Genomic DNA, 72089 nt, shown 5'->3' on the forward strand with positions numbered 1-72089 from the left:
CCCTCCCTACCCCCGTCTCCTTTTGACCATATCCCTGACTCTGCTTTCTCTACTGTCCTGGATATAAACTGCAGCTTCAGTGGATCATCAATGAGCGAGCCGCTCGCGATTTGGAATGGGTCCATGATGAGGGATACTGTTTGGCTGTGGTCACTTCAGAACCTGAAGCAAACTGAGTGTGGTAATGAGTCCCCGAAACCGGGGAATCACCTTCACGGTAATCACAGAGATGTTATCATTGGGTTGGCCTTCTCACTACCGACATAATACGAGCAAACAATTAGTAATGGGTTCTGTGTTGAATAGAAAAGTTCTTACTTTTTACTACTGTTAAGTATGTTTTATGTTGCAATTTTGGGCATCATGTGCCACATTTTACCAAACCAGTGAACAAACCAGGAATTCTATGATTCTCTGAATGAGTGGTACAACGTATTTTATGTGAAGAATTTGTGACTGCTTTTATTTTTGCAGATGTGCTTTGATTAGCTCCCCACAGGCATTTAAATAATCCACTTACCCTTCAAACCCGAGCAGCTAGATGCCAACTCTTTTGTTTTGACTGTCCAATTCCAATTAGCTGAGCTTCCGTACAGTAGAATGTATTCACAGATACATTATCGCAGATTTAACTGATGGCATTCAGATGAAATTGTATGAAACTTATCTGTATGTTAGAGTAAAGTATTTAAAAATTAAAATGAAAACATATCTTCATTGTGATGGTTCATTTTTTCCTGTAGAGGCGAGGTGTTTTAAACATATTGGTGCACGTTTAACACAGGTAAAAGCAGCAGAACAACCAGACACAGCAACAAGTGTTCTCAATAAAACAACGACGTAATACTGGGTCGAACAATTCAATTAGTACATTACCTGGAGTCATAAACAGTTCAAGTTTGGCTACTCAGTTCAAATTTTAATCAGAATAAAATATACATTTCAATTCAAATTTTAATTGCGTCCCTTGAAAGTCTTAAAAAAAAATGACCCAATCAGATGCTCTGGGGTATGAGACGGGGGATATTGAGCAGTTGAAAGGAGGAATGCCAAGTTCTTGCAGGTAACAATCTTCTTGTAAAAATATATCTCAGGAAAATACCTTTTCGATCTGTGACCTGTGACACAGAAGGTCCAAACAAGGAAAAAAAAAGACACGGGAAGATCCGAAGACAAGAACCGACAACTGTCTGGTTTTGAGAAAAGAAGTGTTATTTTATAAACCTTAATTGGGAGTTTTATCTGAATAGTATTATCGAAAGGAACGTTAAAATGGGTAATAGAAATACATTGTCAATCGTTGCTGGTTTTAGAGGAAGCAGGAAGGTTCACGCTGTGTCGTAACGAGTCTAAACAAATTTGGCAGTGCATCTGTGCACTTCGTTGAGTGCACTGGAGATTTGCACCATTCATGACCTGGATGAAGTGATTCTCCCCGCCGCGATCTGAATCTCCAAAAGCCAAGCATATCGCGAAGTTCACCCTCATTCGTAGTTGACAGGATTCGAACCTGCGTGGGAATGCCCCAAAGGATTTCAAGTCCATCGCCTTAACCACTCGGCCGCAACTACAGATAGACTGTTCACGTTTTTATTTCCAGGTCTCTCCCTCTAGGGAGCTTAGCAGTGGTGAATCATTGTTTGGTTTATTTGAATTCAAAAACCACAGCTTTCAAATCGATGAAATGTCGGGACGAAGTGGGTCTGGGTGTTCCACCCCGATAGCTGGAATCGATATTCAGCTTAAACGAAGGCGGAAATTGCAGGAAAATACTCAGCAGGTCGAGCAGGATCTAGGCTGGGAAAAGGCAATTCAACGTTTCAGAAATTCTTCAGAACGTTAGCAGAACTCCGCTTTCTCCCAGTAGTCCTGGCAAACCTGTTGACATTCCCCAGAATTTTCTATTTTTCTTTCAGATTCCCAACATCCACAGTCCTTTGCATTAACCATTAAAACAATACAGAAATTCCGTTGCGGTTCTGGATAGGATTCCTGTTGGGGAACATTTTCCTGATCACATTAAAAACCCGGAGCTATGTAGGAAAGAAAACAATGAAGTAGGAGCAATGAGAGATCCAACCCTGGGACGTCCCAAATCACCAACCGTTCGGTTAATGGATGAACGTGTTGACCAATTACGCAACACACACGGGTGAACTGACTCGTTGCACGATCCATGAAACAGTCTTTTCACGAATTCAAACTTCAGCCTGCCCCTCCCAAATTGATTGTTGTTCTCTATCAGTTTTACTATCCCAAAATAAATCCTGGAACATTCACTGTAGTGAAATGGCAACAGTCCTGTACCCTCTGCAAACACATCCATGTCACAGAAACCAACATTTCTACAACCGGAGTCCTGCTTTCTTCGAGACTTTTTGGTAACTTGTTTGTACACTAGTTTTCTCGTGGTCCTGTAGCCGTGGCGAGGTTTGAACTCCTGACGCGCAGGAACTAAAATCCTTTCAATGTCTCAGATTGGTCCATGTCCAGAGAACAACAGAGTCAACGTTCCAGCCTCTTTAAGACCAGCTCTGTTAAGTTGGACAATCTACCCTTCGTTCTCCTCAGATTCCGCTTCCCAAAGATATTCTAAAGTTTCCCAAAGCTGGAGACATGAGTTTACTGTTATTATTCCTTTTTTTTTTAACCTGCCAACTGGCGATATTTTCCCAAACCCTCTTGGCAATCCTCCGCCTTCCATTATGTCCAGCGATGAGCAAACCCCTTTTGTCGAGAAATTACTGAGGTTGGGATTCTTCTCTTTGGAAAAAAGAAGGGTAACTGGAGATTTTCATGGTCTGTTTATACTGATGGGTGAGGGCGCAGTGCGGAGGGGTGGGATGATGTTCTGGAAGAAATGTTGCCAACGATCAGGGTCAGTTTCCAGAGGACTGGGACTTAAGATATGGAATGAAAAATGACGTTTGCGTAGAGTATAAAGAGCCTAATCTCAGGGGAACCGTTAATCATTTAAGACACAGACGAGGAGGATATTATGTCTTTCAAAGAGTAGAAAACCTGCAGAATTCTTTACAATGGAAGGCTGTCTCGGCTGAGTATAATCAAGGCTGAGATGGCGAGACAATTAGTCACTTTGGGAATCAAGAAGAATGGGGATAAGGCGGAAAAGTGCAGTTAAGAATTAACCAAATCAGACATGACCTCATTAAAAGGTGGAGCTGAACTGATGGGACGAATGGCTTCCATCTGTTCCAATATCTTATCTGTCCTTTGGAAACTGCGAGAGACCATTATGAAGAAAGAGATTGCAGAACGTTGAGAAAAGATGATTGGAGTCAAACTGAGTCAAAATCATTTGTTGAAAGTAAAAACACACTTGACAACTTTGCCATAGTTCTTTGATCATATTACAAGTAGAGTTGATCAAATTTTGGTAGGCATTCAATAAGTGACCATATCAAAAGCCATTGCACAAGGTAGGAGTTCACGAAGTTGAGAAAAAAAAAGGTCAGGATAGTCCGTTATTTATTTAGTGGAAGACACAGAATCTGGATTATTGCGTATTTCTCAAATTGTAAATATGTAATTAGCAAAGTGCTGGAATGGTCAGTCATAGGACTTAAATGATTTATACCTGCATGAATGACTTGGTGTAATTGGCAGAGTGGAATGTGTCCAGATTTACTGACGATACACAACAGGTGGGAGGGCATTTTGTGATGAGAACAGCGGAATCTGGAAAGGGATAGTGACAGGTTGAATGGGTGGTCAAAATCTTTTCAGGTTCAATTGCATCTCAGGCTTTTGAGTCGGGCACATGGTAGGAAGAGTCAAAAGACTGACTGCCATTAAAATCACGAGGAACTCCAAAAAGTGCTGTAAAGAAGAGTCTGGGTGCCCTTGTGGATGAAACAAAGGTGAGTGACAGACTGATGTTTTTTTACTGCTAAAAGGAATGTTCTTTCCTAATGCTCATACTGAAAGAGATGATGTCCCAGGAAATGACTGAACTGAAAGAGCCCTGCAAATTAATCGAAAACCAAGATATGTCTCTTGCTGTTCTTGGGACATAGCTGATGTATTGTTTACACATCTCTAAACTTTATTGAAAATGGAGTCAGGAAAGGGAAAGAGAAAATTAAGGACACCCATGATTATTAGGTGAAAGTGAGTCTTGCAGATGCTGGAGATTAGATTCAAGAATGTGGTGCTGGAAATGCACAGCATGTCAGGCAGCATCTGAGGAGCAGGAAAATCACGTTTCATGCAAAAGCCTTCGATCAGGAATTTGGTTGGAAGCCTCGAGTGTGGAAAGATAAATTTGAGAGGATGGGGCCGGGCTAAAGGTAGCTCGGAAAGCAATAGGTGCACGGAGGAGGTTGTAAAGTTGATAGTTTGGAGGGGAGGATGATGCACATGGATGGGAAGGAAATGGGACAGATGGGACAGGTCATAAGGACGGTGCTGAGCTGGAAGTTGTGAAGTGGGGTAAGGTGGGGGAGGGGAAATGTGGAAACTGGTGAAATCCCAATTGATGCCATGGGGTTGGAGGTTCCCGATGTGGAGATTTGGCTTTAGAACATAGAACAATCGAACAATACAGCGCAGCACAGACTCTTTGGCTTTCGATGCTGTGCCGACCTGTGAACTAATCTAAGCTCATCCCCCTATATTATCCCACCATCATCCATGTGTTTATCCAAGGATTATTTAAATCTCCATAATTTAACTGAGTTAACGACATTGACAGTCAGGGCATTCCACGTCCTTACGACTCTCTGAGCAATGAACCTGCTTCTGACATCCGGCTTAAATCTATAACCCCTCAATTTGTAGTAATGACCACTCGGACAAGCTGACATCATCTTCCTAAGAAAAAGACTTCCACAATCTACCCTATCTAATCCTCTTACCATCTGTAACTCTCTGGAGTAGGTTTGATGGCTGCACTGTAGGTTTGATTCAGCGAGCAGACCTACACCCAAAACCTCAACCTGAGCTACAAACCTTCACAAACCTTGCAAAAACTTTGTAACTCTGTATCAAATCCGCTCTCTGACTTCTTCTTTCCAATCAGAACAGACCCAAGTCTCTCAGGTTTTCCTGAGAAGACGTTTCCTCCAGAATAGGCAATATCTTGTTAAATCTCGTCTGCAACTTTTCCAATGCTTCCACATCCTTCCTAGAATGGGGCGAATGGCAGTTCAAAATATTCCAAGTGGAGCCACACAAGTGTTTTTTATAGTTGCAGCATGACATTATGACTCAGGAACTCAACCCTCTGCCAATGAAACCGAAAACAAGGTATTCCTTCTTAGAAGCACGGTGGCACAGTGGTTAGCACTGCTGCGTCACAGCGCCAGAGACCCGGCTTCAATTCCTGCCTCAGGCGACTCTTTGTGTGGAGTTTGCACATTCTCCCGGTGTTTGCGTGGGTTTCGTCCCACAATCCAAAAAATGTGCAGGTCAGTTGAATTGGCCATGCTAAATTGCCTGCAGTGTTACGGGAATGGGTCTGGGTGGGTCGCGATTCGGCGTGTCGGTGTGGACTTGTTGGGCAGAAGGGACTGTTTACACACTGTGATTAATCTAAAAAATAATAACCTGGCTGGAAACTTTCAGGAAACTATGTACATGGACTCCAAGGTCATTCTGCACATCCACATTACCAAGAATCCTTTCATTAACTCAGTATTCTGCCTTCCTGTTATTGTTCCCAATTTGAATTACCTCACATTTAACTGCATTGAACTTCATTTGCCACCTCTAAGACCAATTCTGCAGTTTATCCAAGCACCCCTGCAATCTGGAACAAATTTCCACGCTGTCCACTACTCCATCAATTTTAGTGTTATCTGCAAGCTTACTAACCCATCCACCTATGCCTGCGTCTTAGTCATTTACGAAAATAACAAACAACAGTGGCCCCAAAACAGATCTTTGTGCCACATCAATCGTGACCGGATTCCAGGCTGAATATTTTTCATTAGCCACCACTTGCTGCCTTCTAACAGAAAGCCAGTTTCTAATCCAAACTGCGAAACCATCGTCAATCCCATGCCTCTGCATTTTCTCCAACAGCCTAACATGTGGAAGCTTATCAAAGGCTTCACAGGCGTCATGTACACCACGTCAAGTGCACTACCCTCATCAACATGCTTGGTCACCTTCTCGAAAAACTCACGAAACCATGTTGACCCTCTGAAATCAAATTGTTGCTGGCTGAATGATTATACACCCTATCTTATATACTCCGTTCCATATTTTTTTTTCCTAAAAGAAAGGCTCACTGGTCTATGATTACTTGGGTCATCTGTATTACCCTTCTTCAACAAGAGAATAACTTTTGTGATCCTCCAAACTTCGAGTGCTATTCCTGTAGACAATATCGAAATAAAGATCAAAGGCAAAGGCTCTGCAATCTCCTCCCTGGCTTCCCAGAAAATCCTTGGATAGATTCCATCCGACAGAGGGCACTTACCTATTTTCACACCTTCCAAGTCCTCCTTGTAAATCTCAGTCCCATCCAGTCTAGTGGCCTGTATCTCAGATTCTCATCGACAACGTTGTCTAAAACCAATATGAATACTAACAAAAAGAATTCATTTGGCGACTTCCTTCCTCCTCTGACTTCACACGCAATTCATCTCTACTATCTTTGACTTGTCCTATTCTTACTCTCGACATTCTTTGATTCCTCATACACACGAAGAAAGCCATAGGGTTTTCTAAGATTTTATCCACAAGCGATTTCTCATGTCCTCTCCTGGCTCTCTGGACTCTCTGTACAGGACGCTCGTAACTAACTTGTAACTCTCAATCGCCCTAACTGAGCCTTCACGTCAAATCCTAACATATGCCTTCTACTTTCTCTTGACATGAGCTTCAAGTTATTTCGTAAACCACGGCTGCTTCGCTCCACAACTTCCTTTAGAAGTGCCAGGTATACATTCATCAAGTACATGCAATATCATTTCCTTGAATAAGCTCCACATTCCAATTGTGCTCATTCCATCCGTTTCCTTCCACATCAAGTGCAAACTAAATCTTGACAAATTTCATCCTAATTGCCTTTCCCTCAGATATAACTCTTTCCCTGCAGTATATAATTATCCATTTCTAATGCTTAAGTAAACAAAGCGATCTGTGTTCACGATCACCAAATTGCTCACCTACCTCCAGATCTTACACCGGGCTAGTCCGTTACCCAGTAACAAATACAATGTGGCCTGTGACTGTTAATAAGAGGCAGTCTGGCCGCAGGTTATGGATATGTGTTGAGGATGAGGCAGGAATTCATCTAAGCTGACAGTGACAAATAGTTTTTCTGCTCACCTCCCTCTGTTTCCCTCACTCGCAGGAGACTGCTATGATCATTTGGTGCAGCAATTCACAGATGATATCTTTGGTTGCTTCAAAACTTCTGAACACTGTGCAAGTGAGTGGAATAGTGCACCAGGACCAGGCTCAAATGACAGAGCCAAGAAAGCATGCATTGTCAGAGGGCCAGAACTGACGGAACGGCGCTTTCTCTTTCCAATGCAAAAGGTTAGTGCTGAAAGGGCTGTCACTTTTGGAGGTTCAGTGCTGTGGGAGCTGACGATGACAGAGCATCAGTATTGAGGATGCAGAAACTCTCAGATGGTTAGTGCTGAAGGAGCGGTTACTGTAATTCGGTCAATGCTGAGGGAGTGGGCACAGTCAGATGGTTAGTGATGAGGGAGCAGGCACTGTTGGAGGGTCAGTACTGAGCGAGAGGATACTATCACAGCGTCAGTGCTGAGTAATGCCATCGTCGCCCGTTCAGTGTTGGACGAGTGTGTGCTGTCGGAGGGTCAGTGCTGAGGGATTATATTTAATTTATTTCATGCTAATATTTCCAGAAACAAATCAAATGGCAGCTGGATATGCAAACTGCCCATCAAAAGATTCAATGGCAAGTTGTTGTGGTTCTGTTTGCCGAGCTGGGAGTTTGTGTTGCAGACTTTTCTCCCCCTGTCTCGGTGACATCCTCAGTGCTTAGGAGCCTCCTGTGAAGCGCTTCTGTGATCTTTCCTCTGCCATTTGTAGTGGTTTGAATCTGCCGCTTGGTCTCACACAGCCTCCCCATGTTTTTTCACATACATCCTCCCACTCTCCATCTCACACACCCTCCATGTCTTTGTTACACACACTTTCACTGCATGGGACAAACTCGAAGTCTGCCAGTACTGGAGTAGACTTCAGTTTACCCACTCCCAGGGATATGATTGTGTAAAAATAGTTAGAAGTTGGAGCAATCCAATTTCCACTGACCCAGCCCCAATACCACCTCCCTGTCTGAACTGGGGTAAGATCGCAGCGAGACATGACCGAGAGAGGGAGAGGGACATAGAGAGTCATAGAAATTGAATGCACAAAATCAGATCTTTTAGTCCAATTTGTCCACGCTGACAATATATCATTAATAAATCTCATCTCATCAGTCAGCGTTTGGCCCATATCTCTCTCACCCCCTCCTACTTATTTACCAATCCTGATGCATTATAAACGTTGTACTTGTACCAGCCTCTACCCCTCCCTCTGGCAGCTCATTCCATAATTGCACCACTCTGTCGGAAAAAATACTGTGTGTGGGAAAGGATACTCTCAGGCGTCCACGCTGCTGAGGCACCTGTCGGTTCACACCGGTGAGAAGCCTTTCATTCATTCCTCGTGTTGGACATGACTCAAACAATTTTCCGACATGCTGAGGCATCTTGGCAGCCGTGCAGATGATAAATGTTTTAGTTACACTGACTATAGCTGTTATTTTTATCCAATGATATGTAAACATATTGGTGAGTGGAGAATATATAAAGAGACAGGAGGGATAGATATGAAATGCTTCAATCCTTCATTAAATCTATACCATGTGCAAATTGATTTCCGTTTCTTCCTTCACCATGATAACCTTGTTTTAATGTAGGAGGATAAAGAAGAGACAGAAATATTTCCTTAACTTTCCAAAGCGGCAAAGTAATGCAGGACATACTCAGTTAATTTTCATCTGTCAACGTGTACTTTGGCAGGCTTAATAAGTTAGATAAAAACATTTCCTCACGAACAGTGACCATCAAGTGTCCACTGAAGATTATTGGACAGGGCATCGTGGAGGTCGGTGTCCAGTGAACTTCCGTAGGGATTGGTTAGGGGACCTCTGCTCTTGCGAGTTTTATAAATGCGTTAAATGAGGAAGAATAAAGGTGACGGAGTAATTTTGCCGATGACATGGAGGTTGGTGGAGTTGTCGATAGTGTATTCTGCTGTTGTGGATTGCAAAGAAATATTGCGAGTTTGCAACACTGGTCCGATATATGGCAGATAGAGTGAAACGCGAAAATGTGTAGAGTCGTTTACTTTGGAAGTGCGAATGTCAATGCAGAACACAGAGTTAAAGGATTGCTGGCAGTGTGGAGAAGCAGAGGGATCTTGGGTCATATTGGCTCTCTTTAGAGCAAGTGTCAGGCGTTAGTCTATCCCAATAACCATGCAAGTTAAAATCTACCAAGGAGCTTCCAGTTTTACAAATAAAATTATGAAATAGTTATTCAAAGTGACAATCAAAATGAAATAATTCGTTTCTGATGTACTTTAGGAGAACCTTCGAATTAAAGTCGAGAAAGGTAAGATGATTTGAACAAGTTGATATGCTTCCTTGGAGATATTTCGATTGTTTGCCAATAAATTATGTTTTCGGAAGCCACATAAAACAATCTCGTCACGACCAATTAGAGCAGGACCACGGAGATAGCTGTTGTGACTGACATTCATTTTAATAAATGCACCTGGAATTTCGGACATACCACGATATTTAGCCTTCAGTAAATGTGTTGATATGATGTGTTATGTGTGAAATAAAGAACGTGTGAATTCACAGTGAACTTGTACTGGAATGGGTCCTAAATACAGTGACACATTCTCCCGTAGGGAACTATCTTTAACCAATCAGAAGAGAGTTAATTCTCACGGAAATGGGCAGGAATGCAGCGAGGAGAATTAGATTGGTATGATTAAGAACTGTTCACATTTCGAACACAAATGAATAAAAAGGATGGCAAATTTTACACCAATGTTTAATCTGTTGCTTGAAACTCATATATCTGTGTATGAGTATTTTATAAACTCACGGCACTCCTCAGCAGAAGGACGAGTCGAGTCGATCTGACGGCAGCAGTTGAAGATGGGGATTCTTTAAATCAACTGATCTTAACTTACTAAAGGTGTTCTTTTCTCTTTCTTGCACAGTGAAGTCTTGTAGGAATCGAAAGTAAAGTGGAGATGTTTTTTTTTATGTGTGGGAAAGTGCAGCTAACTCCTACTAATGCACAGTTGATCGGTTATAACCCTGTGAATGAAGGTAGAGAATCGAGATAACAGTGACATATTAAAAATGTCAGAATTAAAACAGTATATGAAACCAGCATCTACAATCAAGACTAAGGTCAGATCTCATGCCTGAGATTTGTGGGCGGACAGAGCGTGAAATACACAAATAAAATGAAGCTAACACTCAAAATACGGCTTCAATGACGTAGTTGAAAGGGAGAACTGCAGATGCTGCAGCATAGTCAGGAGCGTGTTCCTCAAAAAGGACAGTAGTTCAGGCATCTTCAGAGAAGCAGGAAAGTTGACGTTTCAGCAAAAGCCTTCATTAGTGTTGAGGGTTTGAACCTCGCGGGTGGAGAGATTAAATGGCAGGGGCGGGGGCCTGGGGGAAAGCAGCAGAGAATGCAAAAGGAAGTGGGGGAGATGGTGATAAGTCAGAGGGATGCGTGGGGCAGATAATTGGGAAGTAGGATGGACATGTCGGAAAAGCCATGAGCGTGGTGATCAGATGGAAGTTTAGAACAGGTATTAGGTGGGGGGAGGGGATATGGGCAAACTGGTGAAATCCATATTGATGTCATGGTGGTTCCCGAGGCAGAAAATTAGGTGTGCTTTCTCCAAAGTCAGGTGGTAAGAGAGTGGCGATGGAGGAGGCCCAGGAGCACCCAGCCAATAACCCTCATAACCCTTCCTATTCATACACTCTTCAAAATACATTTTGCATGTTGCAATTGTACCATACTCCACCACTTCCTCTGGCAGCTGATTCCATACATGTCCAACCCTCTGCGCGAACAAGTTGCCTCTCAGATCTCTCTTACATCATTCACCTCTCACCCTAAATCTATGCCCTCTAATTCTGGACTCTCACACGTCATGGAAAATACTTTGGCTATTTTTCATATCCATGACCCTCCTAACTTTGTAAACCTCCATACGTTCACCCCTCATCCTACAAAGCTCGAGGCAAAACAGCCCCAGCCTATTCAGCCTCTCCCTGCAGCTCAAATCCTCCAACCCTGGCAATATCTTTGTCAATCTTTTCTGGACCCTTTCAAGTTTCGCCACATCTTATAGATAGGAAGGAGACCAGAATTGCACGCAATATTCCGAAAGGGGACTAAGAAAGGTCCGGGATAGCCGCAAAATGGACGCAATGTTCTGACCAATAAAGCAAAGAATACCGAAACGCATTGTTCACCATCGTGTCTACCAGCGACTGCACTTTCAAGGAGCTATGAATCTGCACTCCATGATCTCTTTGATCATCAACACTCCCTATGTCCTTACCGTTAAGTGGAAAAGTCCTGCTGAGCTTTGCTTTCCAAAAATGCAGCACCTCGCATTTACCTTAATTAATCTCCACCTGCCACTTCTCAACCGATTGGTCTATCTGACAAAGATCATGTTGTAATCTGTGGTAACCTACTTTGCTGTCCACTACACCTCCAATGTTGATGTCATATGCAAACTTACTGATTATGCCTCTTATGCTCACATCCAAATCATTTATGAGAATGACGAAAAGTAGAGGACGCAGCACAATCCTTTTGGCAATCCAACGGTCACAGGCCTCGAGTCTGAAAAGCAATCCTCCATCACCACCCTCTGCCTTCTACCGTTTAGCCAGTTCTGTATTCAAATAGCTAGTTCCCCCTATATTCGTTGAGATCTAACCTTGCTAATCAGTCTCCCATGTGAAACCTTGTCGAACGCCTGACTGGAGTCCACATAGATGACATCTACCGCTGCGCCCTCATGAATCCTCTTATTTACTGTAATGTAAAATTATCCATTTACTGTGAAATTTGAAAGAGAATGCTTTTCTAACATTTAATGCTGTGCTGAGCTTTGTAAACAATACTTTGGTGAGGTTTGCAGCCAGCTTGTCTCTGTTTCAGTTTTGTAAACATTCAACTCCACCTTGCGACAGTCGGACACAGTGAAAGCAGAAAAACTGTTATATCCAACACCAGGGGACGAGAGAATAACAATTTGAGTTTTCCCAGTCTTTGCTTTTGAGTGTGAGATAAGAAACAGTATGAGGCAAGTATCTGAACAATGCTCAGATAACCCTTACATTGAGCCAACGAGATGAAAGTACTGGGGTCAATTCTGCTAAATTAAAATAAAGGTCCTTACTTTGTCCTTGCTAATTAGCAAGTCAAGTCAATTTAATTTCCACGACAGAAAACCTGAGGGCTCCCCCGGTACCAGGTGAATGAGTGAGATTCTGAAGATTCCTAGGAGGCGGACGCGCTAGCGCCATGAAGGTGTTTACCTTCATATCGAGCACTGAATTGGCCCTTTTGTGTGAGAGGACCAGGAATCTGTTGATTGCCCAAGCGCCGGCGTTCGAATCGAAGAGGTTCGCGGTAAGAGTCGTGACTTAAGTAATACTCCAGTGAGACTTATTCTAAGAGAATAAATAAAGCAGGAACAGGGTTCAGTGAACTCTCACGTGGCATTAGAGCAAAGCCAAAGGGAATAACCATCTCGAGAGTGTTTCAGAGACAGCACATTTAAGGGTGGTTTTAGACTTGGAACCACCACTGGCTGAGGTGGACTCACCAAAGGAGGACTGGATGCGTGGTTTCTTGGTTTACGAAAACCAAGGCATTGAGGCGGACTTGTCCAATGCGAGAGGGGACCTCCGGAGGAAAGAAAGCAAGTCAAAGGGAAAAGATAACAGTACCGCGTGAGAGAGAGCTGAACACTTTTCCAGTTACTCTAAAAATGGGCTCTAACAAGAGCGAACAAAAGGAGAGTCCACACAGGAGTTGAAATGGCGAACAGAAAATACAATACCTGTTAAATAATGACGGCCCAGTGTCTGTAAAAAAGGCAGAATTGTGGATGAAGGAATGTGGTTTACTGAAGGGAGGAAGCTTTAGTAAAAGACAGCTGGAAATATTGAGGTCGATGATGGAGGAGAAAGAGAAGGAGAAAAGGAAGGGAAAACGAGAATCTGTGAATTGGAGTGCTTATAATATGAGGCTGATATCAGATAAAGGAAATCTCAAGTCGGTGATATATCAAATACACGTACAAACACCAGCACACATGCAGACGCGAGCGTAATACAACCTAACGACGCTGTACAGTGTCTTAAGTAAGTTTCATATTCTGACCTTGATGACTGCCCTCCGAGAGCAACAGCCCCCCACCCCCCTTTTACGCGATCCGCCTGGCGAAGTCTCCACGTCAGCGGCCATCGCCTCATGGTCTGCTGAATCATCAGTCGCACGTCATACCTGCAACCAATTGAAGCAAGAAGCCCAAAAAAAGGACAACCACTCCAAGAATGAAAGGCATCCAGGCCCTGTTCGCGCTCACACCCCGACGGATGATGAGACAGACAGTGAGGGTATTGGCGTATGATCATCTAATCAGGTAGTTCTGCAAGCCCCAATGTTTGAACTTGCAGGTCAAGAAGGGTATCCAGTGTTGGTCCACCGGCGGTGGACAATGCAGGATCTGGAAATTACCTTTGGGCAGATGCCTGACCCTCGCGAGGTTGGAAGTAAAAATTTCACCAAAGAAGTGTCAAAGTTCTGTACTGAGTTTCATCCCACGTCACATCAGATGAGATGTCTCCTGGGATGAAAACAAGATGCCGATGTCACTAAAATCAAGTATAAGTGGCCAGCCGCAAATGTCCATGCCAGAGTCGCCAACACGCAAGCGGAGCAGAACGGAGATTTTAATGCTTCTGTTGCAGCGCTGGCAAGCGTCTGTAGGGAGGCATTCCCAGTGCGAATGGACATGACCAAAATAGGAATGTGTCAAGAACGGGAAGGTGAGACAGTGTCCCAGTCCCTTCCGCACCTCACTGAAATCCATAATGCCCATAGTGGACTGAGACCACACGACGACGTAATGGCGGCAGAAATCACGCCATATGAGGCACACCTGAGGATCAGCTTCATCAATGGAATGAAGGACGAAATAGAGAAAAAGGTAAAAGACAAATGTACTACCTGGCACACGGGAAAGCTGAATTTGATAGAACAACATGCGATACATGCTGAAAAATTGCTTACACAAGAGAAGGATAAGCGGAAAATAAAAATGGAACAGCAATCACATAAAGCTCAACTTAATATGATGCAAAATGTCACCCAGCCATTGGAGGGAGGTGTTGCAGGAAGAGAGAGTGGCAGAGGTGAAAGTCGCTGAAGATGAAGAGGAAGTGGTCGCGGAAGAGGTGCTGGCAGAGGTAGATCTGGCAGATCCTTTGTTTGCAGAGCAATGGTCCACTGGGCGAGACAGTGCCCACACAGACAGCTTCAATCGGCCCGGGAGGCTGGACCGCAGGGTGTCTGACAGGGAAAGGCTGAGGTGGAGGTGGGCAGCCCACAAGGTGCAAGCAAGCGCCTTTCTCTTATGCTTGGCAACGAGCACTCGCTGATACGAATCTCTTCTATTGATCGTACGGGCAGTGAGACATGTCCAACCTCTATGTTGCGTGGTTAGATTGCGAAAAGTGGACAGTCTGTTCAAAATCACAATGATGCGTATAAGTCGATGTGTACCTCTATGTTATATGTGGAATGTACAACACTTCAGTTTTTGGTAGATACAGGGGCAACTTACTCAATCCTTAAAGTTTGCCAGTTTAGTCAATCGAAGTAAATAAAGATGAGTGAAAGGTTCCTGAACATCAGGAGTGGTGGTTCGGGAGAGATTTCCAGCACCCCTATTCTGCGAAAGTAGTACAGGGCAAACATTCCAAATCTCCTTGTTGTTGTCGGAATTTTATCATTTAAATCTGCTGGTTCGGGATCACATAATGAGACTGGGGCTGGACCTGCTCATTACTCCGACGAGCAGGTAATTCAACGGGAAGATTTACCAGTACAGGCTGTAAACTATGTTCCACGACCCCTGATATATGTCTACGAGTGGCAATTAAGCCAGGGGATGATATGTTCAGTGAGCGATTCACTCACCTTGGAAGAAAGCAACCATGTTAATCATATTAACACCGATTTTCTTGCTGGAGATATGCTGCAATGCAAAACACACACACACCGTGACGGCCCTGACGAACGATATGAGAAGGATTGGTTCAATAAATTGGTTAAATCAGATCAGTTGTTATTGTGCGAATTTTATTGGAGTGATCACAGATGTGCAGTTAGTGTGAACTTTTCTCAAGTATCTGTAACAGCAGGCAAACCATACCTTTTTGATGTAGAAGGCTCCGCTCCTCACGTGTCACTGGCGAAGGTGTCTGGTGAAAGGTTGCAGAATTTGGGACATAGGTGCTAAGGGCACAAAGAACGAGAGGTTGGGAAATCTGGGACGACGTGGGTATCTGGTTCAATACAGATTTGCGGACATAAAAGAAGAAACTAAATTGGCTAGCTCAGGCAGTCAGGACAGTCCTGAAAAGCCTAAGGGGATAGCGTGGCGTTTCACGGCGATAGAAGTCTCTTAGTCAAGAATAAAAATCATCACGACTGAGTTGTGGGCCAAGGGCAAACATGATGTGGGGCTCATACCGGACTGTGAACCCATAAGGATAACCCCGAAGTCTGAGTATTGTCCTTGTAAAGGCCATAGAAGGAATTACTTCAGTCTTTGAATCCCTCTAAAGGCTGGAGTGATAATCTCCTGTGAAAACTCACCATTGAGAGCCCCCATTTCTCCGGTCTAAAAGGCATACATTCCCGGTGAACCGGAGGAATGGAGGTTTGTTAAAGACCTGCAGGCAGTCAATAATGCTGTTGTCCCACCTACTAGACTATATTAGACAAATATTCCCAACTACTAGACTATATTAGCTCAAATTCCAGCGGAGAGCCAATGGTTCTCTGTTGTAGATTTAGCAAATGTTTTCTTTCGTGCACCGATGTATCCAGACAGTTAAATCTGGTTCGCTTTTTCATTCAAAGGGAAATCGTATACCTTCACGCGACTTTCTCAGGGTTAATGTGAGTCCCCCACCATATATAACGAGGCTCTACGCAGGAGTCTGGAAACTCTTGTTCTTATTCCAGGGTCCGCGCTTCTGCAGTATGTAGATGATTGTTTGTGAGCGGCACCAACAAAGGAACAATGTGAGAAGGATTCCCTTGCGTTGCTCTGCCATCTAGCGTGGGAAGGGCACAAAGCCAGTCTCACAAAGCTATAATTTGTGGTGCAACAGGTAAAGTTTTGAGGTCACTTACTATCTGAACAAGAGAAGACCATTGGTCAAAACAGAGTTCAAACAATCCAGCAAATACCAAAACCTCACACGAATAAATATTTACTATCGTTTTGGGCATGTGCTCCTACTGTAGATTGTTTATCCCAAAATTCAGAACCCGTGAGGCGCCCCTCAGTGACATAGCCCATGGCAAAGGTTTGCAGAAACAGAGTCCGTTGCAGTGGACCCCAGAGGCCAGGAGTGCCTGCGTTGAATTAAAAAAGGCGCTCCAAACTACACCTACATTGGTAATTCCGAACCCAAACAAGCTTTTTGTAACAACAGTAGATGAGAAGAGTGGCTGCGTGACGTTTCTGCTGTTGCAGGATGATAGGGGAAAATTGAGGCCGGTCGCATATTTTTCAGCTGAACTGGACCCCGTAGCGTCAGCATTGCCTAAATTTCTTCGAGCCATGGCCGCGGCTCAAAAGGCTGCTGTAGCATCAAAGATATAGTCGGCAATGTTGAATAAACCCTTCTGGTACCGTATGCAGTATCTTACTCGTTTCCGAACAAATGTCCGCACGCATGTCAGCAGCAAATTGGCTCAGATATAATACTGTGCTTTTTGAGATCGCTCACATTATAATAAAGGGATGTAACGTCCTTAACCCTGCTAGCCTTCTCCCCACAGAACGAGACGGAGACCCACATGATTGTGTCGCTGTAACTAATAAAATGTGCAGCCCGAGATCCGGTTTGCAGGATTCACCACTTCAGAATCCCGATATGGAGATATTTTTGTGGAGGAGGCGGCATACAGAAGCAAGGAGACAGGGCATAATTGTATTGGTATGCTGTAGTGATTTCCTCCGAGATAATCATTGCGGGATTACTCCCTTCTCATCTGTCGGTGCAAGCAGTGGAGCTAATTGCCATGACTAAGGAATGTAAGTTTGCTGAGAGAAAGACAGTGAACATTTACACCGATAGCAGATACATATTCGGGGTTGTACATGATTTTGGAAACCTGTGGAAACACAGCGGATTCTTGAACTCCACCGGAAAGCCCATCACACACCGTGGCCAGATTGTTGACCTCCTGGAGGTGGTCCTATTGCCTAAATCAATCATTGTGTGTAAATGTGAAGCCCACACAAAACATTATGATTTTATTTCCCAAGGCAAAGCAAGGGCAGACACAGCAGCAAGAACGGCAGCACAGCAGCCGCTAAGTGAGCGGATTGACATGTGCATGACAAAAATTTGTACCCCAACAGCAGACGTACGGGAGTAACAGTCACAGGCCACACAGGAAGGAAAGCGTGAGTGGACGAAAGCAGGAGGCAGTGTCAAAAAAGGAATATAGTGTGGCCCCAATGGTAAACCCTATCGACCATGATAATTATTTCCATTCTATGCCATGCTGACACACAGTAAGGACCATGAGTCAAAAGGGGGGATGAATGACAGTATTTCGGCACACTGATATAGGAAGCGATTTATTCATTACTACCAGAAATATGGTGAAGGTTGTGCTATCTGTGCCACTAATAATGTGGAGAGGGGAATGCAGATGAGTCAGGCAGCACACACCCATAACCAATAAACCCTTTGAACACTTGCAGATGGACTTTATTGAATTAATGCTCAGCGAGGTGAAAAAAGTATCGTTGGTAATAGTTGATATGTTTTCCAAATGGGTGGAAACGTTCCCCACATCTAAACATGCCAGTGCAGTAGCCAAAGCTTTGTTAACTGAGATAATTCCGAGATGGGGCATCCCTGAAAGGCTTAGTAGCGACAATAGAACACCATTTGTCAATGACAGCAGATCTGTCATTCTTTGGGAATAAACATGAGACAACACTGTCCCTTACACCCAGCGAGCGATGGGGCAGTGGAAAGAGAAAATGCTGCCCTAAAAAATAAATTGGCAAAATATTGTGAGGAACTTGGGGTGACATGGACAAAGGCACTTCCGATTGTGCGAATGGAAATGAGATCTGGGAGGAGAGGAAGAGTTAATCTTGGCCCGTTTGAGATTTTGTTTGGTAGACAGCACAGCACAGGAATTGGCCCAAGACTTAAGGTAACGCAGATAACATGGCACTGTGAGGATGAGATGTTGTGTTACTGTTTAAAACTTTCTGCCCTTTTGTCTCAAACACAGAATTATCTGAAATCAGCTCTACCCCAACCAGCAGGAGGGAACCTGCAAGATCTAGAACCTGGAGACTGGACTGTGATGAAAGACTTCAGGAGGAATAACTGGAAGGCGAGGAGGTGGCTGGGACCGTTTCAAGTGCTCCTTGCAACACAGGCAGCAGTTAAGATCGCAAAAAGAGCCACGAGGATACACGCTAGCAATTGCAAACGTGTGGTTTGGCATGAGGAGACATCGGACAGCACTGGAACCAATTAAGTGCAAGTAGTGATTAGAAGCCTCATACGAATATGGGTCTGCACCAGATCACACTTTTAGTAAAGGCCCTGGTAGGACTATTCGTAAGGGCAGGGGCATTTTGGATACAGCCTCAGACGGTAATCTTAATTAAGGCTACGAAGAGGACATTCACACGCGACCCATCGGCGTTTAGAAGCCATGACGATTATAAATGGGATAATAAATAGTTATGCAGGGGTTCTTTCCGGGCTGGTGACTGGCACTTAGTAGTAGCCACCACTGCCAAAGGCACACCTGGCACAGGAAATAGATATTATATGATCAAGGTAGGAGGTAGCTAGGCACGGGTGATAATATTCAAAACTCAGAAGAGCGATGAGGGAGTATGATGGTTTGGAATAGATAGACCCTTCCCCGACATCTATTAACGGGTGAAAGTAGTGGTAAAGTCGCTCCCACCACTCCACTTGAGATGCAGTGCAGAAGTTCCTACACAAGATAATAGCACCAGGTCATGTCAATCAGCCAAACCAGATCACGGATCTAATCCCAAACAGGGTGGGGGTCATTAATGTCACGCCCGAACGGGGAGGGAGTTAACGGTGTGTAATAGCGAGTCTAACTCGGTTGTAGAAGTGGCCCAGCAGGAGATAAATGGCGTATATCCGACGCCAGTCGGTTGGGAAGAGAGAACAGACACTGCTAAATGCAAAGGGAACAGAATATGTGCTTTGGCCATAATACAACACCGGAGTTTAGATGTTCGCTACCCTTGTTGGATATGTTTGCACACAGCTCAACGATGTACTACCGACCCAATCACAGAAAGCCAGGAGAGAAATGTTGGCTGTCTGCTCCCGTGGGATGCGACTACCCTGACCCTGATAGGGGGAGCAATTAGGGCAAATCTCGTGCCACCACTCGAACTCAAGTCCAACTGCAGTCTCAAGGCTGACACGCTCCCGACGACAGAATTCCACATCGTGGAAGGCTGGGCAGAAAAGTGTATTTGCAACAATAAGGTGAAACTCGACTTGGAGAATCTCCCAGTACATTACGATGCTGTACTTGAACAAGGACTATTGCTCAGCAACGTTTGCAAATGGTATGATCATAAACATTACTTGTTCCGTTATCAATAATTAGACCATGATGGCGGGTATAATGTGGGCCTGTGGAGATAAAGGGTACTACCACCTTACACTGGGAGGAAAGGGGTGCTGCTATCCCGCGATATTGTCTACTGGCACAGCAGTGTGCGTCCCAAGGACAGGTAGCAGACGCAACCAAAGGGATGTGCCACGGCATTAGAATGGGTACACACTCACCCACCCCTGAACTTCACCAGGACCGAACATTGGATAGGGTCCAACAAAACTTGGACTCCGGACTACGTTCCGACCAACAAAACTTGGACTCCGGACTACGATCCGACCAACAAAACTTGGACTCCGGACTACGATCCGACCAACAAAACTTGGACTCCGGACTACGTTCCGACCAACAAAACTTGGACTCCGGACTACGTTCCGACCAACAAAACTTGGACCCAACCAGGACAACCAGTACCTACAACAAATCCGAAGCCTCCAGCAACAGACCTCCTTCCGGATCCTCCGCTCCACGCTTGCAGCCATGCGCCGCTATCTACATTCCCTGCAACTCGACCTACCCCAGCTCAGGACAACACTCTCACAGACCTGCAAAGGACCTCTACTGTTCTTCATCCACAGAAGGATCCATAAACTAAACAAACAGTTCTTCCTGGCCATATCGGAAATCAAAGACAGTAAGTACCAAAAACTTTCATGTACTTACCCCCACACTCCGGATTCCTCAACTGTTCCAGAATCTTCCATCGGCCTCCGAAATCAGTCTGGCGCCATTACACACGCGGCCGCTACATTGCCCGCGGCAATAGCTGCCGCCGCCGCCGACGATGACGTCACCTCCGCCCCCACCGACCTCGCAGCCTCCGCGATCGCCGCCCAGACAACCGCCTCCGCAATCGCCGCCCAGACAACCGCCTCCGCGATCGCCATGAAGACAATCGCCGGCAGATTCGCGACCTCCACGGCTATGGGGAATAACTCTGTCTCTGCGGTCGCCGCAGCCACTTACGCCCCCACTGACGTCACTAACCTACACGCCCACAACGCCGCATGTGTCTCCGCCCCCACGCCGATCTCCACGCCTAACCCCGCCCCCCCGGCGAGTTCCGTCACCTCGCCTAACCCCGCCCCTTCGCCGATCTCCGACTGCATGCCTCACGCCGCCCCCACGCCTATTTCCGTCACCACGTCTAACCCCGCCCCCACGCCGATCCCCGTCCACGCCCCCAGACCTAACCCCGCCCCCACACCCACCTCCAGCCCGACACCAGGTCCTAGCTCCCAGCCCTGCCGTGTTTTCACTATCCATCCAGACCAACCCCTCTCTGAGGATGAAAGATCAGTCCTCAGCAAAGGCCTCACCTTCATTCCCCTACGCTCCCGGATTAATGAATTCAACACGCGGCGTGACATCGAACAATTCTTCCGCCGCCTTCGCCTCCGTGCCCACTTCTTTAACCAAGACTCCCGCCCACCCTCTGACGACCCCTTCTCCCGCCTCCAACACACCCCATCCACCTGGACACCACGTGCTGGCCTCCTACCTGCCCTCGACCTCTTCATAGCCAACTGCCGCCGCGATATTAACCGCCACCTGAACTCCCCCACCCCACTCACCTACTCCAACCTCTCACCCTCAGAACGCGCAGCCCTCCACTCACTCCGCTGCAAACCCAACCTCACTATCAAACCAGCAGACAAGAGAGGCACGGTAGTAGTTTGGCGCACCGACCTCTACACCGCTGAGGCCAAATGCCAGCTCGCAGATACCTCCTCCTACTGCCCCCTTGACCATGACCCCACCCCCCACCACCAAACCATCATCTCCCAGACCGTCCAGAACCTCATCACCTCGGGAGAACTCCCATCCACCGCCTCCAACCTCATAGTCCACAACCCCGCACCTCCCGCTTCGACCTCCTGCCCAAAATCCACAAACCTGACTGCCCCGGCCGTTGTCTCCGCCTGCTCCTGCCCCACCGAACTCATCTCTGCGTACCTTGACACCGTCCTGTCCCCCTTAGTCCAAGAACTCCCCACCTACGTTCGGGGCACCACCCATGCCCTCCACCTGCTCCATGATTTTCGCTTCCCCGGTCCCCAACGCCTTATTTTCACCATGGACATCCAGTCCCTGTACACCTCCATCCTCCATCACGAAGGACTCAAAGCCCTCCGCTTCTTTCTTTCCCGCCGTACCGACCAGTACCCTTCCACTGACACCCTCCTTCGACTGACTGAACTGGTCCTCACCCTGAACAACTTCTCTTTCCAATCCTCCCACTTCCTCCAAACGAAAGGAGTAGCCATGGGCACCCGCATGGGCCCCAGCTATGCCTGCCTCTTCGTAGGATATGTGGAACAATCCATCTTCCGCAACTACACTGGCCCCACACCCCACCTTTTCCTCCGCTACATCGATGACTGTATCGGCGCCGCCTCGTGCTCCCACGAGGAAGTTGAACAGTTCATCCACTTCACCAACACCTTCCACCCCGACCTCAAATTCACCTGGATAGTCTCAGATTCCTCCCTCCCCTTCCTCGACCTTTCTATTTCTATCTCAGGCGACCGAATCAACACGGACATCTACTACAAACCGACCGACTCCCACAGCTACCTGGACTACACCTCCTCCCATCCTGCCCCCTGTAAAAACGCCATCCCATTCTCCCAATTCCTTCGGCTCCGCCGCATTTGCTCCAAGGAGGACCAGTTCCAAAAACGCACAATCCAGATGGCCTCCTTCTTCAAGGACCGCAATTTCCCCCCCGACGTGGTCGACGTGCCCTCCACCGCATCTCTTCCACTTCCCGCTCCTCCGTCCTTGAACCCCGCCCCTCCAACCGCCACCAGGATAGAACCCCACTGGTCCTCACCTACCACCCCACCAATCTCCATGTACAGCGCATCATCCGCCGTCATTTCCGCTACCTCCAAACGGACCCCACCACCAAGGATATATTTCCCTCCCCTCCCCTATCAGCATTCCGTAAAGACCACTCCCTCCGTGACTCCCTCATCAGATCCACACCCCCCACCACCCCAACCTCCACTCCCGGCACCTTCCCCTGCAACCGCAGGAGGTGCAAGACTTGCGCCCACACCACCCCCCTCACCTCCCTCCAAGGCCCCAAAGGAAACTTCCATATCCGCCACAGATTCACCTGCACCTCCACACATATCATCTATTGCATCCTCTGCACCCGATGTGGCCTCCTCTATATTGGGGAGACAGGCCGGCTACTTGCGGAGCGTTTCAGAGAACACCTCTGGGACACCCGGACCAACCAACCCAACCACCCTGTAGCTCAACATTTCAATTCCCCCTCCCACTCCTCCAAGGATATGCAGGTCTTTGGACTCCTCCATCGTCAGACCACAACAAAACGACGGTTGGAGGAAGAACGCCTCATCTTCCGGCTAGGAACCCTCCAACCACAAGGGATGAACTCGGATTTCACCAGTTTCCTCATTTCCCCTCCCCCCACCCTGTCTCAGTCAAATCCATCAAATTCAGCACCGCCCTCCTAACCTGCAATCTTCTTTCCGACCTCTCCGCCCCCACCTCAGTCTGACCTATCACCCTCACCTTGACCACTTTCCACCTATCACATTTCCGACGCCCCTCCCTCAAGTCCCTCCTCCCTACCTTTTATCTTCGCCTGCTGGACAAACGTTCCTCATTCCTGAAGAAGGGCTTATGCCCGAAACGTCGATTCTCCTGTTCCCTGGATGCTGCCTGACCTGCTGCGCTTTTCCAGCAACACATCTCCAGCTCTGTTCTCCAGCATCTGCAGACCTCACTTTCTCCCCGAACATTGGTTAGTCCATTCTTTTGGGAGCAGGGACAACAGTGGCAATAAACAAGATTAATGGCCTCACATATAGTGTAGTACTGTTAACAAATGAGACGAAGGAAGGTCTTTCACTCATTAACATTAATTTCACGACAGGTAGGGAAGCGGTGATACAAAATCGGTTAGTGCTCGATATTCTGATAGTCGGGAGAGGGGGCGTCTCCAAAATGTTAGGTACCTCATGCTGTTTGAATATTCCTGAGGAGTCCCAAACAATCACTAGTGTAATAAATCATATGAAGTGCACCCGCCTCTCCCAGCATAGGACTCTTGGTTCTGATAGCTCAACTCCCTTCGGGGAGAAAAGGGGGTATTGGATCCCACAGTGCTGCTAATTGTAGGACTGGTCTAATGTATAGTGTTGTGTATAGGACCCTGCTTGTGTAATTGCCTACGCCGCTGCTTATGAGTGCAGTGGAATACCAAAAACTAAAACTATCAGTGGTCACACGGCAGGAAAATCCTATTCCGTGGACCCCAACCTACCATGAAGTTGGCGAGTGTGACGTGTGAATATGGGATATGTAGATGGGCACGCTAGAGCAAGTGACGATACCACCACAAATCTGTGTTACAGGCAGGTGGCATCTTAGAAAATACCTGGTATTTCCGAAACATTTTCTGATATATAGCTATCCTGGCAATGTATTTTTTGTTGTTGCAGTAGTTGTCCTTGTTGTCATAAAATGATAAAAAGGGGGAAATGTAATGGAAAATTATCCATGTCGTGAAATTTGAAAAATAATGATTTTCTAAAATGTCATGTTGTACTGAGCTTTGTAAAAAAAAAAATTATGAGGTTTGCAGCCAGCTTGTCTCCGTTTGAATTTTGCTGAAAATGTGTTGCTGGAAAGGTGCAGCAGGTCAGGCAGCATCCAAGGAGCAGGAGAATCGACATTCCTGAAGAAGGGCTCATGCCCGAAACGTCGATTCTTCTGCTCGTTGGATTCTGCCTGACCTGCTGCGCTTTTCCAGCAACATATTTTCAGGTCTGATCTCCAGCATCTGCAGTCCTCACTTGCTCCTCTGTTTGAATTTTGCAAACATTCAACTCGACCTTGCAACAGTCGAACTCAGCGAAAGTTGAAGAACTATTATGTCCAAGACCAGGGGATGAGAGAATAGCAACTTGAGCTTTCCCAGTCTATGCCCTTGAGACCGTGATAAGAAACAATATAAGGCAAGTATCTGAACAATGCTCAGATACCCCTTACATTGAGGCATCTAGCTGAATGTACTGCGGTCTAATCTGCAGAACATAAATAAATCTCCTTTCTTTGCTCTTGCTAACAGTTGAGTAAAGTCGATTGAATTTCCACGACAGGACCAGGTTCTGCAGAATGTTACAACGATACGTAATGGTTGTCAGTACTGGAGAATGTTACAGGGATACAGCTGTAGAATGTTTCAGGGATAGACGTTGGTTGCAAGTGCTGGAGGATGTTGAATTGATAGTGAGTGAGTGACGGTGCTGGCGAACTTTAATAGTGATAGTGCAAGGTGTAGGCTCTGGATAGTGTTACAGGGGTAGCGTGCATGGGTTCTGGACAAATTACGGGGTAAGGATTGGGTGCAGATGGTGAAGAACTTTAGACCGCGATGGCTTGTACGAAGGTGGTGGACAATGTTACACTTTTAGGTACTGGTGATATTCTCCACATATGGAGTGGTGTAGGTGCTCCAGAACGTTGCAGGAACAGAGAATAGTGTAGATGGATGTGAAGTTTGCAAAGATAGGCAGCGGGTGCAGGTGGTTAAGATTGTTACAGGAATCGCGAGTGGGTGTAGGTGCTCGAGAATGTCACAGGGACAGTGAGTATCAGCAGGTGCTGGAAAACGAGATAAGGACAGGTGGTGGTTGTGGCTGCTTCGGAATGTTGAAGCAATAGGGAGCAGCTGAAGTTACTGGAGAATGTCATAGGAATAGGGAGTGTGTGCAGGTACTGGACAATGTTACAGGGACAGGGTATGGGTTCCGGGGGTGCAGAAGATTAAAGTAACAGGGAGTGGGTGTAGGTTTTATAGAATGTGACACAGGTGGGGAGTTGTTAGGGGCTGGAGAATATTAGAGGAATTGGCGTGTTTACAGGTGCTGGAGGATACTACAGTGATACATGGACTTATGGGTGCTGAATAATGTGACATGGATAGGGAAGGATGTCCCTGCTGGAGAATTCTTCACGGATAGGGCGGTGTATTGCAGGGATGAGCGGATTGTCGGTTCTGGTGAATGCTGTGTTGCAGGTGACGGTGTAGGTATTGAGAATGTTACAAGTGCAGTGATGGGGCATAGGTGCTGGACAATGTTACAGGGTTAAGGTGGGGGGGTGGGTAGGTGCAGCAGAATGTTTGCTGGGATGGGGTGCTGGAAAGTGATACGGAAATAGTGATTTGGTGTAGAGGTTGGAGATGTTACGGGAATATAGAGGGCTGTCGGCGCTTGGGAATGTTACAGGGATTGTGAGTGTGCGAGTGGATGAGCAGATTACAGGAATAAGAAGTGTTTGTCTGTGATTGGGAATGTTACAAGTATAGTGAATGGGGGTAGGTGGCTGCAGAATGCGATTTGGATAAGGACTGGGTCTAGGTGCTGGAGAATATTATAATGATGGAGAGTGGGGGTATCGTTGGATGGAGACAGCAAGGGTGCCTTTTCTGCAGAACTTTCCAGGGAAAGTAAGGATTATATGGATTGGAGAAGGATATTGCCTAAATCTGAGGGCTTGTCTTATGAGGAGAGGTTGATGAACTTAGAATTTTCCCTCTGGAGAGAAGGATGAAGAAAGGTTACCTGATCGAATGAGAGGCATGGAAAGAGTCGATAAACAGAGTCTTTTCCCCGGGCGAGGATTGACTGCCACGTGGGGTCATAGTTTGATGTTCTTAAGAGGAAGATATAGAAGAGACTTCAGAGATAGGTTCGTTCTGCAGAGAGTTGTAAGTGCATGGAATGCGTTACCAACCATAGTCATGGAAACAGATTCATTAGGATATTTAGGCGGCTTTTGTCGACGCACATGGACAGCATTGAATTGAGAGGTGCGTAGATTAGGTGATTTTATATTAGATTGGTATAAATCCGTTGTACAACATCGTGGACCGAAGGACTTGTAGTCTACTGTACTTTCCTATGTTCTGTGTTCTAGGTTCTGAGATTACATGGATATTGTGGCTCTTTAAGTGCTGAAGAAAGTTACAGAATTAGGGAGGAGTGCAGGAGCTGGAAAATGTGTCAGTGATAGGAAATAAGTTAGTTACTAGAGGATGTGAAAGGAATACAGAAGGAATACAGACTCTGTAGTTGCCGGAGAATGTTACAGGGATGTGGATTAGAGGTAGGTGCTGCTAAATGTTACAAGGATCAGCAGGCTTGTAAGTGAGAGAGAATGCTACAGTGATCGAGAGTGGTGTCGGTCGAACATAGAACATAGAACATCACAGCGCAGTACAGGCCCTTCGGCCCTCGATGTTGCGCCGACCTGTCATACCAACCTGAAGCCCATCTAACCTCGACTAGTCCATGTACGTCCATCTGCCTGTCCAATTACGACTTAAATGTACTTAAGTTCGGTGAATCTACTACCGTTACAGGCAAAGCATTTCATGCCCTTACTACTCTCTGTGTAAAGAAAATATCTCTGATATCTGTCCTATATCTATCATACCTCAATTTAAATCTATGCCCCCTCGTGCTCGTATTCACCATACTTGGAAAAAGGCTCTCCCTGTCCACCCTACTAACCCTCTGATTATCTGATATCTCTCTATAACATCACGTCTCTACCTTCTTCTCTCCAACGAAAACAGCCACAAATCCGTCAGCCTTCCTTCGTAAGACCTTCCTTCCATACCAAGCAACATCCTAGCAAATCTCTTCTGCACCCTTTCCAAAGCTTCCACATCCTTCTTATAATGCAGTGATACGAAATGTGCAAAATACTCCAAGTGCGTCCACACTAGAGTTTTGTATAGCTGCAGCATAACCTCATGGTTCCAGTACTCGATCCCTCTATTAATAAAAGCTAAATCACTGTAAGCCTTCTTAACAACCCAACGGTACTGGACAACACTACAGGGATAGGGAGTAGTGTAGGTACTGGAGAATTTTAAAAAAAAGATAGGGAGGGGGTGTTGGAGCGAGAGAATGTTGCAGGAATTGGACAGTTGAATGTGCTGGAGAATGATAAATGGAAAGGGGGATTGCCTACAAGTGCGGGAGAATCTTCCAGGGTTTTGGATTGGGTGTCGATGCTGGACAAGATTATGGGGATAGAGACAGTTTGTGGGTGCTGGAGAATCTTATAGGGATAGGGAGTGGTTTAGGTGCTATCGAATTTTACATGAATGGGTATTGGGTGCAAGTGCTGGAGTAGAGTACAGAGATAGGGAGAGTTGAAGGGACTGAAGTAGAGGCAAAGTGTTATTGAGTCTGGGGTACTTTACTGAGAGAGGGATCGGGCACGAAAGGGGGCGATGAAAGAGTGTAGGTTGTGGAGGAAGTCACAAAGATAACGAAGAGTAATGTCTGAAGGAGGTAATCGTGGTTTTATAAGTTGGAGGATGTCAGTAAAAGAGAAAAGCAAGGCTGGAGATCGGAGAGAGACAGTGATGCTGGTCCATGCGAGGACAGGCTATTCAAGTTTTTTTGCATTTTTGTCACAATATGCGGAGGGTTGCATCAGCTGGAGGTGAGAGATCTAGGGAGGAATGCCGGGCTTGAGATGGACACAGAAGTAGCGAGGAGTGTGGGGGGTAAACGTTGTCAAAGTGATAGGTAGGGCTGGGCGGGCTGGTACTGGTTAGAGAGATAGGGAGTCGTGTTGGGGCTGGAGGTCGTTGAGAGGAAGAGAGACGTGTATGGACTGGAAGTGGTTAGAGAGATAGGGAGAGATGTCGTGGTTTGAGGTAGTTAAGCAGATAGAGAATATTTCAGGGGATGGAGGTTAGAAAGTTATGAAGGGTTGAAGCCGCTGCAGAGTGTTTTAGAGTTGTAGAGGGTTACAGGTGCTGGAGAATTTTACAGCGATAACGAGTCAAAAGAGATGCTGGAGAACGTTACAGGGACAGGGAAATGTTTAGGTGATGAAGAATTTTACCGGGTTAGGGAAGGGTGTAGGTATTGGAGAACGTTACAGTGTTAGTGAAACATGTATATAATGGAGCATATGAAGTGAACTGATAGCGAGGCGATGTGCATGATCTCGAAAGTTACAGGGATAACCGGTTGGTTTAGGTGCTGAAGCATTTTACATGGATAGGGAGTAGTGTAGGTGCTGGGGAATATTGCAATGGTGTAGAGTGGTATCGTTACTGAACAGCGTTATACTGTGTGGGTTATAGGTACCTCAGAATAGTATAGGGATAGGGAGAGGTCGTAGATGCTGAAGAATGCATGGGAATAGGAAAGGGTGTAGCTGCTGGCGAAGGTTGCAAGAACAGCGATGGGTGCAGGTGCAGGCGTAATGTTAGAGTGTTCTGGTGGATGTAATAAGGATAAGGAGAAGGTATGGGTGCTGCAGAATGTTACAGGAATGGACGAGTTTGGAGGTGCTTAAGAATGGTACAGGGATAGGGAGTGGTGTAGGTGCTGGAGAATGTTGCAGGAATAAGGAAAGAATGTACCTGCTGGAGAAGACTACCGAGATAGGGAGGGGTGCAGGAGCGAGATGATATTACAGGGACAGGGAGGGGATCTGATTCTGTCAAATGTTACAGGGGTAGGTAATGGGGGCAGGTGCTGGCGTCAATTACTGAGATCGGGAAAGTAGAATGGACTGGAGGAGATGCCAAGTGGAATAGAATCTGGAACATTTTACTGAGAGAGCGACGGGACAAGAAATGAGGAGATGCACGAATTTTGGAGGGCTGCAAATTGTGGAGGAAATCACAGAAGTAAGCAGGAGTGAAGTCTGGAGGCGGTAATCGTGGATTTATGAGTAGGAGACCGGAAGATGAAAGCAAGGTTCAGGATGTGACAGAGGTAGTGAGGGCTGCACATGCCAGAACAGGTTTTGAGGGTTTTTTTTCATTTATCAGGATATGTGGAGGGTTGAAGCAGCTGGAGTTTAGAGACAAACGAAGGGGTTACGGGCTGGAGGTGGTTAGATTCATAGGGAGAGGTGTTGGTGTTGGAGGTGGTTTGAGAGATGAATAAGTGTAAGGAGCTGGAAATGTTTAGAGAGATATGGAGGGGTGAGGGGACTCGAGGTGATTACAGAGACAGAGAGGGGTGTGCAGGCTGGATGTCAATTAGGGAGTGATGTGACGGTTGGAGATGGTTATACCGATAGGAGAGGATGTTTAGGGTGGAAGTGTTGAGAGAAAGTGAGGGATGGATGAGTGAAATAGGAAGGGATGTAGTGGCTGGAGGAATTAGGAGAGATAGGGCGGAGTGTATGGAATGGAGGTGTGTAGAGAGATTGGGAGAGGTGGATGGCTGGAGGTCGTTAGCGAGATATGTAGGGGTGTGGGCTGGAGGTGGTTGGAGAGATAAGGAAGTTGTCATGGCAGGAGGTTAGAATGATGGAGAGCGGGTATCGTGTCTGGAGGTGTTGAGAGATATAGGGAGGGGTGAAGAGGCTGGAGTTAGTTAGAGAGACAGCTATGCGGTAAGGAATGGGACAAGGTTACTGAGTCGGGGGTGTAGGGGCTGGAAGTTGCTCGACAGATAAGGAGGACTGGAGTATATTGAGAAGTTTACAGAGATACGGAGGAGTATAGGGGCTGGAAGTAGTTCGAGAGATAGGGAATGTGGTAATGGTCCAGATGTTGAGAGCCATATGGAGAGGTATATGGGACAGAAGTGGTTAGAGAGATAGAGACGCGAAAAGGAATGGAGGTGGTCAGAGAGATTGAGTGGGCGAAGGGTCTGGAGGTGTTTAGAGGCATAGGGAGGGTTAAAAGAGCTGGAGGTGATCAGTGAGTTTGGAGGGGGTTAGAGAATTATGGAGCACCAACGATTCTGCAGGAACATACAGCCGGAGAGCAGTGAAGGAGCTGGCGATGGTTAGGCAGACAGTGACGGGTGCCGTATTTGGGAGTAAGATTGAGGAATAGAGAAGAGTGTAGATGCTGGATGAACTTAACAACGATAGATAATGCTGTAGTATCTGATGACGATTATGGTGATAGGGAGGGTTACTGAGATGCAAATCGAGATCCAGAGGAGACGATAGGGAAAGAAGCAGATTTGCAGGTGGTGAGTGTAGCTTCACCTCTCATTCAATAACACTCAGTAGCAACAATGTCTGCCATCGACACGATGCTCTGCAGAAATTTACCAAAGTTCATTTCAAAGCCCCTTTGAAACTACGACCCGCAAGAATTAGAAGGGCAGCTGATAATTGGGACCCCAATACTTCACGTTTCATTGCACCCAACAACCTGAATCGGAAATGCTGTTCCGTCAGTGTCTTTGTTTCAAGTTCCCTCCTTAATGGTATTGTAAGTCCACGTATAGCATTTGGACCACAGCGTTTCAATGTGGCAGCACAAGACCATCATCTCAATGGCATCACGGAATGAAAAGTAAATACAGTTCCTACCTCATTCCCGGAATAAACTCGAATAGAATATATTGTCCTAACATGCTGGGCACTGAGGTTTGGGATTTGAGACCACAGGCTGGTTTGGACCAGTCAGTACCTTGCTTGTTCTGAACAGCTGAATGAATGTGCTGATTGAAAAAAATCAGAGGCATAACGTCCATCCCTCGCATGACACAGGCACTGGCATTCACATACAACATCACTGAACTGTGAGGTGACAGAGGAAATCGAAATTGTACTTATAACTGACTGCAGAATATTTAGATAACACAGTGATATTGTTCCATTAAATCTGTGGTGTGTCAATATTAGCACTCGATCTTAGTACATGGGAAAATAACTGCACATTTCCAGGCCCTTGCACTTAATAATCATAATTAGTTTTTGGGTGTGTAACCAGACTCATACTTTCAAAACTCCAACTGTGATGTGTGAATTTATTTCATCATATTATGTCATAAAATTGTACTGAATCGAGTGGATTTTGTGCTTATTGGAATATCGACTATCGGTGAAGAGACTTTGCTGCTAAAATTCAGAACAATGCTGTAATTATTTACATAGACATTTCCAGCTCAAGTCGCACAGAAGGACGTTGGGCTGGGATCATGCTGGCGTCAGTGGAGCTGCGCAATTCTGCTTGGATACTGATGAAGTGCTGACATACACTGGATATGGTTTATGTCGGGTTCAACGTTAGATAACATGTGCTGCAGATATCATGCATGGTGTCAGGTGATTTTTACAAATGCTGAAACTGCATTTGCACCAGCACCCAGTCTGGGCCACACATTTCACTGTTGTTCAGATATGTCACTAGCAGGTCTGTTGTGATGGAATTTGTGAACAACTGTCCAGCTCTAGCTTAGAAACTCCGCAGGCAGATTTTGGAGAGTGTTGTGGACGTAGTGATGAGGTCAAGTAACACCTTGTCTGAATTCTAGTATTATTCAAAGTCATTTTCAAGCGCTTGCATATTGCAAGATCGTTTTCCCTATTCTGAACATGAATCAATTGTTTTCTGCAGTCACTGAATTGTGTAATAGTTCGCTTTGTACACTGGTAATTAAAATATTGTTCACATCAATAATTTGAAACGGAACATAATGCTGTCTGGTTTATTTTAAAATATGTAAGACATAAATAGATATTAACTCTTCATTGAACAATATGTAGAAGTCGCTTGCCATACATTTCCTCCAGGCTAATCAAGGTACAGACATAAATTGTCTGTAAAACAGGATTCATGAACAGGGCTATGTGCGAGACAACATCACCAACCTCTCTGGTGGACACAGCCAGAGGGGGCAGCTCCTTTTGACATAGTCAATATAGTGCTCAGTATTAATGCTGGATCCTGTGGCTGTTGGACTGCCCTGCGGCTGATTATGGGGAAATCAATAAAAGTGAAACATATCATTGACCTCGTCGTCACCAATTGGCCTGCTGCAGAGACAAGTCTCCATGTAAAATATTTGTAAGAGCAGTCATTGTCTAGTCCTTGTGGGTAGGAAGGGCCACCTTCAATTTTGTAGACGTTACCCACCATGTTTTGTAGCTACCTGTGTTCTGAATTGGGCAGACTTCAAACAGATTGATCAACCAAAGATGAGGTGTCCATGAGGTGCAGTGAGCCATATCCTGTACAACTCATTCAGACTGCAACCACATGGGCCGACATATTCCCACTGCACAGTAAGCTTCACGCCAGGAAGCACCCCCGTTCAAACAAAAGTGCAGAAGAACACGTCATTAGCAGCCCCAAACAACCTGGAGAAGATCGTCCTTAGCTAAAAACAGGACGATAAATGTGAAACAGCATAAGCAGCAAGTAGTGGACAGAACTGAGTGATCCCACAATCAATGATTGCGGCCTTGTACCATTTCGTCACAAAAATTGTGGACAATGAAGGAGACCATTCGAGGAGGCGGCTGCTCTCCAACAATGAAGTCCCCGATTATGGGGGAGTGCAGCACATCAGGGAAAATATAAAGCTGCTGCATTTGTAACAATATTCAACCAGAAGGGCTGAGCAGATGATCCATTTCAGCAATCTTCACTGGGCCCCAGCAGCACCGACACAAATTTCCTGGCAATTCGATACACACCTCACAATTTTAAGAAATGGCTTGAGACACTTGAAACTGTTATTAAACTCCAGACATTGACACACCTCTAAACAAGCTGTTCTATTTCACTAAGAACATTGACATCTACCAACAATGTGATAAATTGCCGAAGTATGTCCTGTATACATTAAACAGGGTACTGGCACTGCAGACAGTCACTGACCCATCAGTGTACGGTCAATCATGTAAATGTGATGGACGGTGTCTGCCATAATGTGTTAGATCAGCAATAACCTGTTCTGTGACGTTCAGTTAATGTCCCATCAGCCTGACTCAGCTCCTGACCCCATCGCGAGCTTCGATCAAAAGACTGAACTGCCAAAAGGACGGTATGTGCAATTACACTTAACGTCAAGGCACCATTTAATAGTACGTGACAACAGGAGCCCGAATAGAATTATAGTTCATCAGAATCTTGGGGAAATACTCTCCGGGATTGAATAATCACCAGCAACAAAACTGATCATTGTCCGTTTCGTAATTCAAACTCCAGATCAGCTCTGCAGCCATTGCTCAGGAAAGAGAGTGTCCGAGGCTCAATAATTTTCACCGGCTGCAATAACCCATTCTCCAATATTCGGTCAGACGTGGGAACGGTCACTGATTATACAATTCCTGAAATAGTCCATGGTCAATGCCACAAGCCTTGGAAAACATTCAGGTTTTGTCTGACAAATAGCACTTAATGTTCACGTCACACAAATATTAGACAAGTACGACAGTAAAGAATCAAACCATCCTTCTTTGATATGCAATTACATTACTATCATTGATTACCTAACCTGGTATTTATCACCATCGTGGGTCCTCTCATGACCAGAAATTGCTCAGGACTAGCCATATCAATAACATTGTCTTCAAGAGCAAGTCAGTGGCCAGGAATTCGGCAATGAGTAATTCAGTTTCTGACTCCTCAAAGCCTGTGATTGAATTGACCACCTGGGAAAGGGTTGGTTGTGGGTCAAGTTAAAACATTTAAAAGACATTTAGATAAGCACACCATTATGAATGGTTTGGATGGATATGGGCCAAAAACACGCAGGTGGGAGGAGTTTTGTTTTATATTATGGTTCGTTAAACCAAAGCATCCGATTCCACTCTGTGTTTCTCCATATCTGCGAATACAATGTTGTTTCATTATTTTAAAAACACCGCAATGGAAATCCAGGGAACTAACCACCAGTTAGCCAGATTTCAGCAGCAGGAAAGTTATGGAAGTGATAGTGCTGGAGAGGAGTTACATGCATATGGAAAGGTGGATTGATTAAGGATAGTCAGAACTGCTTTGTACATACAAAGTCACGTTTCTAAAACGTTATTGTGTTTGCTGAAGAGGTGACCATGTTGTCTATACTGACTTCAGCTGGGTCTTTGACAGGGTTTAAGTGGTACACTAGTTAGTAAAATAAGGTTACAAGCGATCAGGGAGATCGAGCCAACAGAATACAAAATTAGCTGAGGAGAAATTGGTGGTCGAAGGTTGTTTTTTTCAGAATGGAGGCCTCTGAGCAGCGGTGTGCCACAAGGATCCGTGTTGGGTCCATTGATTTGCATCATTCACATAAAGAAGTTCGTTGAGTATACAGGAGTCATTATTAGTAAGTTTGTGGAGAACAATGTCGTGTTTTAGTGCGCACTGAATACGGTTATCAAAGAGGTACTTGACGAGCTGAGGAATGAAAGGTAGAGTTTAATTCAGGTGTTGGATTTTGTTCAGACAAATCAGGGAGGACAAACACAGTTAATTGTTGTGCATTGGAGATTATTGTATGACAAACTGAGAACAAGGGACGAAGTTATATTGCTCCTTGGAAGTGGCGTCACAGGTGGACAGTGTGGGGACAGTGTGCGGTATTTGGCACACTTGCCCTTATGGATTAGAGCATTCAGTATATACGTTGGAGATATTTGTAACATTGTCGCCGTGATCTCTCTTGGGCATAGAAGGTTTTGGGGTAACCTTGTAAAGGTTTATAAAACTACGTGGTCAATAAGTAAGGGGGGATAGCCAAGGATGGCTGATCTCTAAACTAGAGGGCATAAATGTGATGTGAGACAGCAAAAATTCAAGGAGGAACCGAATGGGCAACATTTTTCATAGAGGATGGTGCACATATGGAACGAACTGCCAGAGGAAATGATAAAATCAAGTACAATTACAACATGTAAACATCATTTGGGCAGGTGCACCGAGAGGAGAAGGTTTGAAGATATATGGGCCAAATTCAGGTAAATGCGAATCATTCCTTTGTAGTAGCCTGGTCAACATGGACAAGTTGGGCAGAAAGGTCTGTTTCTGTGTTGCATGATCCTCTGTCTCCAGTTACTGGAGGAGTTTACAACGGAGAGATGTCGGAACACAAGATTTCTAAATCCAAAGAGAAAGGTGAAGCATCTGTGCAACATGGGGATGCGGATGAAGGCAAGCATAAAGGAGCAGGAAGGAATAGAGTTAAACTTAAACTGTACATCAGCAAATAGGTTTGTGACAGGAAAATGTGGAGAAAGGTCAATTATAGTTTTTTTTGTAATGGTCAAAGTCTCCACAATATTACAGAGGCACTTTGTGACACATGGTGACCAAAAGGCGGAACATAAATAGTCAACGGTATACGAACTTACGGGCGGGAGGTGGGGGGGGGGGGGGTGGTGCACAGTCAGAATGGGAAAGCAGGATGTATAACGTTAACAGTAATGGGCAACAATCACATAACAGAGAAAGCATTTGACCACAGATTGTGCAGCTGAATCAGTCTGAATGCAAATTATGTACAGCGCTGGAAACGCAAGCAGAACTACTATATTAAACAGGATTTGTTTGGAATTCTTAACAAAGACATTTTAGTAATTATGGCGACTTCTGTTTTTGTATAATCTGGCAAAATCACAATGGCAGAAGTAATTTGGAAGAGAGGCTCAAAGAATGTTTTTGTCAGTGTTTCTTTGAATAATATGTTGTGCAACAGGCTCGAAACGGAAGTATCTGAAGTCGACTGTTGTGTGATGAAGCTGAACGAATGAGTAATGTCACATTGACGGATCCTCCGGGAAATTATAATAAAATGCAATTTAAATTATTTGTAAATTTTTAAAGTGAATCACAGAATGGACAAATTATAACAAGCAATAAAACTAGCCAATTACATGAGTTTGAGAGCAGAACAGGGTAAAGAGACTGAAATGTTTAGCTGTAAGTTAATATTTATAGGAGCATTGCAAAACATTTCACGAAAGGGCATTCGATTGAACCGGTCAAAACCTTGTCAAGACATTGACACGCGACCCTCACTCTGGACAAAATTAATCACATTTGATTTTGAGGCTTAAACAAACATCAAAAAGTCCTAATTATTCTGAAGTGAGGGAACGTTTTTGAACTAAGTGTCAAAGAAATTGCAAAGTGTCTCCGAGCAGCAAGAGGGAAATGGGAAGAGGAATCATTGTCAGGTAGCGTTGATAGTGCTGGATGTGGTGAAAATGTCACATTGAGTGGCCCGTGCCTGAACGGTGTTACAAAGCCAGTACGAATTGCTGCAGCTGGAGGTATTTGCAGAGATAGAGAGGGAAACATGAACTTTTATTTATTCATTCATGGTAAGAGTATGTCAATGATTCGATCAGAATTCTTTGTCCAGCTGCTAATTGGTCAGTTGGCAGCTCAGAATCAGCCATGCTTCTGTGGGTCTGGAGTCACATGTAGACCGGACCAGGTAAGAATGTCAGACGACCTTCCCTAAAGCACGTAAGTGAACCAGATGAGTTCTTGCGACTAGTCACCGACGGATTTTGGTCACCACACGAATGTGTTATACAGTCACAACATCACATCACAACTCATATTCTGAATGCTGTGACCAATAAAAGCCAGTGACCCAAGTGCCTCCTTCACCACCCTGTCTAGTTGTAATACCTCTTTTTAAAAAAATGTGTACTTGCATCCTGAGGTGCATGTTTGACAATGGCCAGAGCCCTCATATTCACCGTGCAACTCCCACCCTCGTTTCTTTTACAAATTGCAATACCTCACATTTACATAATTAAACCCCATCTGCAATTTCTCAGTCTACTGTCTCAGCAGTCCTGTGAATCCTGTTGTATCATGGATAGGCTACTTCACTGTCCACTATAGCAACAACTTCGACTTCACCCACAAACTTACTCAGCATGAAACCAATATTCCCATCCAAATCGTTTAACCGAATCATAAACTGTGGACCAACTACACAGCTCTTCACTAGCCTTCAGTTAGAAAAGCAAAATGTTTCCCACTGCCCTCTGTCTCCTACCATGAAGGTAACTTTATTGCCATTTGACCAGCTCCTCCTGGATTCGTTAACCTTTCACATTGATCTGAACAGATTTCCCAGCCGACCATATAGAATCTTGACAAAGCCCTTGCTGAACTTTATGTCGAGAAAGTTGACAGCTTTGTCTTCATCTATCTCTTGGCCATCTCATCAGTCAGTCAGATTTGTGAGACACCATATTCCACTCACAAACCCATGCTGACGATCTCTAATCCGCCCCTGCCTTTCCAAATAAACGTAGCTCGTTTCTCTCAGAATCTCCTCGAACAACCGACCCAACATTAGACTCGCATGTCTATCGTTTCCTGGCTTTATTTCCAGGCAGCTCTTAAGTGATGGGACAGCCGTAGCCACCCTCCAGTCTTCCAGCACCTCACTATATCTGTTGATAACGCAAATATCTCTGTTAAGTGCCCTGCAATCCCCACTCTTGCGAGCCACAATAACATGGGATACACCTGCTGAGCTCCTGAAGGTCGATCTACGTTTATTCGTTTTCATATTCTAGCACTTCTCTGTTGTGGTTTATTTTTCAAGGCATCGCTATGTATTTCGCCAAGTTCTCTAGCTTCCATGTCTTTCTTCACAGTCAATACTAACGGGCGATTTTTGTTTAATACCTCACTCATCTCCTCTGATTCTACACATTGGTAACTTCCTTGATCATTAGGGAAGCCGAGTCTCTACCGAGTTACTCTTCAACCCTTAATGACATTATCTCTAAATCTCTAATGCTCTAAAATGTCAAATAATCATTGTGTGTCCCTACTTCCACTCCCCTCAATATGGCATATCAATTCTGCCATTCATATTCACGCCCAACAAATTAAATCCAAGATGATAAAAAACAAATCCTCTTCTTTTACATCAGTTTGCACGTAGGTAGGCGTCAATCCCTAATCCATTTATTCCCGCTACATTTTCTGTCTGTTAAATAGTTCTCAATCCATGTCAGTACATTCTCTCTATCCCACATGCGCCAATTTTCCTTGTTCATCTCATCAGTGGGGCCCTGTTAAACGGTTTTTGAAATTCCCACTAAACCATTCGCCCCCCTTTATCTACTCTGCTCTTTCCAGCCAGACAGAAGAAAACAAGTCCAGCAGTGTTTATGAAATGAAATCTCGCTTTCAAAACAGCATGCTTGGCATTGTCAGAAGACAGACAGTGGATATAAATGAGTCAGTTGGTGACAAGTGGAGATCCACAGAGGTCAGTGTTTGGAGCATACGATACACGCTATAAAATAACTGTCTGGAAAAAGAATGTAAGTGGATACAGTAAAGAGATTTCCAAGAAAGATCGAAAGGGATGACATACTAATCATATAAGGAGCAGTTGAAGACTTTGGATCTGTACACGATAAATATTCAGGAGGAAGCGGCGGAATATAATTCCAATTTGAAGAATACTGAAGGTAATGAATGGAGTGGATGTGGGAATATGTTTACACCAGTAGGAGCGACCAGGACCCAACAGAACAACTCCAGCATGGAACGAAGATCTTTAGAATGGAGACGTCGAGGAATTTATTCATTGGGTTGTGGAAGCTAAGTAATTCAATGTATTTTACACAGAGATAGATAGGCTTTTGAACAGTAAGGGGATCAAGGGATACAGGGAGAAGGGGAGACTTTGGGGTTGAGAAACAATTCAGCCACAATCGAATGGAGATTACACAGATAGCGGTGATATCTGGACCTGCAGGAGCTACAGAGGTAGGGAGAATTGCAGGGACTGGAGATTAGACAGATAGAGGTGGTCGTTGAAGCTGCAGGACATACAGAGTTACAGAGGTTTGTGGGAGCTGGGGATTGCACAGGACGGAGTGATAATAAGAGTTATCGAGACAGGGAGTATTGTTGTGACTGGAGATTATGTCGATGGATTGGTGATTGGACCTGCAGGAACTATACAGATAAAATGGATGTTAGTGACTGCAGAATACACGGATACGAGTACTGGTTGGAGCTACAGGAGATATAGAAATACGGAGGATTGCAGTGATAAGATATTACACAGATAAGCTTGGTTGTTGGAGCAACGTAAGTTACAGAGATGAGGGCATTGTAGGGTTTGGAGAATTCACATATGAGCATGGTGGTTGGAGCTGTAGGGTTTACAGAAATTGGGAGGGCTGTACGGGCTGGGCTTTACACAGGTAGGGATATTAATTGTAACAGCAGGAGTTTCCTGAATTCGAGAGGGATGAAGGAGCTGGATCAGTTCACAAAGCCAGGGACAATTGAAGAAACAAAGTGAAAAAAAGAAACAGAAAATTTACAGCCCAGGCACAGGCTCTTCAGCATGCAATGATCTAAATGTACTGTCAGAACGTGCCGCCCAATTCCTAAGAATCTGTATCCCTCTGCTCCCAAGCTACGCAATGTCTCTGTCCAGACACATCTTTAATGAATCTACTATCTCTGCTGGTAATACGTTCCAGATACTTACCACCCTCTGTGTAAAGTACTTGCCACGTGTATCAGCTTTTCACCTCTTACCTTGAAAGCGTGATCTCTCGTCATTGAATCGTTCACCCCGAGATAAAGCTTATCTCTATCTATACCCTTCATGATTATGCAGACCTCAATCAGGCCTCCCGCCCCACCCACCCACCCACCCCGACTCCTTTCTTCGAATGAACAAAACCTACCGAAACTCTCTTCATAGCTAGCACCTTCCATACCAGGCAACATCCTGGTAAATCTTAGATTAGATTACTTACAGTGTGGAAACAGGCCCTTCGGCCCAACAAGTCCACACCGCCCCGCCGAAGCGCAACCCACCCATACCCCTGCCCCTACATTTACCCCTAACCTAACACTACGGGCAATTTAGCATGGCCAATTCACCTGACCTGCACATCTTTTGGATTGTGGGAGGAAACCGGAGCACCCGGAGGAAACCCACGCAGACACGGGGAGAAATTGCAAACTGCACACAGTCAGTCGCCTGAGGCGGGAATTGAACCCGGGTCTCTGGCGCTGTGACGCAGCAGTGCTAACCACTGTGCCACCGTGCCGCCCATCTTCTGTGCACCCTCGCAAAAGCATCCACATCCTTTTGGTAAATTGACAACCAGAACTGTACACAGTATTCTAAATTCGGCCGAAATAATGACGTGTACAATTTTAACATGACCTGCCAGCTCTTATCCTCAATACCACATCTGATGAAGGCAAGCATACCATATGCCTTCTTGACCACTCTATCCATCTGTGCAGCAACATTCAGGTAGAATGGACTGCAGTCCGAGATCTCTCTGCTGATCAACTTTTCCCAAGGCTCGTCCGTTTACTGTAAAATTCGCTCTAGAATTAGACTTCCCAAAATGCATCACATCACATTTGCCTGAATTGAACTTCTTCTGCCACTTCTACGCCCAGCTCTACAGTTGGTCTATGTTCTCCTCTATTCCTTGACAGACCTTTATTCTTTCTGCTACTCCACGGATCTTCGTGTCATCTGCATCATAACAACAGTGCCCTTTTCCAGATCATTTATGTGTATGCCCTCTTCCAGGTCATTTATGTATACAAGAGTATGAGTGTATGAAGACTTTGGAGGAGACAGAAGCGCAAAGGTTTATAGGACAACAGGGGTTCAGAGTGTTAGTGAGGACTGAGAGCGCAGGTCTGCAGCATTCCCATCAGTTACATAGAGCTGTGCACTGGTTTTCAGTAGGATGTTACAGAAATCGAGAAGGGTTGCTGACGCTGCAAAATATTACAAGGACAGTACCTGGAGTACTTGAGGAAGATACAAGGGCTGGTTGCATTGAAGAGTATTAGGCTGCTACAGATATTTAAATGCTGCAAGTTATCAGTAATCTCACATCGATCGAAAGAAGTGGAAGGTCTGCATACAGTGAACGAGAATTGCTGTGACTGAAGAATACCACAGAGATGGGGTATAACATACGAGCTGGAAGAGTTATAATATGAAACAAGTTGTAGTCAACAGGGTTGGAGAGGATACAGGGGGATCTGAAGTGATCGCATATGATAAAAAGGATATTGATGATTTTCAGTGCCAGATGTGTGTTGTTTTCACTGACAGAGGGTGCTATATGGCATTGTGCTATATACAGAGGTGAATAGCTTTGGAAAGAATTGGGAAACTAACAAAAGTACGGAAGGCTGTCGTGAATGAAGTCATTTTCTGATATCAATGTTTAATTTCTGGAGTTTACATAGATGGACAGACTGGAGAGTCTGGCAGAACTAATAGAAACGGGAAGAGCAATAGGATCTGGACACAGTTACACTGATAGGAAGCATTGCAGAAACTGGAGAAGGTTCCTGTGGGGGGAGGGTTATAGCGGAGGGTGACGTTTACACAGAAAGAGATGTAAAAGCTAGAGACGATAATTAAGACGAGTAGATAGATGAAGAGACTGGAGAAGCTGACATTGACAGGCTGCTAGATAATGGCAGGAGTGTGTTGCACAGACTTTACAATTTTTATAGTTGGTGTCTACAGATCGGGAGTTTTGCAGGGAGTTGAGAGGATTGCACAAGTAGCGTGCATTTGGGAGGGTTATTTTCAGCTCTGCTGTCCTAAACTTCCTGAGATAGCATAGGAGTTCACAGTTATCAATCCAAGCCTTTGCTGTCTTAGTGAGCATCGGCACAACAGACGAAAAGGGAGGTCACCCTTTAGAAGGTGGTATTAAATAAAAGCAAATTAATGTGAATGCTGGAATCTGAAACCAAAAGAGAAAATGCTGGAAAATCTCAACAGGTCTATAAGGCAATAAAAAAGCTGACGTTTCTGCTGTCTATTCCATCTCCAGTATTGTCGTCATAGTTAGAGTAATACAACAAGGGAACATAACTTTTCGTCCAACTCATCTGCACCAGTGCCTTGAATGCCTCAAACTCCTAGAACAGGTCCTATCTTCTGCAATGAACATAGTATCTACAAAAAGGTACATGGACTTGCGTAACAGAGATAAATAAGATTTACTAAGCAGAGAGATGAGGTTACAAGATGAACAAAAGTTGGAACAAATATTAACAGGCACACATCCTTGCGGGATCTCGGGCAGACTGGGAAAGCAGGATAGATATCCTTGACAGAAATGGATAACATAGGTATTGCACAGAATGCATTTGGCCTTTGGATCAGTCTGATTGCAAGTTCTGGTACGTGTCAAAATCAGAGACAGGACAACATTGTTTAAGCTGCCGAGCAGCATTTCATTGCTCAACATTGTCTCAAATTTCAATGAATTCCTGTTCAATGAAAAGGCACTGTGATAATTTTGGGACAGTTCAAGTTTTGCATAATCTGGGACAATTTTACTGGGAAAATTGATATTCTCCTAACTCACCTTCGAATGATTTTTTTTCAGTGCTAATTTGAATAACGTATGGGGCAAATGGCTAGGGATGTAACTATCTCAGATCTACCGTTGGGTGTTGAAACTGACTAAAGGTGTGATGTCACACTGAGAGATCCTTCAGCAAATCGTCGTATTTTGGAGGTCAAAGAGATTATAAAGTTTTACAGTGACCATAAAGTACTGCCGAAAACCGATAACAAAGACAAATACATGGGTTTGAGAGGAGAACAACCACGGTAAACAGGGTAAACAATCTGAGATGTATAGCTCGAAATGAATAGCGGAAAACATTTCGAGTCAGAGAATCGTTGAGACGTACAGCATAGAAACATACACTTCAATCCAACTCGTCCATGCCAACCAGATATCCCAAACAGATCTAGTTCCACTTGCCAGCAGTCGGCCCATATCCCTGTCAACACTTCTGATTCATATGCCCATCCAGTAGCATTTTAAATGCTGTAATTGTGCCAGTCTCCATCACTTCCTCTCACAATACATTCCATACACGCACCACCCTCTATGTGAAAGGAACGCTGCCACTTACAGCCCTTTTACATCTTGCCCCACTAAACCTGAATCTATGCCATCCAGTTCTGGACTCCACCACCCCGGGGAAGAGACCTTGTTTGTTTATACTATCCACGCCCGTCATGATTTTGTGAACGTCTATATGTTCACGCCTCATCCTCTGATACTGCAGGGGAAACAGCTCCAATCGATTTATCCTCTTCGAACAGCTCAAATGTTCCCACCCTGGCAACAGCCTTGTAAACCTTTTCTGAACCCTTTCAAATTACACATGATCCATCTGGTAGGGAGGAGACCAGAATTGCATGCAAAATTCAAAACGTGGCCTAACCATTGTCCTGTACAGCCACGGAAATATCTCGCCTCTTCTATGTTCAATGTTCTGACCAAGAAAGGAAAGCATACTAAATGCCTTCTTCACTATCCTATCTCCCAGCGACGCTACTTTCAAGGAACAATCAGCGTGCACTATAAACTCTCTTTGTTCAGCAACACTCCCGAGGTCCTACCATTAAGTGTATAATTTCAGCTAATATTTACTTTTCAAAAATGCAGCATTTCACATTTATTTTAATTAACCTCTATCTGCCACTCCTCAGCCCATTGGACCATTTAATCAAGATCCCGTTGTAATCTGAGGTAGCCTTCTTCGCTGTCCATTGCACCTCCAATTTTGATGTCACTTGCAAACTTACTAACTTTACCCCCTATGTTCATATCCAAAGCATTTTGAAAACCATGAAAAGCAGGGGACCCAGCAACGATCCTTGTCTTACTCCATTCGTTACAGCTCTTCAGTCTGAAAAACAACCCGCTAATAGCACCCGATGTCTTGGACGAGCCCGTTCAGTATACAAATGGCTAGTTCTCCCTGTACTACAAGAGATCTAACCTTGCGAACCAATCTCCCATGAGGAATCTTGTTGAAAACTTTACTGAAGTCCATGGAGTTCACATCCACTGCTCTGTCCTCATCAATACTTTTTGTCGCTTCTTCAAACAAACTCAGTCAGGTCCTTGAGACATGATTTCCCTCGCAAAAAGCCATGTTGACTGTCCGTAATCAGACCTCCCTTTTCAAAATACATATAAATCCTGCCCCTCAGAATTCTCTCCTTCAACTTGCCCAAAACCGATGTCAAGATCACACGTCTATAGTTCCCTGGCTTTTCTTTACTACCTTTAAGTACTGCCACCACCTTATCCAAACACAAGTTTTCTTATACCTCCCGTGGCCATATCAATCGTAGGAATGTCTCAGCATGAGGTCCAGCAATCATATCCCTAGCTTCCCATAGAGCTCTAGCGTACACCTGATCAGGTACTGTGGGTTTAATCACCTTTATGCGTATCAAGACATCCAGCACCTCCTCCTCTGAAATGTGGATATTTCCATGATTTCACCATCTATTTTAACACAGTCTATAACATCCATGTCCTTTTCAATATTGAACACTAATGTGAAATATTTGTTTGCTATCAACCCATGTCCTGCAGTTCCACGGATTGTCTGCCTTGCTAATATTGAAGGGACCCTATTATCGCCATAGTTACCGTTTTGTCATTTATGTATTTACAATAACACTCTGGATTCTACTTCACCCTATGTGCTAAAACTAACTCATGCCCCATTTTTAACCTCCTGATTTGAATCTTTTGTACACTCCTCCCGCATTTGTATGACTCTCATGATTCCCTTGAACTCTCTTGACATATGCTTCCTTCTTTTTCTTAACTAAACTTCAATTTCACCAGTCAGCCTGAAGTCCGTGCACCCACCAGCCTTTCTTTTCTCTTTAAAAGGAACACCGTGCACTCCCTCTGCCTACCGTTACTTCATTTTTGACAGCTTCACATTTTCTCATGAACAAGACTTCATTCTCTCAAAATGGAAGCTCCGCAATGCCCGCATCTCACAGAACAGCCACTTAACAATGAGGAAAAACATTCTCAACGAAGGTTTTGATTACGTGAACTCTGGTCAGTTATGTATATCTGGAGGTCACCAGATGCACGGAAAATGCTTTGTACCAGAGCAACATCAGCTCAGCATCAGGCCTACAGACAGGATGGGCTAATATATTCAATCCTGAAACCATATCTCCCAGCCTGGGAATCTGAAGATGTACACAACCATTCTGGTAAATGTCTCCAAAATTAGATCATTAAGATCGGCACGATAGTCAGATTTAAAAACAAATACGTGATTCAAATTTTAACTGTTTCAGCTTCGACAACCTATTCTAACTTGTTCTCATTCTCCAGGTTCTTTGTTTCCTGCTATGTCTAACATCCTGCAGGACCCACGTCGCTTTCAACAATTGGACCATGCTCCAGATTTTCCAACCCTTCTTCCCCCCTTAACATGACCCGGATTCTACAATTCTTCCTCGCAATGTTCCCCAGAAGGTCACTGTAGGATAGTGAAGGTAGAGTGATCGGGTGGGATGTCAGGACTGGAAGATTTTGCAAATATTAAGAAATGTTTCAGTGGCTAAAAGAGTCCTCAATAATTTTGTGAGTTGATTCTAATGAAGAAGGTTATAGAGCTGACGAAGATTGTCGGGACTTCAAGAGCTTTCACAGTTTGTGAGTGTTGCATGGGCGAGAAGTAGCATTCAAGACAGTGAGGGTTTACAATTGGGGGATTCTGAAGAAGACCTTCATAGGGTAAAAGGCATGATTATTTGCAGTATTAAGGAACAGAGGAATCTTGGAACCCTCAAGTTGCCAACTAAGTTGATAGGGTTGTTAAGAAGGCATATGGTGTTTCGCCCTTCATTAACTGGGGAATTGAATAAAAGATCCCACGAGGTTATGCTGCAGCTCTATGGAGTCCTTGTTTGACCACATTTAGCATATTCTGTTCAGTTTCAGTTGCGTCATTATAGGAAAAATGTGGAGGCTTTAGAATGTGTGCAGAGGAGATTAATTTGTATGTTGCCAGGACACAACTGCAAGTTTTTCGCAGGAAGTTTGAGGGAGGAGGTCTTTTCTCATTGGAACGAAGAAAGATGAGAGGTGACTTGATAAAAGTGCGCGAGATTATGAGAGACATCGAGTGGTTAGCCAGATATTTTCGCCATTGCGAAAACAGCTACAATGAGGAGGCACACATTAAGTTGAAAGGAGGAAGGCTAAGGGGACAGGTCCGAGGTAGGTTCTTTATACACAAAGGTTGGGTACGTGGAATGCATTGTCAGTAGTGGTGCTGAAATCAGATACATTAGAGACATATAAGTGACTCTTGAATAGGCACATGAATGACAATAACATTTAAGTTCTGTGGAATAGGGCAACATCGAGGGCCGAAGGGCCTCTTCTATGCTTGGACGTTCTATTCTCGAAATAGTGAAAGAATGGCAAGAAGAGGTTCCAGAAAGGGGGAGTGTATGGGGACTGAATGATGAGACACAAATTGGAAAGTTTCCTTGAATTGTCGCAGATGACAGTGACAGCAATGACCCGATCTGGAACAGGCGATCCAGATTTGAAGGTTTGTGGGGACTGGAGGTGGTTTCTCTGGAGCGAGGATCACAGAGCCACAGGAGGTTACAGAAACGTGGAGAGCTGATAGGCCTACCGTAGTTCATGGAGATGGGGAGATTGGGAGGGATGGAGCAGTTTACAGGCGCACGAATGTTGATAGGATGAGCTAGTTTACACATTCATGAGCGTTACAGGTTAATGACGCAGATTACAGAGATAAAGTGGGTTGTATAGAAAAACAAACAGAGATATGCAGGGTAGTCATTATTCTAAGATGTTTACTGATACAAAAAGTCTCACGTTCTGGATGTTATTTTGACTTGACGGATGTGGAGTCTGACAGATTTTCCAGAACGAAGGACAAGAATTTCGATTGGAGGCAGTTACACAGATTAGACAGCACTCGTGAATTCCTCCAGCTTGGTCAAAGTGGGAAAGCTTGTAGTGGAGTGTAACGCTGACACAGATAGAGATGTAAAAGCTTTAGAATGTTATGGAGATGAGCAGATAGGCGGAGAGACTGGAGGGTCCAATATTGACAAGGTGGGTGACAGCAATGGATGATGTCATATAGAAAGTGAGTCTTACAGGAACAGGATCGAGAAAGTCACAGGCATTGGAGTGAGTTCGACAGATCAGGAGTGTGCTGTGGCCTGAGAGGATTGCAGGTTTCTACAGATTGATCGTGTCTTTGTGACTGGAAGAAGGTGGGTCGACAAAGAAACCTTAAAGCCAAAGTATGCAGTCTTCTTTTTCCTGAGCAGAGTCACAATATCCCTCATCAGCCAAGCAGATTTTCCCTTCACTTTAACAGGGTGCTTGATGTCAAAATTGTAAATTCCTCCCATTTGGAAGCCGTTCATTTTCCTTCAAGCAGAATCACCCAATCGATGGTCAGCATGATGTGGAGGAGCCACTGTTGGACTCGGGTGAACCAGTTAAATAAAACACACAACCAAATTATAGTCCAACAGGTTAACTTGAAAGCACCAGCTATAGAATCACTGTTCCTTCATCAGGTGTTTGTAGAGCACAATCATAAGACAAGGACTTTATAGCAAAATGATAGCAATGTCATGGAAATGAATATTAAATAAATTTCGATTAAGTCTGTCATTGTTTTAAATGATCACCAGCGCTCCGAAAGCTAGTGCTTCCAAATACCCTTTGGATTATAACCTGGTGTTCTGTGCTTTTTACCGTCACCCAATCGACCTCTGCTCGAACCTGCCAATGGCTACAAAGCTGGCCATGTTCCAGTTCATCACCTTCATATGTTCACCTGCAATATCTTTTTCCATAACTACATTAATACGGAGACAGTTGGGTTCACTGTACCGAACGTGGTCTCCGAGAGACACTTGATTCACTTGCCCGACATTGTTTCTGAGGGGTGAACCAGTGCTGCACCAGCTGAGCAGCATAGTGTCATCTACATGTTGATTTGGGAAACTTTCTTGAACGCATGTGACAAACTTCACCAGCACCCCACCCCAACTCCCCACCCCTCCACACATATAACACCTCCCTCACCATCCAGGCCTTTTAAAATCTGGATGTCACATTCAATGCAAGGCTGAATTAAAATCTACAACCAATACGACTCTATTATTCCTACAGGTATCTGCAATCTCTCTACACATCTGCTCTCTTGTATCTATTGGCTATATGGAAGTCTATAATATGGTCCCAAATTTGTGTGTCAAAACCCTTCTTCTTTCTAAGTTCTAATTATATGGCCTAAGTTGATGACGCCTTAAAAGTATCATCTCGAAACACTGTTGTTATGTCCTCCCTTTTCAAAAGGGCAAAGCTCCTTCCACACTTACTTGTCCTTCTTTCACGCCTGCAGCTTCTGTGTTCTGGAACACTGAGCTGCCAGTCCTGCCCTTCTCGCGGCCGTGCTTCTGTTCTGGCTATAATATCGCAGTTCCCAGAGCCAATCAAGGTTCTAAGCTCGCCTGCCTGCGCAGTCAAGCGTTGGACTTTGAAATAAATGCACTTTCAACCCGAAGTCCCTGTATTGTGCCCCTGGACATCCTGAATCGTAAACTTGTTTTCGACACTAACGTATTTTCCCCTAACTGGCCGAGGGTCCCTCTCTCATTTTGAGACCCGACCCCCTGCCAAACAAATTTAAACTCTCCTGAGTAAAATTACCATATCTCCCGCAAGGGATACTGGTGTCCCGTCCCCCTTACCAAGGTCACCTCTACCCCGAAGACCTTGGATGACGAGAGCGCAGGAGCGCCTCGTCAAAAGAAAGAAGGCAGCTTACGTAAGGTGGAGGAAGCACGGATCTTGCTCAGCTCTAGAGGATCACAGGCAGGCGAGGAAGGAGCTCAAAAATGTTCTGAGAAGAGCCAGAAGGTGGCATCCACAAGGCTTGACAGGAAGGATTAGGGAGAATCCAAAGACATTTTGCACGTATGTGAGGATTAAGAGAATGATCAAAGAAAGAGTAGGGCTGATCAGGGGTAGCATAGCAAACTTGTGCATAGAGTCTGCGGAGGTAGGGGAAGCCTAAATTAGATTTTTTTCTTCTGTCTTTACTAAAGAAAAGGTCCTTGTAGTGAACGAAACAGTTGAGGAGCATGTAAGCATGCTGGAACGGATAGACATTGAAGGAGCTGATGTGCTGAACATTTTGATAAACATTAAGATTGACAAGTCGCCAGGGCCAGACCAGATTTGTCCTCGTCTGCTTTGGGAAGCAAGAAAAGTGATTACTTCGTCGCTTGACAAGATCTTTGCATCCTCGCTTTCCACCGGAGTCGTAGCTAAGGACTGGAGGGAGACAAATGTAATTCCTCTCTCCAAGAAAGGAAATAGGGAAATCCCGGGCAATTGAAGCCTAGTCAGTCTCACGTCTGTCGTCTGCAAGGTGTTAGAAAGGATTCTGAGGGGTAGGATTTATGACCATCTGGAAGAGCATGGCTTGAGTAAATGCAGTCAGCACGGCTTTGTGAGGGGCAGGTCATGCCTCACAAATCTTAGTGAGTTCTTTGAGAATGTTACTAAACAAGTTGATGAGGGTCGAGTGGTGGATATGGTGTACATGGACTTCAGCAAGGCATTCGATAAGGTTCCCCATGATAGGCTCATTCAGAACGTCAGGAGGAATGGGATCCAGGGAAATTTAGCTGTCTGGATACAGTATTGGCTGATCGACAGAAGACTGCGAGTGGAAGTGGAACAAAAGTATTCTGCCTGGAAGTCAGTGGTGAGTAGTGTTCCACAGGACTCTGCTTTTGGGCCTCTACGCCTTGTATTTTTTGTTAACGACTTGGATCGGGAGATTGAAGGATGGTTTAGCAATTTTGCAGAGGATACAAAGGTTGACGGTGTCGTTGACAGTATAGAGAACTGTTGTAGGATGCATCGTGATATTGACAGGATGCAGAGATGGACTGAGAGGTGGCAGATGGATTTCAAGCTGGAATGTCGAACTTGAAAGTTGAGTACAGGATTAAAGACAGGATTCTTGTCAGTGTGGAAGAATAGCGGGATCTTGCTGTGCAGGTACATAGATCCCTTAAAATTGCCACCCAAGTGGACAGGGATATTAAGAAAGCAAATGGTGTTTTGTCTTTCAATAACAGGGGGATTGAATTTAAGATCCGTGAGAACTTGTTGCAGCTCTATAAAACTTTGGTTAGATGACACTTGGAATACTGTGTCCTGTTCTGGTCGCCCTCTTATAGGAAAGATGTGGATGCTTTGGAGAGGGTTCAGAGGAGGTTTACCAGGATGCTGCTTGGAATGGAGGGCTTATTTTAGGAAGAGAGGATGACTGAGATCGGACATTTTCCATTGTAAAAAAGAAGGAAGAGAGGGAACCTAATTGAGGTGTAATGAGAGGCATAGATCAAATTGATCGTCAGAGACTATTTGCGTGGGCAGAAATTGTTAATACAATGGGCCATAGCTTTAAGCTGTTTGGCGGAAAGTATAGTGGGGATGTCAGAGGCGGGTCCTTGATGCATAGAGTTGTGAGAGCATGGAATGCGTTGCCAGCAGCCGTTGGGGAAGCAATGTTATTGGGGATATTTAAGAGACTGATGGACATGCATATGGTCACAGAAATTTGAGGGTTCGTACATTAGGTTTACCTTACATGAGGATCAGTGGTCGGCGCAACATCGTGGGCTGAAGGGCCTGTTCTGTGCTGTACTGTTCAATGTTCTAAAGTTAGTGTCGCAAAAATACAGCTTGTGCAACAACAGATGAAGTTCTTAAGTTTTTTATTATCGAAACAAGGGCCATTGGTCAATACAGAGTTCAAGCAATGCCGCAACTTGCAAAGCCTCACACGAAAAAACAACTGCCATCCTTTTTCGGCATGTGCTCCTACTGTTGAATGTTTACCCCACATTACGCAACCGTTCAGGTGCCCCGAAATGACAAAGCACATGACAAAGCATTGCAGAACCAGAGTCCGTTGCAATGGACACCAGAGGCCGACGGTGCCTTTGTTGACCTACAAGTGGCACTCCAAGTTACACCTGTACTGTGGATGCCGAATCCAAACGAGCCTTTTGTACAAACGGTAGATGGGAAGCGTGGATGCATGACATCGGTGCTGTTGCAGGATCATGGGGGAATATTGGGACCGGTAGATTAGTTTTCAGCTAATCTCGATCCCATAGCGGCAGGATTGCCTAGATACATACAAGCCATCCCACAGGTGAAAATGCTTTTGTCGCGTCCAGAGTGAATTAGCCTACTTATCCCACATGCGGTATCCTTCCTACTTTCCGAGCAGAAGACAGCACACATGTCGGAAGCAGGTTGGCTCAGATACAATACTATGTTACTGGAGATGCCTAACATTACCAGAAAGCAATGTAACATCCTTACCCTTTGTAGCCTTCTCCCCACAGAATGACATGAAGAAGCACATGACTGTGATGTCTAACTAATGACATTTGAAGCTCGAGACCAGACCTACAGGATTCGCCACTTCGGAATCCAGATATGGAGTGTTTTTGCGGATGGATCAGCATTCAGCAGCAAGGAGACAAGTCGGAATTGTTTTAGTTATGTTGTTGTAACTATCCAGGAGGTAGTCAAAGCGGGATCACTCCCTTCTCATCTATGTCCTACTGTAGAATGTTTGCCCCACATTACGCAACCGTTGAGGTGCCCCGAAGTGACGAAGTGGAGCTGATTACCTTGACTGAGTAATGTAATTTGGTTAAGGGAAGGACAGAGAATATTTACACCGACAGTAGATACGCATTCGGGGTTGTACATGATTTTGTAACCCTGTGAAAACACAGGGGGGTCTTGGCCTCCACCGGAACGCCCATCACACAACGTGGCCTGATTTCTGACCTCCTGGACGCGGTCGCATTGCCTCAATCAATTGCTGTGTGTAAATATGAAGCCCCTATGAAAAATAACGATTCCGTTTCTCAAGACAATGCAAAGGCGGACGTAGCGGCAAGGATGGCAGCCCAGCATCCATCAAGTGATCAGTTTGACATGTGTATGACAAAAATTTGTAACCCAAAAACAGACGTAAGGGAGTTGAGTCGCAGGCCACGCCGGAATAGCGTGACTGGATAAGGGCAGGGTGCAGCATGGGGGAAGTGGTGTGGTGTGGCCCCAATGGTTAACCCAGTCAATTGCGATCGTTATTCCCATTCTATGCCAAACTGACACGCGATAAGAACCATGCGTCAAAAGGTGGGATGTATCACAGTATTTCGGAAAATAGTACACCAAGGGATTTACTCAATACTCCCAGAAATATTGTGAACGATGTGTTATCTGTGCCACTAATAATGTAGGGAGGGGAGTACAGAGGGGTCAGGCAGCACACCCTCAACCCCAAAGACCCTTAGAACATTTACAGATGGATTGCCTGTTGGACCTCTGGTGCAGAACAATACGAATTCCTGTAGCACCTGTGGTGCAGAAGGTCCTACAGGAAATCGTATCACCAGGGCACAGCAACCAAGAAACTATATCATGGACCTAACCCCAAGCAGGCCAGAGAGCATTAATGTCACGCCAGAATCTGGAGGGCATTGGCCGGGGCTCAGGAGCTCATCTCACTCGGTGGTGGAATTGGCCTTCATGACATAAATAGCATCAATGCAACGGCAGGAAGTTGGGAGGTGCGAAGGGCCATCGCTAGATATGAATGCAGTAGTGCTTGTGTTTTGGCCCTAATACAGCACCGTAGATAAGAGGTTGGCTACTCTTGTTGGATATGTTTGCACACAGCCCATCGGTGGACTGCCGAACCAATTACAGAGAGCCTGGCAAGAAATGCTAGCTGACTGCTTCCATGGGCGGCGACTACCCTGACCCTGATAGGGGGAGCAATTCGGTCAAATCTCTTGCCACCATCTGAACTCACGGATAACTGCAGCCCCAATGCTGACACACTGCAGACCACTGCCAACGCAAATGGTGCAATCATTAACATTACTTGTTCCTTTATCAATAATCAGCCCATGATGGTGGGTATAATATGGGCCTGTGGAAAGTGAGGGTATCACCACCTCCCCGGGGAAGGAAGGGGTACTGCTACCCCGTAGGACTGTTCACTGGCACCACAATGTTCGTCTCAAAGGCCAGCAACTGGCGAAGCCGAAGGGACATCTCAAAGCATTGAATGGGTACACACTCGCAGGTCCCTGGACTACACTAGGAAAGAACATTGGGTGGTGTATTCTCTTGGGAGCAGGGACAATTTTGGCAATAAACAAGATTAATGGCCTTGCATATGGTAAAAAAAAAACTGTTAGCAAACGAGACGGAGGAAAGTCTAACACTCATTAGTACTGAGTTAACGGCAGTATGGGAAGCAGTGATATGAAATCGATAAGTACCAGATATACTTACGGCAAAACTTCAGGTACCTCATGCTGTTTAATATTCTTGATGAGTCCCAGAAAATCACAAGTGTAATAAATCATATGGAGTCAGTAATAAGGCCGCCTCTCCCAGCAGATGACTTCTGGTTCGAATGGCTTACATCCCTTTGGAGAGGATGGGGGTATTGGATCCTACACGCTATACTAGTTGTAGGACTGGTCAGACTCACAGTGCTTTATATCGGACGCTGCATGTGTACCTGCCTACAGCATTTGCTTATGTGTGCAGCGGGATACCAAATGGCAAAAAGATCAGAGGCCCCACAGCAGGAAGTTCAGTTTGCATGGATCCCACCATACTGTAATGTTGAAGTGTGTGACGTGTGAAAACAAGCTATGTACAGGGCACACCAGAGGAAGTGACAATACCACCAGAATACTGTGTAACATGGAGATGGTGTCTGAGGAAAGGCCTGTGCTCGCTAAGCATTTTGTTATAAAGCTATCTGGCTCTCTATTTTCGTTTATTTAATTATTGTCATAAAATGAAAAAAGGGGGGAGTAACGTAATGGAAAATTAACATTTATTGTGAGATCTATAAAAGCACAGCAAAACAAAGAAGTAAGGGCCTGACTTTGCAAAGACTTGCAGACAGACGGGAAAAAATGTAAGTCTACATACAAGACCAGTAAACCACTATACCAACCGTCAAGGAATGAGGAAAACAACTCCATATATGGAATGTTCCAGGCTCCTGGCACTGAGGTGTTGATAAGGAGAAGTGAATAATCTTATAAAGGGAACATGTGGGAGATATCAGGCGCCCCTTACACGAGGCGTTTTGCCAATGTATCGGGCCCCTGCAGAGGTTAAAATTAAACATTTTCTTTGCTCTTGCTAACATTTGAGTCGAGTCGGTTTAATTTCGACGACCGCCAACTTAGAATACATTGCTACTGAGGGGGTGGGTGAATTTAAATCCGGGATCTTGCTGAGTAATATTCCTTCAACATGCTCTCGGTCCCGGTTCAACTAATCGGTTCTCTCTTTTATCCAGAGCAACGTTTGTTGGGGTAGCTGCAACGTGAACATCCAAAATGATAGGAACGATGAAGGCCTTGGACAAGAACTGAAAATGTGTTGCTGGAAAAGCGCAGCAGGTCAGGCAGCATCCAAGGAACAGGAGCATCGACGTTTCGGGCATAAGCCCTTCTTCTGGAATGGACAAGAACAACGTTCAGACGGGGAGAAAGGTCCTTAGGCCTGAGGCCTTGTCAACGGGCTGCACCAGGTGGGGCTCATGTGAGTTGTGTGTTTATTTATCCCAAGGTTTAATTTTCTCCGAGGGATCCTGGGTTTTGAGGCTTTACTTTAACTGACGCCTGTTTGATTGGAGCCCAGTCATTTTTTGTAAATAGGTTTAATCCCTGTCAACTGGGATCTTGGCATTTGTCACAAATACATCAATATCCAGTGAGTGTCTTACACACAGGACTCCCCGAGGACGACATTAAAACCTTAAATAAGAAGATCTCTGTAAAGATTTGATCTAATGTCAGATGATTTGTGTGATGTTCATCGGCCAGGGTGATTCAATATGATGTTTGGATAAGTTAGACACAGGTTGCTCGTTTCAATTCCGTGAATGTCTGCAAGGGATATATATCTCTCTCTGTCTATCCATCTCTTTCTCTATCCCCTCTCTCGCACCCTCTCCAACGTTCAATTATTGGTTTTTGAAACAGTAAAACAATCCGACACACAGCAATGTGAGTCGTGGTTGTTTGAAGTGGCGGGGCGGGTGGGGGGGGGGGGTGGCAGATGGAAGTATTTGACAGCAGAAGGTTATTGTTTGTTGGGCAAAGGGGTTAAAAAGCACAAATGATGCAGACAAAAAGAGTCAGTGTGTTTTGGAATGAGAGAGAGATAAAGAATGAAATGTATCTTTGCAGCTGGGCTCGGAAATGGAAACAGGAGCTGGGAGATGGTCTGGGGGAAAGAGTTGCAATCTAAAATATCCTACAACGGCCCAATTCCAATCACTTCCTTCTCGGATTAACGCTGCAGGCTCATGTCGGATGTAAAGTGAAGTTTTACCACATCATGGAGTAGGAAGGGAATACCCTGTGGAATCGCACTGTGCATCAGTGGCTCACGCTGTAACCTGTCGTCGTTGGAATGCGAACGGTGGGGTTATGGATACACAGAACATAGAGCAGTACAGTAAAGTATATGTCCCTAGGTCCTTATTGTTGTGCTGTCCTTTTATACAACTCCAAGATCAAACTATTCTACATACCCTTCATTTTAATATCTTCCATGTGCCGATACAAGATTAGTTGAAATATCCTGAATTTATCTGTCACGACTACCACCACTGGCGTTGCATTCCACGCATCCAACACTCTCTGTGTAAACAACCTATCTCTGGTGTCTTCCCCATTTTTCCTCCAATTACTTTAAAGTTATGCCCGCTCGTGATAGCCTTTTCCGCCGTGTCTGGCTATCCACTCTATGTATGTCTCTTATCATGCTATACATCTCTATCAAGTCACTTCTCATCCATCTACACTCCAATAAGGAAAGCCTTAGATACCATAATTTTTTTTTCAGAAAACAGACCTTCCAGTACAGTTCGCATCCTGGCAAATTTCCTCTGCACCCTCTCTGAAGCTTTCACATTCTTCCTATAATGATGCAAGCAGAATTAAACACAATATTCCAAGCATGGACTCACCAGGGCTTTATAGACCTGCAAAAAGAAAGTGAGGACTGCAGATTCTGTAGATCAGAGCTGATAATGTGTTACTGGAACAGCGCAGCAGGTCAGACAGAATAAGAGGAGCAGGAAAATGGACGTTTCGGGCATGAGCCTCCTCCCCATCTTGTACAATCCCTGTCCGATACAAAGGAACATACAGCACAACTCATGCACACGCTTTTCCTCCACAGGAACCTGCACTCTATCTCACACCTACCCTGTCCACTATTCAATAACCCACACCCGATCATACATACACCGTCTCCTGTATGAAACAACCCCGATATTATATCATGCATTCTGTCTATAATGAAATTACCCACATACCAGCTCACATGTACACCATCTCCAAGACAAAATCCCGCAAAACGTCACAAGCTGAACTTGTCCCAATACAATAAAACATTAAATAAATCACATCCATCCTGTTCAAACACAATAACTGACACGCCCCTTCCAGCAAACAACTCCATCCTGGATATTTCCCTTTTACTTACAGTTTGGGTCTGTCATCTGTAATAATTCTCCTCCATTCACGAATTTATGGTGTTCGTAGTTTTTCTGTGAGGTAGCGAAAGTATAGATTCTGGAAAATGTGGCTTCGATGTGTTTTAGGATCAATTTCATTATAGTTAACAATTACTACCTCAGCTAAATGGCTTTGAAGGAAAAAAGAAAATCAACATTTTTGCAATGACAGGAGTTTGACTATTTCTCTGAATGAAGTGCATCTCTGGTTTGATCTGGTTTTGGCAGTCTATTCGTTCACTGAGTGAAGTCAGTTTGTTTGAGGCTGCTGGATCAAGAAACAGCTACATGGAAGACGGTGTTCCATGTTGCGAGCTGTATGTGTCTCCTTTGCGACCCTGTGATTTTCTTTTCTTTTTCCTTTTGTGCCAAATGTTGAATGTGGGGATTGATGCAAGTTTTTAGAATATCATCATTATTTTGGGATGATCTGCTTGCGTTTTTGGATAGGTTAGGTTATTCGGTATTCTGTTCTCTTTTGATTGTATTTCAGTCCAAAATCTTGTGAATATATCCTGCTTTTCTTAAACTGAGTGGTTTGACAAGTTGCATCCCCACTTGTAATTTCCGCACTGCATCTGCTGAAAGCAACTAGCAAAATTAAGGTTTGGGTAAATTTCTAGAAATGTGTGTAGGGGGTCTGGTCTGGTCCATAATGAGTGTATTAGTAAAAGCTTTCACTTTTATGATATGTTTGTGACTATCACTGCCTGACAGCCAGACAAACTCCCCCGTGGGCCAAATATAGGGGTTCCCTGAAAGATTCCTGCTCGGTTCAACAATTTGTACTTACGCATTCAGCGCTCTCCACTCATCTGTCTCCTCTGAAATTGCATTCTTTTTCTTTTTTCTTTCCAAGTCTATTATTCTGAATTACATTTCTCAGCACAGATATCAATTCATACATTTCTGATTGAAATGTCATTGGCACTCGTCTGTTCATTCGAACAATTTCTTCGTGCCGTTTGCCATTTTACTCTATTTCGCTCACAGTTCACAATAAATTCTATTCTCTAATCATCACCGAACTCGTGTCACTGACTGAGGTTCAATTCCGCTCACTGACTGTAGCTCAACCTCTGTCACTGACTGAGATTCATATTCCACTGACTGAAAGGCGATCAATCACTATCACTCATTCAAGTCGAATCCCTACGCTTATTAACATTCAATCACTGTCGGTGTTTGAGTTTCAATCTCCGTAATTGACAGAGATTCAATCCCTGTGACTGACTGAGACGCATATCCTGGCACTGACTGAGTTTCAACCCTGCACAACAAAGACGGTAAAAATGCTATGCTTTTGAGAAAACCTGTATTCTGATCACTAAATATTGGGAAAATAACTAAAACATTGCCCTGTTCTGAAAATAATATTTAACGATTTTTCAATACGTGTCATTGGGGCGAATTTTTATCCGTGTTGCTGTTGAGCACGTCATTACATTGGATCCATTCTTGAAGACAGGTCTGACAATCCTGATCTGAAATTCGTTTTCAGCACTTCAACATTAGTACGCTGCAAATCTAAAAACAAAAATTACTTGACAGAAAATCTTTGGAAAGTTACTGAAAAATAACATACACTAACTTAATATTTCCCCATCTTCCTTAAATAACACACATTTTATCAATTGCGCTTCCAAAAGCTTCATCACCACGAAGGTTGAAACAAACGACCTCTGGTTTTTGCATAAACTTAGCATCCTTATTTTTGGACAATCAGATAGTTTTCAATTCTCCTATCATCTGATGGAAGTGGAGAGTGTGTCGCTGGAAAAGCATAGCAGGTCAGACAGCATTTGACGAGCTGGAGAATCTACATTTCGCGAATAAGCTGTTCATCAGGAATGTGGTGTGTGAGCCGGGGCTAAGTGATAAATGGAAGGGAGGTGGGGTTTGTGGGGGGAAGGTAGCTGAGAAAACAACAGGTGAATACGGTGAAGCAGGTGATCAGTATGAGGGCGGAGTGATGGACAGGTGCAGATTCCGGTGCCGAATTGTGGGCGAAGGGGAAACGAGGAAGCTGTTGAAACCCACATTTATCCGTGTGGTTGCAGGGTCCCAAGCCGGGATATGAGGCATTCTTCCTCCAATTGTCTGGTGGTAACGGTTTGGCAATGAAGGAGGCCCAGGATCTGGATATCCTTGACGGAGTGGGCGGGAGAATTGAAGTGTTCAGACATGAGGCGTTGGAGCTGGTCGGTGTGACTGTCCCAGAGATGATCTCACAAACGATATGCAGAAGGCATCCTGTCTCTACGATGGAGAGGAGCCAACAACGGGTGCAACGGATGCAGTAGTTAACATTGATGGAGGTATGGTAAATTCATTCCAGTCCCAAGCCTCCAAGTGGGCACCGCCTCTACATTGGACCATCACTTCCCGCTTTGACCTATCACCTTCCTCACCTTCATCCACCTATCCCTTTCTCAGCTGCCTTCCCTCTCAAACCCACTCCACTCCGATGCATTTCTCAAGGGTGGCCCACAAGCCTCATTCCTGATGAATTGCTTATGCACGAAAGACAGATTCTTCTGCTCCGCGGATGCTGCCTGACCTGCTGTGGTTTTCCAGCAATACACTCTCGACTCCGATCTCCAGCAACTGCAGTCTTCACTTTCTCTTTCTACATCTTCTAATGTGACCCTTACATCTCAAGATTAAGTCGGAAAGTAACGAAAAAGCTTTTCATCTTTTGGCAGTCTCTTGCCTTTTCTCATCAATCGCATCTCACTGGGTCACCTGTATTTTTTTTTCATTGTCATTATGCACAATTTCAACAAATTATTGTGTTTCAATATGCAGTGCCACTGGTATCTTATGTCCGACCAAGGCAGACACAATTGATCAGTTTTTTTGCAGATTCCTAATGATTGAAACATAATTTGCTGAAACGCATAGAAAAGTACATAACACTACAGGGCCTTCACCACTAGACATTGTGCCTACCTTGTATTCTACCCAAAGCTCAAAGTAAACGACATATCCTACATTTTACTGTCATCCATTGTGCATATACGAGAAATGCGAGATGTCACTAATGCTACCTACCACGACTTGCACTGCATTCAACACACCGACCACTCTATGAGCAAACACATTACCTCTGACATCTCCCCTCATCCTTCCGTCTTTGATTTTAAAATTATTCCCCCTCATGATAAACATTTTCGCCCTGAGAAAACTCTATTTATGCTTCTCATCATTTTTTTCAACTCTATAAAGAAACCTCACAACCGGCTTCGGTCCCTTTCTTCGCGAGAGTTATCTTTCAGTCCAGGCATAATCCTGTGAAAGCCTCAACTGCACCCTCTCTATAATTCAACATTTTTCCTATAATGAGGTGATCAAAATTGAACCCAATATGTTAACTGCACTCTAACCATGGCTGAAAGAACTGCAGCATAACCTTGCGGCTGTTCAACTGAATCCCACTGCTAATGAAAGCCAACATATCATATGTCATTTTAACAATCCTACCAACTTGGGGAGCAACTTTGAGGGATATGTGCATTTCATAGAACCTGGTCAAACGTCTGTTGTTAGTGACAGGTCCTTTGAGTAAATAGTTTCACTAAATGGTGCAGGTGACCGCAAAGGGGTAGAGCTTGTTGGAAGTTAGTCAATGTGGGCTTATGCAGTAAAGTGGGAAAAATGTTGTCACACTCCTGATTCGTGCTATGTCGATGTTTCACAGAATTGGGAGAGACATGGGTTCCAACAGTGATAGCATTCCCCTCCAACTCCCCCTCCCTCATTCCCCTCCCCCTCCCCCTCCCTCTCCTCATTCCCCCCTCCCCCTCCCTCTCCTTCATTCTCCTCCCCATCCCTCTCCCTCTCCCTCATTCTCCTCCCCATTCCTCTCCCTCTCCCTCATTCGCCTTCCCTCTCCCTCATTCTCCTTCCCTCTCCCTCATTCTCCCTCTTCCTCATTCCACTCGCCCTCCATCTCCCTCTCCCTCATTCTCCTTCCCTCCCTCTCCCTCATTCTCCTTCCCTCCCTCTCCCTCTCACTCATTCTCCTTCCCTCTCCCTCTCCCTCATTCCACTACCCCTCATTCTCCTCCCCTCCCTCATTCTCCTGTCCCTCCCTCATTCTCCGACCCCTTCCTCTCCCTCATTCTCCTTCCCTCTCCCCCTCTGTCCTTCTCCTTCCCTCTCCCTCATTCTCCTTCCCCCTCCCTCATTCTCCTTCCCTATCCCTCTCCCTCTCCCTCATTCTCCTCCCCCCTCCCTCTCCCTCTCTCGTTTCTTGAGGCCACGATATTGCAGTCCTTGGCCAGTTCATTTTTCCGTTAATGTAAATACAAAAGATATTGACAGTGAAGGAATAGTTGCAGGAACCGCTACTGAACGTCAATTAGAGATGAATGGATTCTCTCTTCTTGCAACTAGTTATTTCCTGATACATCTGAGCGTTATTGTTACTTGCCGCTTTGAACGCCTTTCCAGGTATAATAATCAAAGACTTATAATTTTCATTTTTATTGGTGCACCATGTGGATGCTGTGATGACTCATTATCTCAGAGCTTTGTTTGTTATGATGATTTGATATATACTTTCCTTTAATTTTCCTTGGCAGAATCCACAATTTCATATTTGGTCAAATGAAAAGCAACTCGATGCATTTTACATACTCACGTAATCCAGCTATGCTCACTACAATACCCTTGTATCATCCTCGTTGATTAGATGTCTATACATTGACTGAAACTTCCTTCCTGTCAGCTGTTTAGATCGGACAGAATTTGAATGCAGGAGCGTTTCTTGAAGCAATAAAGGCATATCTCAACTCGGAGTGGGGCGGTGTTAGACCTTGTAATTGGGCAACGAGACCCAAGAAGTGTTTGAAATTTCAGTTGGGCATAACCTGGCGAACAGTGATCATCGTTCCGTAAAATTTGGGACATTTATATATCAGGATGAACGGGCAGACAATTGAAAGCGTAAATTGTGGGATGTCATAAAAAAGTAGCTAAATCCACATATCCACATCTGTCAGATGCAAGCATTTAAAAGCCAGTTCATCAGAGATCATGTCAAAGCACCTTCCTTCCGGGATGAAAGATAAGGATTTCAGGATTGGGAATGATGGAGAACACGAGGTATTGAAAGAGCAGTTAAGAAGAAAAAAGAAAGTATGTAATCGTTAGTCTAATCTTAAAGGAGAAATTAGAAGGGGGTAAAGAGGCGATAAAATGCCCTTGGCAGTTTGGCCTAAGTAGAATCACAAAATGTTTTTGTATGCATATTAGGACGACGTGGTAGGTAGGGAAAGAGGACGCCTTCTCAAGAGAAATAAATAAATTTATGTTTCGAGCTTGATAAAGTGGATGAGTCATTTAATGCGTATTTGCATCAGCATGTTACAGCAATAAGAAATTGGATGCCGGTAAGATTTGGGAGGGGCGTGCACATATTCTTTTGGCATTTCGATATTAATAAGGAGACTTTTGTCATCTTGAGAAAAAAAAGTAGGCCATTCTCCCCGTCTTGCTGAGGTCTATTCCATGGATTTAAGGGAGAAAAATGTGGAGATTCATGGGCCCCCTGCATTCTACGCTCTCTAAATACAGGGAAGGTCGCGGAAGACTGGAGGATAGTCAGTGCCATTTCTACGATTGAGGAAAATCAATATATATTATTTTCAAAAATTGTGGCTGGCCGAGACTCACGTCAAGATCGCAAAATAATTGCTTAAGATTATTACAGGCAGCATTTATCTGAATTTGGAAATGCAGGAGAGTGAGCATGGCTTTATGCTGAGGAAGTCTTGTCTCACAAGTCTGATTTTTTTTATGGATGTGATATCTGGACATACGACAGAGGATGGTGTCTCCATGTACTTCACTGAATTATTTTCCAAGTTCCTTCCTTGTGGACTTGGTCAAAATATTACGCCAGGTGGAACACAAAGAAAGTCGGTCTTTTAAAAGCCAGAGGTAATGGTGGATGGTGATTTACAGACTGGAATTACATAGAACATAGAACATAGAAGAATACAGCGCAGTACAGGCCCTTTGGCCCTCGATGTTGCGCCGATCTAAGACCACCTAACCTATACTAACCCACTATTCTCCATATAACTATCCAATGCCCGCTTAAATGCCCATAAAGAGGGAGAGTCCACCACTGCTACTGGCAGGGCATTCCATGAACTTACGACTCGCTGAATGAAGAACCTACCCCTAACTTCAGTCCTATATCTACCCCCACTTAATTTAAAGCTATGCCCCCTTGTAATACCCGACTCCATACGCGGGAAAAGGTTCACACTGTCAACCCTATCTAACCCCCTAATCATCTTGTACACCTCAATCAAGTCACCCCTAAACCTTCTTTTCTCTAATGAAAACAGCCCCAACTGTCTCAGTCTTTCCTCATACGATCTTCCTTCCATACCAGGCAACATCCTGGTAAACCTCCTCTGCACCCGTTCCAGTGCCTCCACATCCTTCCTATAGTATGGCGACCAAAACTGCACACAATATTCCAGATGCGGCCGCACCAGGGTCTTATACAACTGCATCATGACCTCAGGACTCCGGAACTCAAGTCCTCTACCAATAAAAGCCAGTACGCCATATGCCTTCCTCACCGCACTATTTACCTGGGTGGCAACTTTCAGAGATCTGTGTACATGGACACCAAGATCCCTCTGCTCATCCACACTACCAAGTATCCGACCATTAGCCCAGTACCCCATCTTTTTGTTATTCTTCCCAAAGTGAATCACCTCACACTTAGCTACATTGAATTCCATTTGCCACCTTTCTGCCCAGCTCTGCAGCTTCTCTATATCCTGCTGTAACCTGCCACATCCTTCCTCACTGTCAACAACTCCTCCGACTTTCGTATCATCCGCAAACTTGCTCACCCAACCTTCTAACCCCTCTTCCAGGACATTTATAAAAATGACAAACAGCAATGGTCCCAAAACAGATCCTTGCGGAACACCGCTAGTGACGGCACTCCATGAAGAAACTTTGCCATCAACTACTACCCTCTGTCTTCTTCCATCCAGCCAATTCCTAATCCAAACCTCCAACTCACCCTCAATGCCATATCTCCGTATTTTCTGCAGTAGCCTACCATGGGGAACCTTATCAAACGCCTTACTAAAATCCATATATACCACATCTACCGCTTTCCCCTCATCAACCTCCTTCGTCACCTTTTCAAAGAATTCAATAAGGTTTGTGAGGCACGACCTGCCCTTCACAAAACCATGCTGACTATCCTTGATCACATTATTCCTATCCAGATGTGCATAAATCCTATCCCTTACAATTATCTCTCAGACTTTGCCCACAACAGAAGTGAGACTCACCGGCCTATAGTTACTAGGGTTATCCCTACTCCCCTTTTTGAACAAGGGAACCACATTTGCTATCCTCCAGTCATCTGGCACTAATCCTGTAGACAAAGAGGACATAAATTCAAGGCCAATGGCTCTGCAATCTCCTCCCTTGCTTCCCAGAGAATCCTAGGATAAATGCCATCAGGCCCAGGGGACTTATCTATTTTCACCTTTTCCAGGATTTCCAACACCTCTTCTCTACATACCTCAAAGCCATCCATTCTACTTATTTGTGACTCAGTATTCGCATCGACGACAATGCCCTGTTCCTGAGTAAATACTGAAGAAAAGTATTCATTCAGTGTCTCCCCAATCTCTTCCGCCTCCACACGCAACTTCCCACTACTATCCTTGACTGGACCTATTCCTACCCTAGTCATTCTTTTATTCCTAACATACCTATAGAAAGCCTTAGGGTTTTCCCTAATCCTACCGACTAAGGACCTTTCATGTCCCCTCCTTGCTGCTCTTAGCTCTCTCTTCAGGTCCTTCCTGGCTACCCTATAACTCTCAATCGCCCCAATTGAACCTTCACGTCTCATCTTAAGATAGGCCGCCCTCTTACATTTAACAAGGGATTCCAATTCCTTATTAAACCACGGCTCCCTCGCACGACCCTTTCCTCCCTGCCTGACAGGTACATAATTCTCAAGGACACTCAATAGTTGCTCCTTGAACAAGCTCCACATATCATTTACACTCTTCCCTTGGAGTCTACTTTTCTAAGCCACACATCCTAAGTCATGCCTCACCGCATCATAATTTCCCTGGCCCCAGCTATAACTCTTGCCCTGTAGTACACACTTATCCCTCTCCATCACGAGAGTAAAAATCACCGAATTATGGTCACTATCCCCAAAGTGCTCACCTACCTCTAATTCTAACACCTGGCCTGGTTCGTTACCCAGAACCAAATCCAGTATGGCCTCACCTCTTGTTGGCCTGTCTACATATTGTGTCAGGAAACTCTCCTGCACACATTGAACAAACACTGACCCATCTAACGAACTTGAGCTATAGCTTTCCCAATCAATATCAGGAAAGTTAAAGTCCCCCATAACAACCACCCTATTACTGTCACTCATCTCCTGAATCACCTTCCCTATCCTTTCTTCAATGATTCTAGGACTATTAGGAGGCCTGTAAAAGACTCCTAACAGGGTGACCTCACCTTTCCTATTCCTAACCTCAGCCCAAACTCCCTCAGATGGCAAGTCCTCATCCATCGTCCTTTCCACCACTGTAATACTATCTTTGACAAGCAATGCCACACCTCCCCCTCTTTTACCCCCACCTCTGACCCTACTAAAACATTTAAATCCTGGAACCTGCAACAGCCAATCCTGTCCCTGTTCTAGCCATGTCTCCGTAATAGCCACAACATCGAAATCCAGGTACCAACCCACGCTGCAAGTTCACCTACCTTATTTCGTATACTTCTTGCATTGAAGTATACACACTTCAAGCCACTTTCCTGTTTACAGGCACCCTCCTTGGAAATTGATGCCATGTTCCTAACCTCCCTACACTCCAGGCCCTGCACCCTGAAGCTACAATCTGGGTTCCCATGCCCCTGCAGAGTTAGTTTAAACCCCCCCCCAAGAGCACTAGCAAACCTCCCCCCAAGGATACTGGTTCCCCTCAGGTTCAGGTGTAGACCATCTTGTTTATAGAGGTCCCACCGTCCCCAGAAAGAACCCCAGTTATCCAAAAACCGGAATCCCTCCCTCCTGCACCATCCCTGTAGCCACGCATTTAAGTGTTCTCTTTCCCTATTCCTCGAATCTCTATCACGTGGCACGGGTAACAAACCAGAGACAACAACTGTGTTCGTTCTAACTCTGAGCTTCCAACCTAGCTCCCTGAAAGCTGTCTAACATCCTCGGCACTCCTCCTACCTATGTCGTTGGTGCCAGTATGGACCACGACTTCGGGCTGCTCCCCCTCCCCCTCTAGGACCCGGAAAACACGATCAGAGACATCACGTACCCTTGCACCTGGGAGGCAACATACCAAACGTGAGTCTCTCTCGTTCCCACAAAACCGCCTATCTGTGCCCCGAACTATCGAGTCCCCAATTACTACTGCTCTGCTCTTCTTCACCCTTCCCTTCTGAGTAACGGGGACAGGCTCCGTGCCAGAGACCTGAGCCCCGTTACTTACCCCTGGTAAGTCGTCCCCCCCACAAGTATCCAAAACGGTATACTTGTTCTTGAGGGGAACGGCCGCAGGGGGTCCCTGCACTGGCTGCTTCCTCCCAGTCCCCCTCACTGTCACCCATCTATCTGCCATCTTTGGAGTTACTACTTCCCTATAACTCTGATCTATGACCCCCTCTGCCTCCCGAATGATCCGAAGTTCATCCAACTCCAGCTCCAGTTCCCTAACACGGTCTTGGAGGAGCTGGAGATGGGTGCACTTCCTGCAAGTGTAATCGGCAGGGACGTCGATGGCATCCCTCACCTCATACATGTTGCAGGAGGAACATTGCACTGCCTTCACTGCCATCCCTCTAAAGCTAACTTTTATTTTAAAAAAAACTGGGTCTAAAGAATACACTGGGCGTGCAAATGCAACAATGGAGTAACCTCGATTGTTTGTATTTGATTTGATTTATTTGAGTTATTATCTACACCTTAACAAGATACGCTGAAGCATATAGTTTTACATGTTATCTAGGCAAAACTAAATTGAATTCAGTGATGATAATGGAATAAAATGCAGAATATGTCATGTCCAGACGAAAAAAAGCGTAGAGAATAATCTATTCTTAAACTCTGTGAGGTTCATTCATAATTTTTATAACAATGCAGCAGATGCTGCTCTTGCAACGTTCCGTATACAGTTTCAAAGTTTTGTCTCTTCTGCGAACAATCTTTATTTGGCTCTTTTGCCACAAGTGCACGAGAAGACAGAGACGACTCCGAATACGGCTTTAAAGTGGCCCGCTGAGTATTTAGTTCAGATTGGAAGAGAGGTCAATGATCCAATATATTTCACAGTTGGAGCAACACTTTTATTCATTTCGAATCACAATGATTGCATACAACAGTGCCATTATTCTTTCCCCTTAATCTGTGCATCAAATCCTGCAAACCACCTGATCAACGAAGGACAGCCCAATCGCCATCCCTCCGTCCCCATGTTTACAAGAACCCGTAATCGTCAACTATTGGGTTCTTGCAATATATCCCATTATTCTTATTCCAAAGTTAACGATTATAATCTTTTACAGACATTTACCATACTTCATTTTAGTAAGCACTTACTCAATTGTTTGCCTCATAATAATCATTGCTTTAGCTACCAAATTCTGCTCTTGTATTTCACACAGTTCTCACCACAGGAGATGCAAAAGGAGGTTAGTTATTTCAAGTTTCTGTAAAGTTCCGAACATCAGCTCTAAAATAATGCTACTTAAATGTTAAAGTCTGTATGCGTACTGCTATTGTTGTCATTCATTACCGAATCAATTGTCAGTAGCTTCTGTTGGAGGGTCGGTTAGTCACTGCCCTTCTGTCATTCAGCTGCATATTGCCACATTTTGACTTCTGATATGGCAGTTACTGCCCTTATTCTCATTAACCCTCCTGCTAAATAGGACAACATTTTATTTTAATTATTACTAAAATTTATTCGCTGGCACAGCTGAATGAACTTAACTGATCTTCTAGGGTCTGACAAGATATAATTCCAAAATTATCATTTGTCTCTGTAATTGTGCTATCCTATTATTTTTAATGTTACTGCAAAATTAAGACTGCCTGTTCTCACATATCTCTTATAAATCTGTGTCCTGCATGGATCTGCAGGTAATGTTGTTTGCAAGAAATCCCTGTTAATGAGATCGTAAGATACTTTGTTCAAAGTAGACACTGCCACCTTTACATTGCTCTGTGTCAAACCAAACATTGTGCAAACAAATGGCCTCAGCTAGTTGAGCATCGGGTATTTAATTCTGTTACTGCAGCCACATTTAAGTCAATGGGCGACCAGAATCTGCCACATCTGACCAGGAGCTGCCGCAACAGTATGCAACTGAAGATCGGGAATCTCTCTGTGCAGCTTGATTCCGCGGATCTGTGGATAATAACTCCTCACTAGTAGTTTTATATCCGGGTATTCTTCTGGAATGTCAAGTGGTTTTGAAAGACATGATACAAAATGTGTCGTGCATTATCCATTTTAATTCTCATTCCTCTTTGACTTCACGCTTCCATCGAAATTTTCCTCTTTCAATTGGTATCTGCACCGCACCAGAAATCTGTAATTACTACTTTCCTGAATATTTATCGCTTTTATTTCCTTGCCACTCCTCTCTGAATCTAACTTTGTGTCCTTACTTTTTAATCATCACGTTCTGTTTCGTTATTTCCATTTATGTTCTTCTCTATGCAGGAAACTATAATTTCATTCTAATCTAGCATCATTGTATATGTCTCCACTTGAGTTCTTGCATGTAATGTTCATGCAAAATTGCTGATATTTCGCATTTGTGAAGTTTTAAAAGTATTAGACTTTGTTATGGAATCATTAATGGACAGTCACCTTTCCATTTTTTCAAACACATCAAAAGGATAATGTTAACATTGTTGTAGACTAGCTCCGCGTCACGTTGGAATGCCATGCAAATGTTTCATAACCATAACAGATAACATCATCAGCGCAACGTCCGTGAAGCTTTCTTGATATTTATATGTGCCTGTCTGTTCAGGTGGGTGGCATCACTTCTGGTTTGAATGTGGGATCTCTGTAAAAATGCTTGTGGGTGGCATTTTGGTTTGAAAACCAAGCCTGTAAGAAGTCTCATGCGTGTCTCTGTTTAGACTGTCCAAGAATTCTGACGTTGATCAAGTGAATGTGTGCTGCTTTTTGCATGTGTGTACTGAGGCACACTATAGGTGTTTCATATCGTATAACTTTTTTGTGTTACTATCATTTTTATCACAATTTTTAAAATTGTAAATAACTCGAGGAAGTCAAGATGGAAGAACAAAACTAAAAAGGAAGGAACAATTAACTGGCATCACCCATCAGGAAATATTCCTGTCTCGATCATACAATCATGAAGAATGCTGAGAACTCAATACCAAATTATTTTGCAAATCTGGTTAACACAGCATTTACTGAAAATGTTTGGCGCATGGTGTTCTCATGATTATCTGTGAAAGATTTATGAAAAAACAGGAAAGAAAACCCATTATTCCATGTGTCAGCTAACCAAGCAAATTGAGAGCAGAGATGCTGTTTGTGGAAACTGCTATCTCTCTAAATTACATGAAGAAAAGCAGACAGGGTTGTTTCCTTGAGACAAAGGGAACGTGATTGCCGGATTTAAATTTAAGAGCGAGATGGATAGCATGGAAAGGAACATAACTTTCCCCGAGACGGACGGATGAATTACCATGGACTTGGATTTACAGTAACGGGAGAGAAGTTTCAGTAGACGTCTAAGGATTTTTTTAACGCAAATGTTGATGGAAATGTCTAACTCGATGGCTGTAAGCGGCCAGAACTCTCTTCGTATTTCAGAAACATTTAGAACAGTACTTGCAATGCACCGACAGTGGTCGAGGGCTCAAAAGCAGAATCTGTAAAGTTAGTTATAATCGGAAGGCTGTGCTTTGTTGTTTCTATTTTGTCATTCTCTATAACTCTATAACAAAGAACAAAGAAAAATGCAGCATGGAAACAGGACATTTCGACTTATAGACATGTGTCGCCACATCTTGGTCTTTCACAATAAAGTTCTCCTCGTTTGAAGGAAACGTAAACCACTCTTTCCGTTCTGAAAATACATTCGTCCATATGCTTGTAGTTTACTGGCAATGTGTCTGCTTCCACATGAACCTCCTCTGACAACGCGTTCCAGGCATTCATCACCCTTTCAACACAAAAACGTGCCTCACACACCTCTCCTAAATGTGAGCCGTGGCACCTTGAGCCAGTGCTTTTTGTTTCGTAACTGATCCCTTACGCTGGGCACAAGCACCATGGTTTCCACTCTATCAATGTCAGTCACAAATTTGTAAATACCTAGTAGCTCACTCCTCAACTTCCTGCTCTCCAGTGAAACCAAGACCTCTCTGCCCAACTTTCGTCACGGCTCAAACCACCTCAACAGGAAATGTCCCAGTAAGTGGGACAGCAGGATGACTTAGTGGTGAGGCGGTGCAGTGGCTTCGTAGTTAGCACTGCTGCTTTGTAGCGCCATGGTCTTGGCTTCAATTGCAGCCTCAGGCATCTGTCTGCGTGGTTTTGCTCCAGGTGCTCCAATTTCCTCCCACAGTTCAAGGATGTGCAATGTAGCCGAATTGGCCAAACTATTTGCCCATACTACGTAAGGAAATGTATGTTGGGTGCGTAAAAGTCTGTAAAATGTATGCTGAAAGGCAAAAGGTCTGGGTGGGATACTCTTCGGAGGTGCAATGTGGACTTGTTGGGCCGAAAGGCCTGTGTCCACACTTTAGGGATTCTGTTTTTAAAAAAAAGTACACTCCCCAGCGCATCCACATACTTCTGCTTGTGTGGTGACCAGAACGTTATTCGATGTGCGAGTAGGGCCTAATTAAATATCGATAAAACTGCTATCCTCGTACTCAGTGCCCACTACAATGAGGAGATGTGTGCAATTGTCTCTTTTTAATACGTCAGTTCCCTGTGCTGCCACGTTCAATGATCTGTGCAACTCCACATTCAGTACGGTCACCATGTCAATACTGTGAAGGGCTCTGACATTCAATTTATAATTTCGATCTGCACGTGCATTGCCAATATACATCACCTCGCAGTTGTCCAGGTTAAATTGCATTCGCCATTTTTGTGCCCGTGTCTCCAAGTGAGTTACATCCTGCTACATCCGCTGACAATCCTCCTCAGTAGCCGCGAATCCAGCAACGTTTGTATCGTCCAAAAACTTACTAATTACACAAGCTACATTTTCTTCCAAATCACTCACATAGATCACGAACAGCAGATGTCACAGCACCGATTCTTGTGGAACACCACAAGTCACAGTTCGCCATTCTGAAAAAAATCTCCCTTGACCGCGATCATCTGCCTTACATGACGTAATCAGTTCAGTATTCAACTTGGGACATCATCCCTGTAATATGTGACTTTATGTTTTGTTCCAGTCTTCCATGACCAATGCATCCAGTATTCCAAATATGGCTGAACTAAAATCTAGGAAGAACAATGCTATCAGAGTCTCGTCTATCTAGTATGTTTAGAGGTGCAAAATATAGGCATGGCGATGAGTGATGCTGAGAATCTGAACTGTGCACTGTGAACCTCTTGCACTGTGTCTGAAGATAAGAAACCGTGCGCATCCCCTCATGCCTTTGTGAAAAAGAGGCTTGTGGTCCAGAATTGTGCACGATGCTTCAATTATTTAAGATTCAGACAGTCCATGTCTCTGCACAA

The 72089-nt window shown here is 44.6% G+C and overlaps 1 non-coding gene and 1 pseudogene across 1 annotated transcript; one reads left to right on the forward strand and one right to left on the reverse strand.

Moving 5' to 3' along the window:
- Nucleotides 1–1489: 1489 nt before the first annotated feature.
- trnas-uga (transfer RNA serine (anticodon UGA)) lies at nt 1490–1571 on the reverse strand. Its single transcript has one exon. It is a non-coding gene; the product is annotated as a tRNA-Ser (tRNA).
- Nucleotides 1572–12578: 11007 nt separating this feature from the next.
- On the forward strand, nt 12579–18872 carry LOC148146698 (uncharacterized; annotated as a pseudogene).
- The last annotated feature ends 53217 nt before the right edge of the window (nt 18873–72089 follow it).

This window comes from Chiloscyllium plagiosum, unplaced genomic scaffold, assembly GCF_037043375.1.
Source record: "Chiloscyllium plagiosum isolate Xiang-an unplaced genomic scaffold, Cpla_swu_hap1 HiC_scaffold_20, whole genome shotgun sequence".
NCBI lineage: Eukaryota > Metazoa > Chordata > Chondrichthyes > Orectolobiformes > Hemiscylliidae > Chiloscyllium > Chiloscyllium plagiosum.